At 39.2% G+C, this 62516-nt stretch overlaps 1 protein-coding gene across 1 annotated transcript; it reads right to left on the bottom strand.

The window, feature by feature from the left end:
• Nucleotides 1–3145: 3145 nt before the first annotated feature.
• Nucleotides 3146–40236, bottom strand: LOC140232070 (unconventional myosin-X-like). Its single transcript, XM_072312221.1, has 22 exons — nucleotides 40111–40236; nucleotides 39337–39527; nucleotides 29006–29150; nucleotides 27147–27224; nucleotides 25290–25449; nucleotides 23218–23324; nucleotides 21409–21535; nucleotides 19856–19974; nucleotides 18908–19058; nucleotides 18511–18638; nucleotides 15761–15937; nucleotides 15333–15433; nucleotides 14528–14727; nucleotides 13334–13521; nucleotides 12509–12611; nucleotides 11263–11360; nucleotides 10988–11082; nucleotides 9678–9893; nucleotides 9120–9219; nucleotides 8047–8149; nucleotides 7352–7488; nucleotides 3146–6189 (listed from the first exon to the last, which is right to left on the bottom strand). The coding sequence occupies exons 1-22, from the start codon at nucleotides 40234–40236 to the stop codon at nucleotides 6157–6159; spliced, it is 2883 nt and encodes a 960-aa protein (XP_072168322.1). The 3' UTR covers nucleotides 3146–6156.
• Nucleotides 40237–62516: the final 22280 nt, after the last annotated feature.

Raw genomic sequence — 62516 nt, 5'->3', positions numbered from 1 at the left:
AGTATTTCAAATATGAAAAAGTACATTTTTATCATTAAATTTTGTTCGCGTATCCTGTTCTCAGAAAATATGAGAGGGACCGTCCGCACCAAACTGCCGCACGCTGGGGTTTTTTCGTTTTTTTTTTTTTTTTTTTTTTTGTGTGTGGAATGTGTAGGCCTATAGGGCCTACTTAAACAGTGAGTAAGCTGTCTTTTGTCAAAGCACTTTATCAACACCTCCGATAGAGCGCATAACTTCTCTGACGCAGGGTTTCCCTGTGTTAGGCAAGGAGCACGGGTTCAAAGGAGAGATACTTGTTTGTTTCTCTTTCTTTAACACTTCCGTGATTATACAGGAAAAAAAAATACTAATTGCAGTGGCACATGACCCCTTGTTATTTCTTTTATTCTCATATCTTGCAAGAACTTGCATGATTTTTTTTTTTTTTTTGCATGCAGTCTTTTGTCCCGCATTTCAGTTCTAAACGTGGCACAAACATGTTTTATAATCTGCAGCTATATCATTAAAATTAGTGTCATATTAAGAGATCATCATAATTGTATGTACACCACACACACACACACACACATTATATATAGGGCCTATATAAAATAATAATACATTGTAATATAAAGGAAAACTGTTGTCAATACACGTGCAAATCAAAACTTTTCTGCAATTAGGGCGTTAAATCCAAAATTCAGTGGTCATGCGTATGTATGCGTTGTAAGATTCGCATCTGATGTTTTATGTTCGTTTTTGACTCTCACTCTCAAGCCCATTCTTTCTTAATTCTTTGTGCCCATTTTTTTTTTTTTTCTATCGAAGGGCCTATTCTGGACGTTCATTGTGCATACATGGTACGTGATTTGCCTTGCTTTAGTCATTAGTTGTCGGCTGGTTTGCGGTTGGTTGTGATACATGTAGGTCCTATTGTGGCGTTAGTTGCGTGACATTGTGATACGAGGGCTAATTATGCATTTTCACATGGTTGGAATTGTGCATTAAAGAGCATATAGGCCTGTAATTGTTTCAGTACAAAGTGTACAATTCTTTGTAAATTAATTTTAACATACAACATTTCGTTTAGAACAGGGATTCCCAGCGCAGGAGGCCAAAACGTGTGGTTGACGAAAGTAATGGATGTCATATGTGGCAATTCGACCAACGACATAATTATCTTGCAATAAATACACAATCCAGTTAAATTATACGTTTTCCTAGATTGCTCCTAATCAACTCAAACGCCTAAAATACTCCAGAATTTTTTCCACTGAAGTCTGGATGTTATAGATAATGGGCCGATATCAAATAAAACGCCATGGATTAAAACAAACAAACAAACAAACAAAGCAGTGGCGATATATATGGTATGTTGGTACGATTTGTGTATGACCCGTCTTATTTTTTTTAACCAAATATTCTATTCAGCACCAGCCTCAATTAGTTTCAAAGTTAACTTTGAGGGAGTTTATCATTTCCCTCGTTGTTCAGATGGATCGTGCCGTCAATACCTTATTGTTGATACAACTAATATAGGGGCCCTATCACCCAAGGGGAGAGCTGTAAAGAGGCATGTAAGAACACCGAAGCCCAAATATATATGTGGATTGAGTGAAAGCAGCAATATCAATAGTAGAAGACATCAGTGAAGGTTCGAGAGAAATCGGACAATCGAATCAAAGCTATGAATTTGTAAAGTTTCGGCGCCATCATTGATGGATAAGAAGACCACTATAGTTCATGATATTATTTTGGACAATACAATGTATGAAAGAGAATATAAGAAGATTTTCACAAAATATCATTTTTCATGAATAGTACACATTCCATCGACTTGGTACTGACATTATAAAAAGGGTAATTTGATTTCCCCCGTCTTCTTAAGGAGGGAAGTCAAGTGCTCTTTTACTATGCTAAAAAGTGAAAATACATTGATTTTTTTTTGTGTATTTCATTTAAATTGTTGTCCATAATGACGTCACGACAAAAATAAACTGCATCTCTTCCCTCCAGAAAGTTTTCCTCCATGTCTTTTGATTGTTGAGACAAACTCAGTGGATAAAATCAGCTTTGAAACTTAGAGGGTAACTCACTATCTAATGCTGATGTGAACACATAACTACAGCCTGCAGGAAATCCTTTGGGGGAAATGTCAGCTTTATTTCAGATTTTGAGGTTCTGTTCAAAGGTCTACTGTTAGTTTTCAGCCAGACGCATAAAAGAAAAGTCCGTATTATGTACAACTTTTTACAGCTTATCACGTTAGGTCCTTTTTTTTTCTTTAATTTGTAGTGAGTATGAATAATATTGCTAGCACTCTTCATTCAAATGGATCGGGAGATATCTAGTGACGTGCAGTATATCGCACCAGAATGGCGCACAGCCAAAGAGATTTTCTTGGCGCAAAACGGTTTTATTATGTCATAGGCACTCTGAAATTATGAGACTCAAATGACTCATAACAGTTGCCAGGTGTAAATGTATCAATATTATACACACACACACACACACACACATACACATGCAAGCGTGCACATATGGACATGTGCACATACAAATCTGGGGGTTCCAAAGACTTTCAGGGAGACACTTCTGTTTTGCAGGCATCTCAATGGAGAAAGAACATTATGAATTACAAAATCAGGGCGGATTTTACCTTTCTTTCTTTTTATAACATGAAGGCGTATCTGATTATTCACCTAGCCTCCTGCAGACTCGGGTAGATCTGGCACCTCTGCATACACACATATACAATAGGGAGCTTTAGATTTGCGACGCGGACGTTTAAGACGACGTCGGGTTGCAAAGTAGCTTTAGATTACCCAGTGACGCAACCTACAAAAAGTAAAATGGCACCCCCAATGATCAGTGCACCAAGTAGCTCTCTGCGTCGTGAATTGAGTGGATGCGAAAATAGCCCGGAATGCACAGTGAAAACTCAGATGACGTGACATAAAAATAGATCAATTTTCATAAAAGATTTTCCGCATGCGCAGAAGTTTTTTTTACCCCATTCTAAACGCCCGTGTTGCAAAAATCTAAGCTCCCTAATATCACCCAATAGGAACAACATTCATTTCACTGAATTACAAAAAACATAGTGACAAATGACAGCAGGACATGACAAAGTTTAAATACCGTGACATATGTTTAGCTTTAATTAAACATTTGAATCTGGTAGTGATAGCCGGAATTCCCGCTTTCGAGTCTGTAAACGTAATAATGAATACATAATATCCCCCATTGATAATAATAAATACTAAGGAGATACATTCATGATGATTTGGTCTACGCTGTGTTCTGCCTCACAATTTCACTTTAAGTAGGCAGATTAGATCATTTCCATTGAGTATATATATGATATTATTTACAAGCTGGTCACATCTCTAAATCTGCAAATTCTAAATGCTTCCACACACTCTACAAGTCATGTCAAAAATTCGACTATTACTAAGATTGAGTTTGCAATAGGGCAGACTTATTGCAAAACTTTTGTTGAAAGAAAGAAAAAATTTAAGTGTAAAATGGAAGCAAGTTACAGTCTACTGATCAGTTTTCATACTCTCATAAAAAAGTAAAATCACAATTGAGATGAAGAAAAAATAGTTGCACAATTACATCACTTCGTAATTATCTTGAACTATGCAACTAATACTGTTACCAGTTAAAGCACTGTAGAAGGTAAGGGTATTAGAGGAATTGATATTTCATATTACACTATCAGATTCATGTATTTTACACTTCAGATCTTTATAGGTTACATCCATTAATAGAATATCAAAACAAACTTGTCAATAAATGCATAATAAACTAAAGTGAAAGATTTTTTAAAAGTTAACAACAGTTCTTTTCATCTTTTCCTTGCAAAAAAACCCCAACAAATTATTTGAGTTGACACAAATTTGGGGAGTAAATTATAAATCTGAATGTGTATATGTAGAAATAATATTCTTGTTCTATTTGAAGGGGCACAAATTAAATTGATAATGAAAAACAAGTGTTGGAGGGTAAGAAAAAAAAGACAAGAAAACTGAACATGAGCAGAGTACAGCCAACAGTGATACGAAGGAAACAATTAGTAATGAAGTCAAGATAAAAGTAGTCTTTGAAATTTCTGCTATTGCTGGATTAACTTACATGCTAAGTCAAAGTTTTTAGATAAACATGGGATGATAAAATCTATGACTTGAGGGCTAAATGTAATACTACATACAGATGCATGATCATTTGTAATATGTTACAGTCACAAATAATGCATTTCTTCTCAAAGTTCACTAATATGAACTTCCTTCCACACACAAAGGTGTGATTGCCGAATTAGGAGGTGAGCATTCCTTTTGTACAATCTTTTGTACAACATTTTACTCTTCCTCATTCTTACTTCTCATTCTCAAGAAATACTTAACACTACCATCTATCATTATATAAACACAACTCGAAGAAGGAGAAATTGTCAAAATATCATATCTGTACATGCAATTTCCTCTGTCACACGTAAAATGGCAAGATTTGCTGGCTGAGTATATGTGTAGTCACAGTAAACAACAATAATTACCAAGTACTTTCCTTTCTCTATAGAGAAGCTGTTCTTATTCTCCTTCCAAGCATATCAGAAATGTACAAGTTGTCGAGAACAAAGCAAAGTTATCACAATATCTATTTTCCTTTTCATCAGCAATGCACCCTCTCGTCCAAATAATAAAACAAACGGCGGTTGTACAATGTTCAATGCTATAGGTTTCAAATCGAGGGGCTTCAGTGAAAGGGGATAATAGAACTGTCATTTCTCATTCACCACCAAGGCTTGTCTCCTTTGTGGCTCTGAATGGATGACAAATTGCCTGGCTACGGCAATGATTTAAAGGACTGGGCACAGAAAAAAAAATAGCTTGATATTTATATATATAAAGTGAATAATGCATTTTAGGAAAGCTTAAGTCTCTAGGAATACGAATAATGAAGTTTCAGAATGTGAAAACTTCTCTACAACTAATCGCTGGTGCACTCCTCTCATAATAGGTGAGCATGTCGTCATGGAAGACCATTTATGGCAAAGAATGAGTCAATTATCAAATTGATAACTCTCATGTCATTCTACATACGATTGGGGAAAATATATACGCACACGGATCTCTGGCTGTAACAAACCACTGGGACAAACCAAATTTCTATTTTACATGTGCTTTTTATAATAGGGTGGAACAAAAACCCAGTAATCTAGAAAGGATTGTTCAAATTTTGGGCAAGAAACATTACTTTGTTAAAACAAGATATCATTACATCACCAATTTCGTGTAATGAGGGTCCACTACTTTACTGTCACAACAAAATTAATTTCATCATATTACATGGAATACAAAATAGTACACATCAGTCTGGAATCCAATGATGACATGGATGTGTTGGGACTAGTAAAGTATAAATATAGACATGGTAATTTGGTTCAAGGGACTATGGATTAAAAAGTTGTGGGGCTGTGTTTAACAGACATGCACTTGTTCTGCAATGTATTATCAGTTTCTGTTGACGTCTTTGTTACTTTCTGTTCCCCTTCTTTGCCTTGCATTCTCATGAGCAAAAACATATTTTGTCTTTGTGTCATCAAATGATCAAAAAGGTTATTGCATATCTAAGTACATCTGGCAAAAACACAAAGACATAATCTACAACAAGGCTAGTAAACCGTTTGAATACACAACTCCTGTCTTGCCAAAAGAATAGCAATTACAAGTACAATTATTCAAAATGAAGTCAGTAAATTTTCTTGGCGAAAAAAAAAGCACAGACAAGAAACAAAAAAGTCAACAAATTAAAAACTCAAAATTAAGGGTCATTTCTATCTTCGTAATGGAATGTCAGATGCATATGTAATCAGCGTAGTTGTCAGCATTACTGTTTAATTCTAGACTATAAAATATGCTGGAAAACTCACATGTATAGATCAGGTACAAGGTATGTTGGCTAATGAATTACTACGTTTGGTTAAAAAGTATCAAAATGTATGACAATGATCTGCATTAATCAATCATTTCTTGCTTCTATTTGCAGCTTGTCAACGAAACACCTTATCGCAGCAATAGAATCTTATGGTCCAGTCAGGTAGGTTGGAAAGGGCTGAGGAAAGATGAGTACAGCGCCCTCGTTGTTGAGCTCATATGACTCTTTGAGACATCACAATCTCGTTCCAAGAATGCAATCACCAGTCTGCAGAAAGAGAGTGAAAGGAATTCCTACATTTACAGGGGTTCAGAGACATGAATTATTGTAAACAGCATCTTCTCTATATCTTTAATTCTAAAAATGGGAATTAGACCCAAATATGCATGTTGATTGAGAGAACACAGGATTAGAAGGAATACATCAGTGACAGTTTGAGGAAAATCAAACGATTGATCAATTTAAACATTATGAATTTACACAGTTTTAGTGTAGCCATCGCTGGGTGAGAAGATTACAGTTTGTGATGCTCTATATGAAGAACAATATCAAGAACATATAAAAGAACATTCAACACATTTGCACTTTTCTAGCCTAATGATACAGCACTAGAGTATAGGTTGTATATAGGTTGACTTTCCTCTATCAGAAAGCAGGGGAATAATGCTACCCTTAACATTTGTCAGTAACGAGTCCAGGGAATGTGTACTTTTCATTAAAATATTTTGTTCAATATTCTTGATATTTTCTTTATATTATTCTTCATAAATGTGATGTCACAAATTGTAATAGTCTTCCTATCCAGCGATGGCTGCACTGAAAAATTAAAAAAATCATATCTTTCAAATGGATTGCCTGACTTTACTCAAACTTTATGACTGATGTGTTCTACCAATATTGCTGCATTAGATCAATCCATGTGTATATTTGGGTTTCATTCTCCTTTGAATATGCCCTATCACTTCAGGATAATAAAAATATCAAAAGCCAAGCACGCTTACAAAATTTCATGTATTCTTACCATTACCTAAACAAAAGCTGAGGTGCCAGTTGGGAAAAAATTATTAGTTGATAAATATACGAAATTATCATAAAGTGAAATCCATAATTCCAAATTTCAGCATGAAAAGTCCAGAAGTAACTTTGAGAGCAATTAAGCATTGCATGGCATGATCATACAGCTTCTTCCCCTATTTTTCTGCACTTGAAGTAACTGATTCACAAGGTTAGGGGTATATCATGTGCATTAGTTCTTTTCATCTATCCAGAATTCAAATCTTTCGAAGCCACTCTGTACAAATCCATATTCGGGCCATACTTGATTCTTCATACAAAATTTGTAGCCTAGGGAACAGAGCAAACATATTTTGACTATTTTAAGACCACTCCGTATGATTGACTTTAACCCCCATTCTCCAAGTGTTCTTACCTGCATCAAGGTCAACTTCAGTGGAACTTGTAAGGTGCAATTATTGTGCTCCACAATCAGCATCTCTGCGTTGCTGCTCACCCCCATCACCAGAATGGGCTCACCCTCTCTCAGCACAGGCTCAATGCACGACGAGTCTGTTGGGAGAAACGGTTTGCACTGATAAATGTTTTGTGTTTAATGCACCTCACCATGAGTGTTGAAACCACACAAGTTTAGGTCAATTTTCTATTCGTCTCTGTCTGTCTGTTTGTCTGTTTCTCAAAGTCGCCCTCCCTTTCTCTGTCTGTCTGTTTGTCTGTTTCTCAAAGTCGCCCTCCCTTTCTCTGTCTGTCTGTTTGTCTGTTTCTCAAAGTCGCCCTCCCTTTCTCTGTCTGTCTGTTTGTCTGTTTCTCAAAGTCGCCCTCCCTTTCTCTGTCTGTCTGTTTGTCTGTTTCTCAAAGTCGCCCTCCCTTTCTCTGTCTATTTGTCAGTCTATTTCTTCATACATGTATGTAGTTTGTATGTATGTACTGTATAAATGTGTATATGAATGTATGTTTGCATACAAGTTTATAATTTGAGTAATATAACATTTGAACAGATTGTCGAATTTTTATCAAGCATCACTAATGTGTACACCTGATGCTTCTGCATTCACTGAATACACACATACATTTGTCAGTAGTGAGTAGATGGTGGAGAACAATCCGTACCTGGTGAGTAGTCACATCCCATGATTCTTGTGTGGGGAAACCCCTTGCTTAGGTCTAAATGTCTCCTTGTTGGATGGTTGCTGGGTAGTGGGGGTGGGGTGTCCTGTTTGGGGAAAAAATATACGATATGAGGTTATGAAAGAATGATCAGAAAGCAACCACACACACGCAGTGAGAAATTTAAGGAAAAAAAAATTCTGCATGAGCTTCATAACATGTGAATATATATATATATATTATCTCCATATGGGCATTTTCTCTACATATGTGTGTGTCTATACGTAAATATGTGTTTATGAGAAGGACATACTGCCAGTATTCAGTGATTCCAAGGAAGTAGAGTGAGTGCATGAGAGGCAGAAAATGCATTCTGATGATCTGCAGTAGAAGCAGGGTCCCATCTCATAAAAGACATCAGGATAGCAACTCTTGCTAGAATGGCAACCTACCGTCGCAGCAGCCAATCGGTATAAGCAGGATTCTTATCATTACAACGACACTTGCCGTTGCAGCAAGAGTTGCTATCAAAGCAACATTTCATGACATTGGGCCTGGGTAACTAAGCACTTTAAACAGCATCTTAAATCAATACAGGCACTAAACCCACTAAAAAAAAAAGAACAACAACAACAACAACAACAAAGCACCTGTCATCATACTTCAAGGGATGGTACATTTTCGGTTTAGGTGGGGCTTTGATTTCCAATGTTTTTCAATGTTTATTTTTTGAGATAATTAGAAACCTGTCATGAAATAAGAAAGACCATAAATTCTAATAGCAATTCAAGGTTTATACGATGAAAATTAGCTTTGAAATGGCCGAGATATCGAAAATATAGTGATTCTAATAAAAGGTAGGGCCCACCTTTTATCAGGATAGCTTTGTTTTAATTTGTTTTTGGATATCTCAGCCATTTCAAACCCAATTTTCATCAAATAAACTTTGAATTCCTCAGAGAATTGTATGCTCTTTAACAATAACATTTCGTAAAGAAAGTGGTTACTATCATCTCACAAAATGTTAAAAGCTGCATTTTCATCTTTAAGCACTGTAAGATTCATCATAGTCTAACCTTGACAGTTTCGTTTACTCTGCTCTGCATCCTAGCTTTCTTGTGCTCAATGCTGCCGGAATCAGACTCCTCACTACCATCGGAAGAAGGAAGATGAATTCTGGAATAACAAAAAGGCAGTGAATATTCATTAGTCCATGATAGTTAATTAATATTTATATCACTTCATTTCATTTCCATTAAAAGGTTTAATACAATAATTGATACTTTTAATAGTTGAACCACAGTACGTGCACATAAACATATGGAATTTCATGATGCACTTGTTAACAGGTATGATTTAGCAATATCATAAAAATGATTGGTCTTTTAAGGGATGATATGTTTACAGAATTAGTCAACTCAGCCCTAGTTGGTCACTTTGCTCCTTCAGAGGATTACTGTAAAAACCTGAAAATTTTGCATGCATGAAACTTTCGCAAATTACACAAGAAGCCAAGATTCACAAAGGTAAAATGCACATTAATTTTTTTTTTCTACGCAATGCATTAAAAGCCAATGACAATTCACAAAAGTTTCATGCTACAAAAAAGGCTATCCCACGTTAATCCCACGTACCTCTCATACACAGGCTCACGGAAGGTGATCTTGGTCGGGTGTCGGTGGATAAACTCGCTGTAGGGCTGGATGTCGGAGGAAGACGAGGACGACGATGTTGACGACGAGGGCCAGTGGCGCCTTGCGAGCCAACAGCGCACCTTGGACTGCAGGAATCGGGCTGATGTGTCCCGGTGACCGTCCCTCACAGACTCCAATGCTTGCCTTGTCTCCTGGCTACATGCATGCAAAAATCAAACAAGCAGACATGAACAGTTAGAAAAAAAAAGATAAACAAGAAAAGCACTCTTAGATCACAGACCTCCACCAAGCAGCTCATTTCTACCCATATCAAGACATGCTGAAAATTGTCCAATCATTTCCCAATATAGAAGCCTTTTGTTACATCGTCGGCTTCTAGCTACGCGGCGCCTTGCCTGAGCAGATGATGCACTTCAGAGTGCATATGCAAACTTCTAATATGCGCACCTTAAACTCCCAAGTTCACTGACCCAATCTGCCAAAAGATTAAAAAATCCACAAAAATTCCCGTATCATTACCAAATGTCATTCATCTCTTACTTGTGTCATTATCAACTTTTTCTGCAAGTTTCATTCAAATCCGTTTGAGATTTTCTGAATTATTTTGCAAACAGACAAACCAACGCCAATGATCACTGAACCTCCTCCTTCCTTGGTGGAGGTAAAAAGTGCAAAATTAATTGATTAGTGTGAACACATCACATTCATACATTTCCCTATGAAATAAAGGATCTATATTTGGACAAACCCTCAAGCTAACTTGGTATCAAAACACTACTGAAATGATATGTGGTTTTGCATTACTTTTCATTTCCTTTGGGGTGAAAGTAAGTTTCTGAAACTGAGTTTACACCATGAAAACAGAGCGACTGCTGGAATAGATGCCCTTTGTATCTTATCTTGCACAAGCCATTGTGTGCAAAGGACCCTTGTAGTGAATCTAGAAATGCAACACCCTGTGAAAGCTAGAAACCTTAAGATTACTCTATAATGTTGGAGCTTGGTGAGTGTCTTTATGGCTGTATGTGACTGTCATAATGTAAAAGACGAAGAAGAAAAACAAGGATTTCTACTCATCAGAAGATGCAAAGAGACTTTGGCAACTAGCCAGTCTGATAACTTCTAAAAATGATTCCTGGTGCAAGCATTTCTCTGAGATTCTGAAGGACTAAGTAAAGTGATCACTACAATTATCTGAGTTTCTCTATCAATGAAAAGACAAATTACCTGAAAAAGGTTTGCTCAACTGCAATTATGTGAGTTTTTCTATCAATGAAAAGACAAATTACCTGTAGAAGACTCGCTGATCGCTGAGGAGCCACTTGTTCTGTGAGCTGCCCGATCCAATGAGTTCACATCTCCTCATGATCTGATCTAGTATCACCTGCATCAAAACATGTGAAAAAAAAGTAGTCAATTACACACAGAGCAGTCCTGTATTAGATAGGATACATGAACATGTGAATAGCTCAGTTACAAAATAATGGTTAGCATCACAGATTAAGACTTTGGTATATGAGAGGAGGGGAAAAAATCTGGACAAGTGAGGGCACTATTTACTAACCCGGCACTGTTCTCTCGGGGGAATGCGTCTATCCCGCGGCTGGAGCATGACAAAGTACCGCTTCACGAAGTCCACGATGGCAAGATAATGGGGATAACCTGCAGATGAATATCAAAAGAATGAGAAAAGTTATTACACTGTGGATTCACCTCAAGCATAATTGTATGTACCTACCCCCAAGTCCAATATACCTAATCTTATTTCAGTCATTATTTTCACAATGTTGACCTGCAAATATGCTGTAATCACCTGCTTCCCAAACTCACATAGTAAGCTCAATTTTCAAACACAGAGAGCAATTACTGTACATATTGTAGGTTAAAATTCAAGGTTTTTCTGCATTTCAAAATAAAAAGGAGACATAGGAGCAACTATTATAAAACACTTTAATTCATGTTTTATACATAGATATCTGCCTGTGTAAAACTGATTTAATCTGCAGTCACAGAACATCTATTATTTGTAGTTATATTATTTCCTCTGACAGTGCTCAAATGTGAGTAGAAAAAGCATGATAAAAGTTCCCACACTCATGAACATTCACATACACCATGCTTGCTACATCTTCAAAACAAACCTATCAATTCTTACATTCACACATAAAGCCACACAGAGATCTATTCTATGAGAGAATGAGAGAAAGTCAGAGACAGACAGACAGACATACAGACAAGGAACATGAGGGGGAGATAGAGACAGAGAAACATACATTTACATACACATACAGGCAGGCAGACAGATGAGGAGGAAGAGTCAAACAAACAGATAAACAGATAAAGGGACAGACAAGGAGGTAGAGAGACAGACGGCCAGAGAGACAAATGAGAAAGAGACAAATATACCGACAGACAGACAGAGGCAAAAAAAAGAAAAGAGAGAGGGAAAAACACAAACAGAGACATACAGACAGAGAGACAGAGAAACAGAAATAGAGAATCAGACAAGATGAAAGAGAGACCAATAGAGAGACAAAGAGAGAGGGAGAGATGTCACAAGATTTTTTTTTTTATTATTCTACATCAAACATATATTCATCTGAACACATAATACATCATAATATTTCCAATAACATCATAACATTTCAAATGAAATACTTTGAAAAACAACCAACAAAATATCCTGACTCAGACCATCATAAGATACATATCAAGAAAACAGGTGTCTAAACAGACACCATTTTTTCTGAAACACTTGCAACTTATGACTATTTCTTGCAGAAGATTTCAGAAGATGTCGGATGACTTACCGTCTGTCATATGTCTCAATGTCGGGATGATTTGGAAGGTTCTCATCTGTCTCAAGACCGTCTTGACTGAGAAGTGGTTGCCAGAATCCTGCTGGTCATTGATCTGTGGAGATGAAAAATTCAAGTGAAAATATCACACAATTCTTTCATTTAGAGAGAAAATACTCACTGAGGAAAAATCAGCTAAATTTTGATTGAACCTATCTAACGATTCACTGGTCAATGAACAATGAATGTAGTATAATGTAGGGTGTCAAACCAATTGGCTCTTTCAGAATTGACAGAAATAAAAGAACAACATTCATCAACAATTACATGTACTAATTGATCTTTGGTGATAAATTGCCACAGCTACACAGTCTAACAGACACTAATTAACAAAGTGAAAAGTTACAGGGACGGCCTAGTTTGGGTAGAGATGGGGATCCAGGCTTCGAAATTTAAAAATATGAAACTTTAAAGAGCATACAATTCTAAGAGGAATTAACAGTTCATTTGATTAAAATTGGTTTTGAAATAGCTGAGATATCCAAAAACAAAGTAAAACAAAGTGGCGATAATAAAAGGTTGGACCCATCTTTCATTGGGACTGCTATGTTTTTGGATATCTTGGACATTTGAGAGCGCATTGTTCTCATTTCAAAATCATTCTTGTGAATAAAGAAAAATAATTACATTTTAATACAGGGAATACACACTAGCTGGCAGCTTTGTCATATTCTCTCAATCAGACTCTAGAATATGCATCAACCAAAGAACATGGACCACTGCTGTCACACACTCACAAACACACAGGTAGCGCATTCAATGATTTTCTGTCCATACCTTGATGCACTGAATGAAGTGAAATTCTGCATTCTGCCTGGTCAGGGAGTCTAGCAGCTCCCTGAGCCGCTGGTGGCAGTCGCTGGGAAGACTTCCGATGCTAGCGTCCGACGGGCGGGGACGACCCTCGCCCCCAGAGAGTGGGGGACTGGGGCAGATCCGGAACAAGAGACCCCTTGCCACATTTCCTGCAATGCAAAAATTCACTGGTTAACCCTTTCCATGCCCATCACAGGCACTTATTAAACTTCATTATATTCCACATACTAAGAATATTGCTATAGGATTGGTCAAGAGCTGATCACGTGATAAAGTGTAGTTTTGCCCATCACATCACCTGAGAAGAAAAGTTTGTTACACTCTACGATGATAGTCATTTTGTTTCGCTGATCTCTTAATGCACACAGTCCTAATGCGTGATACAACTTACAATTTTGAGTACGCGCGAAATAAAAGTGCATTGCACTGTGGTCTATCATTTGACCTGGGTCGAGTGATAGACCACAGTGCAACAAACTTTTATTTCGGTGCCACGCGCGGGGCGCGGAGCAAATTCGTTGTTTTGTCATCTACGCACAGTAAACTTGGTAGCCTAAGCCCTGAGGATACCCTGAGACAACTAAAACGGTTTCAGATGTAAAATAAAATGGGAATATCTAGGACCCTAGATGTTGAATATAAAGCAAATAATAAACTTTTAGTTTCAGGCAATGAGACAATCACTTCCTCGGCGATCTGAATGTGGACGCTATCTTTCCTAAGCTGCGCTTCGGAAAGATAGCTACATCCAGATCGCCTCGGAAGTGATAGTTTGTCCCATCACCTTCACCAACATTGATTATTTGCTTACGATCACATTTATTTCATCAGCATTTAGTACTAAACCTAAACTTGACCTAGATGTAGATCTTTTTTTTTTCAGCTACAATTCAGTTTTTGAGAGAGCTAAATTCACTTTAGAGGGACTTAAATTCACATTGAAAATGGCTAAAAATTCAGTCTGAAAGAGCTAAATTAAAATCACCCAGTGCAAGTTCACTGCAGGAGGAGCTGCCCCACATCTTACTCTCAAACAAGCAGTCTTAGTTTCTTTACATCAATACAGAGTACTAGCTTATCTGTTCAGTTGTAGAGGGTTATTACAAAAAATGTGGTCATTTCTGCCACACATGAAAAAAAGAAAAAACTATTAACCTTGAACAAGTTTTAACTCCTGGGCGAAGAGGTGGGTGGCGAACCCAAAGTTGCACCCCTTCCTCCGGAAGATGGCCACCACGTCATCACTGATCACATCCCGGCTCCGCTCGAGGAAGTCAGCAGCACTGTACCGCACCTCACCTGACGTGTGAGTGATGGTGAAGAGGTGCCTGTTTTCGCTCTCCACACCAAAGAGACTAAACGGACCGAAGGAAGAGAAAGGAAAAAGTTTGAGAACAGCACTCCAAACCGGTATGCCTTAAATGTGGATAGGTAGGCCACATTTGAAATATCTTTGCAGCCTCAGAACTGAATCTTCCATAGTTTGAAAACAAGTTAGTTTTGTGGCTGTACAGCAGACACAGTTGCTATTATTCATGAATACTGAGCACAAGGCAGTATTTCCTTCTTCATCCTGCAAGAAGTAGGGCAGAAAATTGATTACTGAAATGTGTAATCACATACCCATGTGGTAAATTTTCAAACTTAATCTTCTTTCAAAGTAAGAACATAATTAAGAACTGTAATTTCTCCAACTTTAGAAGAAGAAATGTAGCAATTGAGTCAGAATGACAGTTTTGGGAAATCTATTTCATCCGAATTATGTCTGTGTTTAGTATCTTGAACGTTCTCTATCATTTCTACGGATATGATTTTCTCTTTGTTTTGTTGCAAAGCTATTTTTCACACAACTTTGAAATGGAACTGAAATTGACGTAATCTGATTTTTAAAATTGTTTTTGTTGTGTAAATGGGTAACAAATACTGAATAAATAAATGAATAAATAAATGATCCTCTTACCGACTGTCATGATGTCGCCGTTTGAGCTTTGACAGCATGACTTCTGCCGTCTGTTGCTCTGACTGGTTACACATGGCATTGATCATGCTGAGCAGGCCACCCTGAAAAATTTGGGAAACAAATGTCATTACCAGTTGCAATTATACTGAATAAGCTGTCACTGCCTTTCAAGGTGGTGGCACTCTAAGGGTAATAGTGTTGAATAATAAGTGGTTCATGTGTAAACTGTGAAACTGTGATAATGATTTTAGGAATCAACATCTGTATAACCTCGGCCTCAGCACATGATACTTAAATGTTTCTTTGGCAACAATAACTGCAGCCATTCTGTAGCATATTATAATACAAGTAAACATTTGTACACTTTACAAACAAGAAAGAAGAAATTTGGGTACATCAATGACACAGGTGAAAATTCATGCACATACTTGTACCTTTGAGGTGCACAATTCCAGGCATGGAGAGTTGTCGATGAATGAGATGGGGCTAACAATGAGGGCGTCTTCCAGCGCGGCCTGCTGCGACTTTTTGAAGACCTGCTGGAGATAGTGCTGGTGCAAAAGTTCAGAGGCAATGTTCGCTGAAAGGTCCTCGAGTCTATTGCACTGTGGATGACAGAAGGCACAAAGGGAAATCAAAGTCAAACGATCATCAAAAGTTTGATGGAAAAATTATGGAAATTTGTGTGAAAGAACAGCAATATTGAAAATATGTTGATGAGACCACTGAAATTACGGTCACACAAGATACTTTTGGCTGCATGAAATTTTCACCGGGGAGCCAAGATTCCAAAATTGATATGCATGCAAAAGTTTTTGTCTTTACACAATGCATTGAATGCCGCTGACCAATTCACAAAAGTTTCATGCCATGAACATTTCTGGATTTACAGTATACAGTGAAAACCGTTATAACGAGGTCCGTGGGACCGCTGATATTGTCTCGTTATAACCGGTTCCTCGTTATAACCGTACGCACTAAAAACAAAGAAAAACATAAGCATGGAATCACATACCAATCAAACTTGTGAGCAGTCTTTGCATTGTTATCAACACAAGTAAATGGATTATTATTATTGAGAAAGAATAAAAAGGAATCATTTGTGAGTTGATACCAAAAGAATAAAAAAAAGAAGGGGTTGAAAACGCATTCTTTGTTTTTCTTCCGAAAAATCTCTTCGCGAGTGTTGTGCACGCGTTCTTGAAAAGTGCACGGCAGGGTTGAATTTGTAATCCTTTGTAGACCTATCTCTTCCTCGAGTATTGAACCATTCTAAAAGAATGAAAACATCGTTTGTGAAACACAGTATAAAATTTTAATAAACAAAATCACATTGTATTAAAAACGTTTGTTACATTAATTATTTAGGCTGTATTCCATGATGTTTGCACCAGCAGGGGTTGAAAATGCATTTTGTATTTTTCTCCCCAAAATCTCTTCGCATTTTGTACATGCGTTCTTGAAAGGTACACGACATGCTTGAATTCGTGATCCTTTTTACGCCTATCTCTTCCTCATTATAACGGACCATTCTGAAAGAATGAAATTATCCATTTGTAAAATACAGTGTGAAATGATAATGAACATCACGATGATTTCATTAATTATTTCTCCTGTAATCTCTTACATAGTGTACACATCAATGTTTCCCAACCAGCAAAACAACTGGAAGTCGGAACTGACATGAAAAGGATTATGATAAGCTGCACATGCATTCCAAAAACATATTTCTCCATGTTCTGTCACCAGTTTGTTTCACAGAATGAAACATTTTTGAATGAGTATTTTTCTTTTTTCACATTACGGACTGGTTTGAGCTAATATCAAGTAGGCCGCCTACGCGTATCTCCAAAAAAAAAAATCAAATAATTATGTTCAAAGACTGAAGAACATCAGGCAGTATCCGTGTGTCTTATCGCATGGTTTATAAGAAAACATGCAAAGAACGATACTAAGCATTTGTCACCGATGATGGAGGATAAAAGAGGGATATTAAACGGCGGGACGACTGAGCCTAGCACATTTGTTTCCTCTTCCCACCTCAGATCGTTCATTGATAGAGAGACGGCATGAGGACTGCTACAATAAAGCTCAAATGTTTATGCACATATAAAATCATGATACACGCGCGCACTATGTGGTCAGAATGACTCTGCAGAACCAGAAAGAGAAGAGAAGGATAGCGTGAATTTGGTTTTCAATGTTTCGTCTGTTGCGCGTTTGAAAGCGGCAGGTCAAGAAATGGAACCTCGTTGTATCCGATCAAACTGCTTATGCGTTTCTTTATCATGACGCACCGAAGATGTCCTCGTTACAACCGGAATCTGATTATAACCAAACTCGTTGTAACCGATCTGTTTTACCATAGGTTTACACTCAAAAGAAAAATGGGACCGACGTGATTACCTCGTTGAAAGCGGTTCCTCGTTATAAACGAACTCGCTATAACGGGGTTTCACTGTACTGATAATGCTATAAGAGATGGGAGGGGTTTAATGTCTGGGTGTACTTCTCTGTCACAAAAGCTTAAAAGACTTGCAGACTTAAATACTAATAGATATATCTGTGTCACCAAATTTTGACAATGGTAATTATTCATTGAAAAACAAATCTCCATACCTTGAATTGTAATTGTATGCGGTGAGTATGCACAATTTTCATGATACAAAAATTTATTTGAAATCAAAGTGAACACTCCCACAGACCCTACATTTCATCTCATCAGAACCCATTGGAATTTTTCACACGTGAAGTCACTTATGTAATGATTACTATACAAGATTACAAAAATAGGTTTTCATTTAGGAAAGCCACATTGTTTTACCAAGGCTATTAGATATATAAAGGGATAAAATCAGCCTACCACACATTACACACAAACAAGATCAAATTGAAGAAGAAAACTATTTGCTCTTAGTAAGAACAAAAAGACACTACTAGAGAAAATTGCAAGGTTGCATCCTAAGGAGATTTTGCAAACTTCACATTATGGCCAAAAGTTTTTTGTTTTGTTTTGATTGTTTGCCATTTGGAGTATGAACCAACTGGCAAACATCATAACATTACTTGGAAAGTTAAGTTAAGGGTTATGAGCACATGATGGCTTTAAGTCCCAATCAAAGATGATATAAAGGATACCTCCTTAAAAAGAAGAAGAAGAAGAAGAAAAGAGACTAACCTGAGAGTTGGAGAAGCCAGGCATGTCAATGATGTGAATCTCCCCATCTGTGTGTCTGCTGCCCTCTAATGGTGCTGCACTGCCAGTCAGTTCACATGTTGAGTCACTAAGTCTGCTGCATGAGTCGCCTGGTCATACAAAAAGGAGGGGAAAAAAGGAAATGGAAATCAGTTCCTGATATGAAATATATTAATAAATATGCTAAATGTGATTTCTATATCTAATGGAAGATAAATGGGACACTCTCTTCCCCAACATCCTGTTGAATGAAAATCAGAAAATCATGTTCTTCCCCCAAAAAATTCCAGAATTCCTCCTCTTATTACCCCTTTCCCCCATCCCCAAGGAATAAAAAAAAAATTCACATCAGTCACATCTAAAAAGATTGTTGTCTTACCACTACTCTGTGTGTCTTCGCTGCTGATAGAGGGCGCCACATAGGGTGGACATTTCACGCTCTGCTTGAAGACGCTGTTGATCCTTTTCACAACGGTCAGGACCATGCGGCAATACAGAGCCTTGGATAGGATGTCACGTGTCTGATTTGCCTGGTACAAGAAAAAAAAAAGAAAAGAAAAGAAAATGTACATATGCAAGTGTGCTGTTGTACGACAACTTCCTTCTTCAGTCCACAGTAATTGCTGGTACGAGTGCTAAATCCGCTTTCCACATCTTTTAAAACCTGTGTCTCAGTATTCAGGGTTATGATACAATGAAAAGTGCTCTGAAGACCACAGTGTGGAGAAAAGGCAAGCTACAAAACAACTCTGATATAATTCCGACAATGGCAGCACTGATGATGATGATGATGATGATGATACCAATAACAATGAAGATGACAATGACGATGACTATCATATTATCAATATCATCAATATTACCGTTATCAATGTTATCATTATTATCATAATCATCATCATTATCATCATTAACATAATTACCTTTATCAGGGTTATATCAAAGATACTGTTTACCATTGGGAGCGGGGATTTAATAAATGTCTGAGTTATCGCATGTGATGCATATGTGTAGGTCAGTTGTATTGCAAAACATCCTACCACACAAAAATTTTGCAATAAAGCCTGGAATGTAAGGAGATATCACTAGTTTTCTCAATAAACCTCAACTGTAGACAGTTTATTCTTGAAACAATTTTTATAACAGCTATTTTTCACATTTTGTATAGTTAACAATACTTAATATTGATTACATACTGATTACCATTTTTACATTGGTTATTTCTATCCCTACCTCACATTTTAGAATTATTTTGAAGCACTAAAGCACTAAAGCTGCAAATGATTAATAGTGTCTTTTAATAATGGACAATCAAGAAAACTCTTACCATTTCGGCATTGCATAGGGTCTTCACCGCCTGCCCCTTGATGCTCTGTGTCCTGGTGGTGAGGGCGCGGTAGAGGGACACGCCCGACACCCCCAGCAGAGATGCCACGGCCTTGATTTCTATGGGATATGAAGAGAAATACATGTAAGATTGTATGTAAGGCATACAACAGAAGGCGTACGGGGTGTGCGATCTGCTGGGAAATCCTCAAATTTATCAAATACATTGGTGGGACCATCTCATGGATCATGAGAGGGAGGTATTAAACTACTATGAAACCACAATTAGACAAAAAACAACAACAAATAATGGCTTCTCACAAATTTTCTGATGAAAGTCAGTCCAAAACCGTGATGATATACGATGAAATTGAAGGTATCTTCTGCACGAAAAAAGTGGTGTCGAGACACAAAATGGCTACAAATAAATTGACTGCGTATGCGCGAATGGGCTCTCATATATTCTCAACGGAGAATTGTGTGATGAAATGAATAGACAGAAGGACAGATTGGTAGAAAGGAGGTAAGATGGATGAATAGATTGCTTTGAATGACAGAATAGAAACAGGAATAAAGATAGACACTGTACCAAAGAAATACAGAAAGACAGATAGATACATGTAGATAGATAGATAGATAGATAGATAGATAGATAGATAGATAGATAGATAGATAGATAGATAGATAGATAGATATGAATATGGATAGCAATAGTTTAATAAGAGAGAAAGCAAGATACCAGCAATATGGATAAATAGACACATGTTACACATATACGTTTTTGATTGTGATCAGTGCTTATCTGTACCTGCATTTCCACTTATTCTGGACAAAAACTTTCTAGGAGCAAAGATTAGAAAGCAACATATATATTCAAGCTGGTTTGACTCAAACACATTTCTTCAACTCTTTGTCTCTTCTGCTCTTCTGCAATCTATTCATCAAAAAAAAAAAAGTGAGGGAAAAAGGAGTGAAAGTTGTAATTTCCTGTGATTAAAAGGCTTTTAAGTGTAAGTGGAGAAAGGGAGAAAGAGAGAGATCAGAGAATGGAGCGAGGAGTGAGGGGAAGAGAAATAGAATCCATTGAGAAACAGAAATAAAACCAGGGAGCTGTGTGCGCAGCAGTGCCAAGCGACACCGGATATCTCTGTGGAGTGCGGCTAATAGCAAAATGCAAGGTGTATTCTTGACCCGCTCGCACGTCTGGCCTCTCTCCTCTCCTCTCGCGGAGGCTTCTCATAAACTCGGGCGCATGCACCTGTGTAACGAAATCTCGCATTGATCCGCCGCTGGAGTGTGGGTGGTTTTTGTGGGATGGAAACATGGAAACGTCTCGAGTGCGATCGCCGCGACCGGAGAGGAACCCGGTATCGACGGAATACCAAAGCCCCTTTTCTGCGTCGCTATAATGGCCACTTCACGGCGTAACGCGAGAACCGAAGATTAAAACAGAGCAGTGTTGATGAACATTCTCCGCGGTAGATGAGCGTGATTAAAAGCTATTGATGAAATGAACATGACGGACAAGGCTGGGACTATTTCGGTGTCGCTTACCGCTCTTGCCCTCGATGTCCAGCTCGTAGCCGCCGTCTTCCACGAACCGGACGTTTCCAAGTAGCAAGATGGCTGCCAGTATTCTCATGACGTCCGAGAACTCGATGCCGAGTGCCGACAATGAACTCTGAAAAGAAAACAAACAAACAAAAAAAGACAAAAATAACTTTGCACAAAATTCTTTGAACTTTGCTCAGAAGATCTTATATACAAATGACTGAATAAAAAAATTCTGAGAATATCCCGCATGAATTGAATGCAACTGACAAGCATTTTATGACATTGACATTTGCATGAAGTGGATGGAGGAGTAAAAGCTATATTCTTCGAAGCTAATCATGTTTAGAGCAAACTACTAGTAAATATTTGCAGTAAGCATAGTACATTCTTCTGTTTCAAATCCTCATCATCCTTTGCAGTGGATTCAACACCATCACACCACTGCATAATATGAATACACACATTGGGGGGCATTACAATGACATTTATCCCCCCCCCCCCCCGTGTTTTCAGATCAAGATGTTGACTCCAAATTTACTCTGACCCACTTGCACAAAAAAAGAAGTAAATAATACACGTTCCAGGGAGTCTGATATCACTAAAAGGTTTTTCTTTTTACCCTCTTCCACTCTTTTTAGATCAAAGTTTAAGAGGTGACTGAGTGCTAGAATGAGCAAACATGACCACACTGCGAACACGAAGGAAATAAATAAAAGAGAGAGAGAGAGAGAGAAAAGTATGTCAAGTTCTCTTCACATTGTATATATGTTTCTAAAGAAACAAAATCCCAGAGAACATTATCACAAGGGAACATAATACCTTTGGGGAGTCACTACATTGTGAATTTTTGATCATTTTTTAAGCAGTTTCTCGAACTCTGGGATGAAAGATTAGTTGAAGGAGAAAAGAAATCATGTCCCACATTGCCATTCTCAGGGTTATGCAAAGCACGGTGTCACATCACAGATCAAATAGAGTGAGAGTAATACAAGTTAAGCTATCTGAACCAACTTTGGTGGTACAGGGGGGTAAAGAAAAACCATACAAGGGTCAGGGAGAGAAAACGATTTGCCCGGTGTCCCAGGGAGAGCCCTATGAAAGAAACTAAACACTATTTTTGTTATTAGCTGCCAAGCAGAGGTGGAGCAAAGAAATACTTGCAGCTTGCGTGACTGAGGATGAAAACTAAGCTCCAACTTCTGTCCCATGTGATTCACACTAGTGAGCATAATACAGAATGTACAAAGAATCTGATTTTGCTTCGTAATGCAATGCTCCGTATTTTGTTTACAGCTCTTCAAGTTTATAGTAAACATACACTAGTGCAAAACATTCACTACATGTATCAAGGTGCTAGTGTTTTGTTGTTGTTGTTTTTTTTTCAGAAGCACTTTGATGGAACACAAGATACTTTAAAATTATTCCAAATTAGCAGACTGCTTTCTCACAGGATTGTACGGAAGAGAAAACCCTGGACTTAGCACCACCAACCATCATGCAGTAAATAATGTCCACAGGACAATTAAATGAATGAATGAATGAATGAATGAATGAATGAATGAATGAATGAATGAATGAATGAATGAATGAATGAATGAATGAATGAATGAATGAATGAATGAATGAATGAATGAATGAATGAATGAATGAATGAATGAATGAATGAATGAATGAATGAATGAATGAATGAATGAATGAATGAATGAATGAATGAATGAATGAATGAATGAATGAATGAATGAATGAATGAATGAATGAATGAATAAATAAATAAATCTGGAAGCTTGGGAATTCCGTGCAATAACTCACCCTGAGAGAACTGAATCTCTGCTTGTCCGTGTCTGCATCTTCGGAGCTGCCCCTGCCCTTGAGGTAGGCCAGGTTGTGGGGCCCGTAACCATGGAGATGGAGCTTGGCTGGTAGGAGGGAGGAGAGACATGATGTGATTTAATACCAAGATGCTGAGACATCTCCACCATTTTGAAGGGCAGTATCTGTGATTTTTATATCATTGTGATGGCTTTGACCCCTTTTCTATGCCAGGGATTTTGGACAGTGTGAACAATGCTACGCTTTTGTTTTGTTGTTGTTTTTTGTACTCATCATCACTTTTTAATGGAAAGAAACCCAGAATTTCATTCTTTATGTACAGTACACATTCCCTCAACAAGTTACTGACATATGAGAAGGATGATGTTATTCCTTCTGCTTTTTGAAAGAGGTAAAGTTGAATGCTCCTTCATTATGCAAAAGCTGCCACTCTTGAAATCACTTAACACCCACATCTTACGGAATTCTCTTAAATTTTCCTCTTACAAAATCACACATTTTCCATGACACACTACATTTCACTTCTCTGCGATGATTTCGGACTGTTCTGGGTGTTCAGTTTAGTTCAAGATTTGAGAAAAGTCACATCAAGTTTAAATATGACCTTACATGGTGCAACTTTGTACCACTTGTGACACATACACAATGGGGCGAGAGTTAATTTCTGGTCATGTGATCATCTGGGTTTACAATGACATTGAGCTCGTCTTCCAGTACGTGGTTCATTGCATAGATAACCTTAGAGTAGTGCCACACATGTATAATATCTCCCCTTGCTGCCAAGGTGGCGACATCATCACTCACACCAGGGGATTTCCCCAAAGAGTCGTCCAGTATGTGATGTCATGCCCCTAAATACACAAGGGACTTTCCCTACATATTCTCTCACTCTCTCTCTCTCTCTCTCTCTCACACACACACACACACACAGACACACACTCACACACAAAGACAGATTTGTGTATTGTTTGTGTGTATAGGAGAGTCAGATGGGGATGACGGCTCGAATGTAGGCAGTGTCATGCCCTGAGACTTTCACAGGAAGACTGGCTAGACATGGCATTATCTCAATTTTGCATTCTCTCAATCACAGAGTGAGGTGTTCACTGCCACTACTCCAGAATGCATGAGTAGGGCTCTACAGAATAGATGAATTTGTGATTGAGAAACTCGCTCTCTAAAAACATAAATAATAACTACAAAAGCAAATGGTAAACACAAAACGAACCCTTTAAAAAAACACACATCAATCTTAGATAGGCAAAACAAAAGCATTATTTACGGTGTTTTCACTTTAATATTCTTACATCATTATTCTATCAAATGTATGTGGGAGTTAAACTGGTAGTGAGAGTCTTGTACATATCTGTCAATCAACTTAAGATATGAGTGTTTTGATATCCTTCCTTCTGCAGCTGTTAGAATTATTCATACAGTCGTCTTTATGTCTGGCACACTGACAAATTAATGTAGGACCCCCTATTTGTTGTTTGATCAAAATTCCTTGTGAGTTTATTGCTAACATGACTACTGTAAAAGTGGAAATTTTCGCGGTGTCAAAATGTTCACGCATTTCGCGCAACCAGAAACTAGCGCGAAAATAAAAGCACACGAATATTTTTGCTTGCCATGTGCTCCAGTAGTTGATGTCTTGATTCTGCAGAATCAAAAACACACGAAACTCATCTTACCCGGCCGAGTGCAAAAAATTAGTCGCGCGAAAATATCCACTTTTACAGAACTTTCTCAGTTCTCACTAAGTAACACAGGAACAACTCATGACTTGCATTAGCATCTACTCAAGCATTAATCTGCAGTATTATTTGTGAATGGAATACATAGGCAACAACATCATACAATAAAAAAGAATCATTGTCTTCTTATGCCAAAGCAAACTTTTTATGCCTGCTAGGATCAAAGTTGGTCAATTTTGATGGGAATTACAGACTTAGCTGTCAAGCTTTGACAAATAAGTGAGACAGGGGGCATTGACACATCAGACTGAATATGACAGTTATCACTGTCCCATAAGATTTCCTTTGAGTGGTTACCTCTTTCTTCATGTGTCAGCCCTGCCAACATCTGGTAGAAGACATGGAAGTTCTGCTCCCCCGCGGGGGTATCCACCAGTCTGCTCTGATCAAACCAGTGACACTGGATTTTGGCCTTGGTGGGCATGTTTCCTGCGAGTTGGACCTCGATGTGGTGACCCTGTGAGGCAAAAAATCACACAAACCAATGTGGACATGAGCTTGACTTTTCATTTGTGTAGACATGAAGTGAAATTGCAAATACAGCAATTGGATTAAAGGGTTCCCTTGAGTCTTATTCTTCCCCAACAGTCAAATGCGATTAGATGATCTACATCAATAATACAAGTGACATTAATTCCTTTAAACAGTTGAAATTCAAGGTCTTTTTTTCCAATTTTTTCTTCCTCTCAACTTTTCCTCCTCAACTTTACAAACATGGAATAATGCTGTATGAGAAGATAGGTACAATATGTGGTGATGATGATTAGCATGAAAATGAAAATGATGATGATGATAATTATGACAGGGACAACACTAAATGAGAAGAAGCCTCCACCAAGACAAATCATAATCCGTGGAAACAGGAAATTTATCAAACACTGCAGTATGCATGGCAATGAAAGTGGTGAATATTCCTTACAGTAATAACAGTGACACTTCTCATTGGCTTACTTCTCTCATTTCTTCTCATTGCTAGTTCATATCTTTTTTTCAACGTGACTATAAAGAGAGTGAATTTTCCACTTCCCACAGGCTGGCAAAATATTGATCAACAACTAGCCGACAACTGGAGCGTAAGGTGCCAATATCGGTATCACCAGTTGTCAATCACGGGCGGACGCCTGTAACAGATCCCTTCTTCCCCCAGCTCTCCAGCGAGAGGGGATCGAGGAACCCCGTGAATCCACACCCTCGCTCGGCCAGACACAACCCAACACTCCCCGTGAATAATTGCCTCGGGCGCTTGGAGGACCCCTCACTAAGGTACGTGAGTTTTGATTTTTTTTTTTTTTTTTTTTTTTTTTTTTTTTTTGGGGGGGGGGGGGGGGAAGGTAATGAGGTGGGGGCTCTCTCCTATCGTTCTTCTTTAGCCCTACATTACATCTTCCATCCATCAGGGCTCCTATGTGCGGTTTCGGAGGGGGAAGAGAAGCTAAGTGGCCGCGACAGTCCTGTCCCAATCGGTCGGCCAAGTGAAGATGCGGTTTTGTGCCCCTGGTGCTAAGTTGGGCTGATGGTACAACACATGGATAAAGAATATTTTGCCCCCCTTCCCCTCCCCCTCCCTCCCCCTCCCTCCACCCCTTCCTCCATAAAAAAACCCTATCACCTACTACATGTCAAACATTCTACAAATGTACAACAACTGAACACTACTTCAAACTGATCTACTCTGCCCAGCAAATAGGTGTACAGTGCATATGCCATATATTTTGCGGGATTTTCGTGAATTTTGCGAATCACATGCTACTCTAGAATTTAACAGCACACAAATATGCTAACTCTGATCCCGACATGAATGTGACGTGCACGTATACATTTCTCCATTCACTTCTGTACTCCATGATCATGAATTTAACCACTCGCAAAATTGTTGGGAAGTCCCGATTTGCAAAAAATATGATGCACTATAACATATGGTATATACAGTAACCTCCCTACTATGGCCTACTATGAGCCAAATATCCATGTACAACTAGATCACTATTAATTATCATTACCAGAACTTGAAATCTGCCCACAGAAAGCAAAGTCCATAAACTAAAGAGCAGACTCTTTCATTCACACAAATAATGTGATAAATTTAGTACACTTACAGCACATGTTTTAATAAAAATGTGCGATGAATTCTAGCAAAATTGTTTTCTTACTCACCACTCTACTTGCTGAAGAATTCTGCTTCGTCTTGGCGCATCCCACTGCTCTGAGAACATGGAAAGCAGCGACCAAGTTCTACAAGAAAAAAAACAAACACCCACTATGATTAATAAGAATAATTTTCAACAATACTGAATCTTTATTATAGTCTCTCACTTCTTTATCCTTTCATTTTCTTCATTTCAAATCCCATAATTTCTTCTTCCTCTTTTCTCTCTCTATCATCATGTATCAGAAATGAATGCAGAACACACTGCTACAATCGCAAGTGTCAGATAGATACACAAAAATGCATGTGAGCTCAACAGAGCAAGAGCCGGACGGCATTCATTTATTTCTGTTCAAAAGATTAACAACAAATTGATCCTTTGTCGCAACTGATCGTCAAATTGCCCTACTTCGACATAAATGATGTAAATAAGCTCTGAATCAATCAGTATTTGTTAGTGACATGACAAAAGAGATCATGGGCATACAAGTACCAGGGCAGGATTTGAACCTATAACCTCATGCTCACTGGACAGGCATCTTAACCACTAGACCACCAAGCTTCCACCCGACAGCCAATGGCTGGTTCTATTTAAATCCTTACACCATGCAGGGGATACTCGATAATTATTCAAATTCATGAAATTCTTGCATCAAGTTTTTTTTTTTTCTATTCCAATTCTTTTCATATTCTTCCCATCATTCATCCTAACACTCTATCCATTGAATTCATCACTGCATTAATTTTTGTAATGAAACATAAAGATGGCTGATGTAAAATGATGAAAAAGAAGCACACAAAATAAATGCTAACAAATGTTATAATTGTAATTCCAACTGAAAGCATACAGGATCCACTGTCTGGCTGCGACTAAGTTGAAATAACCATGCAACTAAATCAATGTGTACAGTATTAGCTGAACATTGGGCCAAATTGCTGTATTTGCATCGTTTATGCACTGTACTAGCAGGGGCGAATAATCCATAGAATAATATCATCCCCATCTCCAATTTCTCAGCCAGAAATACAGACTGCAAAAATAACCCTCAGATAAACTTTGTGCAAACACTAGCTGACCCCGAGACAGTGATTTTTAGCCCGGAGGCAACAGACAGTTGGTTTTTTGTCTGCAATCAGTTGAAGAAAAAAAAAATAAGAAAAAAAAAATAACCCACGGAGGAGCCATGTCACAAAGAATCAACTTCAATTTACCACTTCTCCAGGTGCATGTGCCCATCCAATCAAAACACATTCTGAACATCAAGACATGGTCTCCCATTATTTTCAGCATGTGCACTTTGCAAGGGGGAAAAAATACTAACACAAGATGATAGTTCAATTTGCAGCATACTTGTGCCGTATCACGGATGGTCACAGCAACGACAACAATTTGGGGGAGGCAAGAAGGCGAGTGTCATTTTTGTTTCTTTCATACACACTTGACATTGTGCTATAGTTTTCACTTGAGAGTGAAAATAAAATGTAGATGCAGACTGAATTTTATAGGAAGATTTGTGGATGTATGCAGATTTTCACAATATTCTCCATAACCCCATTCACTCAGGGAATGGCACATTTTGAATATATCCAAACATAGATGAAATCTCTTATTCAAGAGATCCTAATAATTACGGACTAGCTCTTATCACATTAAAGAAAGCTGCTGACTTCAGATCTTTATACGGATATTTCTTAGAAAGTAGTAGCAGTCACACACCTGTGATGTGGTACCTCAAAACTACATGCTATAAAGTCTGGTGCATGAAGGAGAGATGTTTGATAGTGTGATGTTGCCTTTAATATCACATGACCATCGATTCAGCACATTCTATGACAAGGATCAATATTCGAAGCATGTCTGCCTCACCCGAAATTGTTTGCTTTCTCTCTGATCAGCGCCACACGAGCTTCCTCCTCCTCCTCCCACTCCTGGTGGCTTCTTCTTCCGGAGACTGTGCAGTTGCCGTAGAAACAGCTGGGATGTGTAGGTCTTCCCGCTCCCACTCTCACCGCTGTGATGTTGCAAAAAACAAACAGACAGAAGAACATAAAAGAAATGAATGCTCTCATGTCTAGAATATGTTTTCGATTTTAATTCTAAAAGGGAAGTTCAGTTTTTTGCTTGAGATTTCTCCTTCTCCCTAACCCTGCCCTCCCCCATCATCTGGACATAAATCCCCCCCTTGAGGAGGAACCAACTGACAAATTAACCCTATCTTGAAGCTCCTTTGTTTCACCAACAACACACCTGTCCTCATCTACTCTTAAATCCCTGCCAGTCATTATTCTGCCTCCCAGACACTTCTTTCATTTTTTTTTTAATTTTCATGTAACTGCAACCAAGGAGCTTCAAGCTCCTTGCTGCAACTTCTTATTACCATTCTGCACTGCATTGGTTTCCATGTCTGTCACAAATGCATATGTCAGCATCAAGTTTGTTTTTGTCAGTTTGGGGGGGGGGGAATCCTCCATCAGAGAAATATGAATAGAGATTCAGAATGAAGAGCGCTTTCATATTCCAAATAGGCTGGTAAAGACGGGTAAAGAAGGGCCCTTCTTTACCCTTCTTTACCAGCCTATTTGGAATATGAAAGCACTCTTCAAACATCATATGGAGTTTGTATTAACTTTCTTCTTTGCAATAGGGCCTATGTTTAAGTCTTGGCGATTTGAGTTGTATATTAGTAGTATGGTAGCTGTTAGGCTGGGAAAGCCTTTGGGAAGCTATTAGGCTGCTAGGAATAACCTGTTAATGAAAATAGGATAATTTCTAAAATTGGTCTATTGGTACTTGGTCCAAACATTAAAAGGAGACAGACAAGGTCAACTCTTGGAGCTAAGACTAGCCGGTGTTGGTCTGGGGGATTTATTACGGTCATTTCAGGACAAAAGTAGGCCATAAATCCTTATATTTGGAAGAACAGAATGGTAAACAGGATACTGGAAGTCTAGACATCAGAATGTCAACTTTCTTGGAGGTAGCCCTGTGCAGGAGTGCAAACTGCTATCTGACAGGTGGTTCAAACACATTCAGACTGGCAGAAATCTTGTTTGTAAACGTGTTTTGTAGCATGTGAATGTGCTAACTGCAGTTACTGTCAAACAAGAAATTTTCATGTGCATGAAACTTTCATGAATTTCACTAGGAGCCAAGATTCACGAAAGTAATGCAAGTGGAAGGTTTGGTCTACACAGTGCACTGAATGCCAGTGGCAGTTTGCAAAAATTCCACATTGCAAAAGTTTCACGCTGTGAATGCTTCTGGTTTTATAGTATCTTTTATAGGTCTAAAAGTTCAGATTAAGTTTCTCCTAATCACATTCATAAAGTCATGTTTATGGCCACTTCCACGCATGGTCTGAAGGTGCAGGCGCATTGAGTTTTTATCAATTCTGGGAATAGGTTGGCAGTCTTGACCCTGTGACCTCTACACACCCACTGGAGGAGATGGAGATGAAACTGATTCTATGTAACTGCCTTTAACCATGTTTAATGCACATGGGTGTAAACCACTGTATGTTACACGTACAGAAAAAATCTGTATTTCAGATGGAGCTGCCATACACTTTGTGACACTCATGTTGTTTGGAATGTCATTTTGTAGTTGGCTGGTGGCAGGAAGATTTATCTTATTGCCAAAACACTATGCCACTGTAAGCTCATTCAGAAGTGCCGTTGAGAAATGTGATCACACACATACAAGTTATTTCAAAGTGTGAAACCCCTCTGAATGGGGACCAGAAACTCAGATAAAGCATGCAATCAGTGATGACAGGCAACCAAGGCTGAGTTTTATCATCATTATGTCCCTAATAGAAGGTTGATTGGTGATTGTTTATGTTCCTGACAGCAAAATACCAGGGTGATCTGCTTTAAAAAAAAAAGTTAACTAAAGATTCAACTGCATGCTCCTGAAATATATATATAAGGGACCTAAATATCTTCAAATTTGCTGAAACATAGTTGCTCATTTATTATGAGACACAGACAGGTTGTCCTGGACTACAGAAGACTTTTGTAATTTGTGGAAGCTCCTCACACGTGATGCCAGTAATGTGCAATTCTTTCACTGATTTGCAGCTTTGTAAATCTTTGGTTACCACATATCCAGTAAATCTAAACCAATGTGAATTCATTGGCTGTTGCTATGACAGGTCTTTTGGCTGAGAGAAAAAATGTATTATTCTTGGGTTTTGCACAAGATTTGCATACATTTCCAAACTCCTAGATTAATCCTCAATCCGTTCCCTCCCTCACCCCCCCCCCCCATGAACCACCACTTTCAATTATTTGCCTTGTTCATTCCATCGACCTCTTCAGCTTTGAATGGAGTTAGCTGCATCCTCAGATGCATGTTGTGGTTTGACCACATGCTGCTGATTTGAGCACGAACTGGTCGCCATGACGAATGGGAATCCGATGGGGCGAACGGGTCATTAATTCAGCTGACAAACGAGATCAGACGACCGGCTCATTGTGCAGACATTAATCATTCGACTGGGATGAATGCCCAGAAAGAATTAGGCTTAGCTGGCAATTTGGTGACTTTTCGTAGATGGTTCGTCATCATTACAGGGATCGATGAGTATCCAAAATCAAATGTGGCAAGCAGGCATGACCTTGAAACGTATGGGGAGCATTACTGCACATGACATTAATGCATCACCTCTCTCAAACAAAGAACTCATTTCATGTGCTGTCACTTAATGTGAAAATCAAACTACACTTCCATTCCCCGGCAATAAAGCTTACTATTCATGCAGTCCTCATCTTTTTCAATCTATTTCTTATTCATCTATTCTTCTTGCTATATTCACACAAGTCAAATGGATTTTCTGCTCATTATCATTTTGAGTGATATTCTGCAAACTGCATTGATATTGGGATTCTGTGATTGGAGAGTGAATGTCAAATGTTCAAAATAGCAGCACCGGTAAGTCATGGCAATGAATTCTAAACCACAAAATTATTTGCAATAATGCCATGTTTGCACATTTTATTCTCTGACACTGGTTTCATGGGAAAAAAAAAATCTGCTCACAGGTATTGTTGTTGTTATTATTTTATAAAGATTGGTAGTGTGCTGAATTGATGGAATCCTTGAAGAGATAATGAAAATCATGATGAATACTACAATGTGAAACATAATACCCACTACATGGTTAAAGATAGACTTTCCACTTGAAATGACAAGGATTCTAGCTTGTAATCATGACCACAGGATCATTTCTGGTCAGTCATTCATGAGCTTGGAAGAATCGTGCCTCTGGCATTATGTCTGACAAGCATTTTCTGTATGTAGCTCAGGGTCACTTTCAGTAACTCCAAGAACTTTAATTTTCAAAGATGAATCCTATTGATTAAGAAAGTGATTGTATAGCACAATACAGGAAATCTCTCATCCTTTATGATTATGCTGTCCAAATGACAGTTTTAGATTTAAAAGTCCGGACAAGATCATTCCTCCATTGACATACAACTGTATGAGCATCAATATGTACCCTGTTGTACCCTCACTGAAGTAACAGACAGACAGTCTGGATTTCTAGAAGTCAGAATTGAAGATAATTAAACCCAGAATAGGCAGACAATGTGAATACCAAGAAGAAAGAACAATAGATTTTTCCCGAAAATGGAGCAGAGCTATTGTTGGTTCCGTGCACAATTGTGCCAGATTTTCTGTATCTTTAATTTCCTTTCCCCTTTTTCTTTGAGTTTTGGTATCTTCAATGCCAAAGAGAATCACAAACTGTTCAGTTGGTTGTCATGGGCTCTTGTGCGTGTGTGTGAGTGTGTCAATTACCACTTCTCTGGCTACAGGCATGCATGCAGCGAATTGATACAGCAATTAGGCCAAAAAAAAAAATTGTTGCATTGGCGTAACATGAGATTTTCAAATAGGGTCGGTCGGGCGGATTTTATTTTTTTTAATTTTTTTTATTTTTTTGCTACCTGCATTTTACGTGTAAAACTCGTGCTCAGCTCAGTAAACAGTTACAACTGCTGCACCGAATGTGCTGTGTTCATCTATTCTACAAATCATTTATGAGGCCGATATTACTGGAATTATACCCCTTCACAGAATTTAAAGATGTTGAAATCCCTATCCTGAATGTTTTCACTTCATATTTTACTATTTTGACTTAGATAAGATAGATGCAAATTGACCCATATGTACGATCTTTTCATCGCACACGGCGATCTCTATTACAGTCCCACATATACAGATTCGTGTAAGTTCTCCACACAAGAAACCTATGGCAAAACTGTGCACAATACATCGCAGTCTGAATGCTACGTATACACTGAATAAATCTTGTTAGAGTACGTGTCCGTGTTGGAAACAGATGACGTACTGATCAAGGAAGGCTTATGCGAGGCGCTAGATCTCTCCCTCGTACATCCGATATCCCCAGAGCCGTTTCCACTTCCGGGTTTGTGCGATCGCGATCGCAATCAACAAGATATTTGATATCGATAGCAAAAAAAAATAATAAAAAAACATGGGGTCGGCGGAATTTTTAGGGTCGGGCGGGTTACCCCAACGCAACAATTTTTTTTTTTTTTGCCTTAGTTCATTCATAAAAACATGACCAATCGTGCATGTCCATGTATTCCGCCCACAATCATCGGTGCGTTACGTCTGTTTGGATGTGCATACATCTGAAATCATTCTCTTTTGTCATTTCAGTGTTTTTCTAGACATTTCTGTTTTCCTTAATATGGATAATCGTATGATATGCAATAGAACAAACACCACATCACCACATCAGTCCACAATCATTGGGGTACTTGAGACTGAAAGCGCTCAGTTGTGGCAACATTATCTACTCTGCATAGAAATGCTGAGGGGCATGAATAAAAAATTGTTCACGGTGATAGAACCCAAACCGCCAGAAATTCCATGAGAAACACAAAATTATGGTAAATAATGGAAAAATTACACCAGCTGCATCACAACATTATTCATAAAAATCACCAGCGTAACAGTTACTTCCAGCCATTTCTCTCTCTCTGCCAAAAATAAAATTTTAATAACTTTTTGATATGATACTGATATACTTGCATAGGATGTTCAACAACTTCTATAGTTATAAAAAAAAAGAGTTATTTCCACAATATTACATTGCAGCTTTTGTTCTTACTTGTTGTCACATCTTTGACCAAATGTGAGAAATAAAACAAATAACAAAGAAAGATAAAGTAAAACAAATGAAAGAGACCGGATGGGATTCAATACAGATGCAATCAAGAAAGCTGCCTGTATGCAGATAGATCTGAATGCATAAAGAATTAGCAATGTTGGGCTAAATACAGGAACTTTAGCTTTCAAGCTTATGAAAACACTGCAGATCCAGCTACAAATTATATTGACTGGTAATCCTGTGTGATTGATGACAAGAGTCCAACTGTATTTACACAGGCCAGACGACTGATTACAGTCCAATTAGAATTTGACAGGTTGGCAAATTATCATCTAATACTTTTCATATCTGCCTATCTAAACCTTTTCAGTTTTCAAGTTGAACAAACAAAAATTCACTTCAATTATGAAATACCAGTTCATTTGGTTCACTATGGTATTTCCTTTTATGCTCATTTCTTCTCACCATTTTTTAAAGCATCCTCCTTAATACATTTCATTTATTTTAATTTTCAACAAAGAGTATCAGTATACAAAACAAAATATGAAAAAAGGGAACATAAACATATAACATAATCTACATACATCAAAATATGATAAACACAAACATATTACTGCGATAACTATCAATTTCTGCATTATTTCATATTGCCATATCTTGCTCAATGCCACCACGCAAACTCAACACAATTTTCCATACATGGACACCATAGAAGCATTCACAACATTCACACTGAATGAGATTCTTTTGCGCGTCGCAAATCCATTCACTTGGACCCGCGGGACATGGCCTGGCTGTGCAAGCAGCAGGCAATATCCATTGCAGCTATACAAATTCCATTTTCTGGGTCACTGGTGTATTTTTACCGAGCCCTTCAAAACCTCGGTGCAACACACCTGTAAATGAGGAGTACAAACATCAAGGTTTACTCTATTTAGTTTCATTTCATTTTATTCAGGAGGTGGGGGGGGGGGGGGTGAGGGGTGTAAAGGTTGGTCCAAAGGGGCAGATCCGTAGCGCTCCCGGGATACTCTGCTATGCTGGAAGGACCATCAACATCAAGTTGGGGTTAATTTCCTGGCGACGGAGAGAGGAGCGTGCACACCGAGCGGGCACGAGTTATTGAACTGGAGGGCCAATCACGGTGCCCGGGTAATTAACACCGACACTCAAGCGTGCGCTTTGTGCTGTGCGGCCCAAGACGCACGAGAGATTGGGTCCCACGATAACAATCGAACGTGACCTTTCCCGCATTTAATACTCAGCGCCGTGTCGAGCGAAGTAATCAAGTTGCGGAAAACCGAGCCCATCATCCACGGAAAAGCCGTTGATCAGCTACCTATGATAACAGACATCAAGGTGGAAACCAACGGGAGATGCTTCTGCTCATCTTCAGAGCAATGCATCGTGGGAAATGAAATCATCCCAAACGCTCCAAAAGCCATTCCCTCGACAAAATTTAATATCGCAGACAGGGGCTTGCCTGCCGCAATGGAGTCACAATGCCAACTGTCATAACTTCCTGAGGGCACGGTTTTCTTTTCGCATACATTTTAGCGCTTCTCCTCATGCTGTCTCGTCTACTGGCGAATCAATTGGAGCTGTCGGAAGCGGGACATGCTATTGATTCTACAAGTCTCACACAAATATTGACTGCCTTTCCCTGAGAGTGGCTTTATTACTGTTCGGAACCCTCCTGCGTTTTGGCCGCGCTCCGTTTGCGGTGGGCCCCTGGAAGGTCTGGATCCATTTCGCACGCACCGTCAACTTTGCCAAAGACTCGTTAGGCATACTAATTTGGCAAAATCGCCCTGCAAGAAGCCAGAGAGAAGAACTTTTCAGAAGGTTTTGTCAATCCCTTGCAAGCGGACTAATGGTACATATCATATCCAAAATTGAAATGTATGCATGTACCCCTGGAAAATATCAGATTTCACGGTTTCTGATGCTCTGTTGAATACAAATTAACTTTGCTTTAGATGCACCCTATCTAGCTCTGAATAATGTCTACCTATTGTGATCTTTCTATCAAAGCTGTCATCATGTACAGATCAAATTGGTAGAATTTATGGGACCATCAGCATGAAGACTGTTCTCACAAGATTTACCATAAATGATTTTCAAAAAGTAAGTTTACACAACCAAAATAGCCTTTCCTTCTCCTTGATGTGTTGTTCACCCTCAAGCGAATCAAAAACTTCATGAGACAGCTTTTTTATCAGTCATGAATGAGATTGCAACAGATATATGTCTGAATTCAATAGAGGATTAAAGAAACTAACAATTTTTTAGGTCACAATAATTTATGGAGTGTTATTTGAGATTATGGTTCTGAACATTTGCATGGCAGTCACAATTTTCTTTTCTAAGCCAGTAGAATATATCCTCATGTACAAATTGTATATCATCCACACACATTATATTCTTAAAAACTAAGAAACTGCTATTAAATTGACTACACAAGTCAGCCTGAACTTTGCAAGCAGATTGAGTGATTGAAGTGCTTGCTATCACTGAAACTCCACCATGCCAATGATTGGAGGACACTGCACGATCCACAATATACTCAAAACCCTGTATGAAACTTAAGAATTCAGTGATGGTATACAGAACAATCCTTGAAGGTTACAACTTTAAATGCACAGCATTAACCTGTTGAGGATGAACTGATTTTGCTATGATATGCATTCCCCATAGACACCTACCCAAGTATACTCGGGACTAGTATTCAACAGGTTAATGTCCAGTGTGTATGAGACACATGAGAGCTTTTAATATACACTCAACAAATGTCAACGACACAGGTTCATTTGACACAGGCAAACATACACTCGCTCACTCACTTGTAAAGAAAATAAAGATGTAGCAAATACATTCTGCACTGCTTGCATTCAAAATGTTTGTGCATCTCTGTCAATATTTTTCCTGCATCGCCTCAAGATATGATCACTTTCCAAGGACAAGTGAGTGGTGAGGGGGGAAAAAAAGCTGAAGATTGGCATACGTGTCAAAATCCGTGCCCACAGGGTGTCGGGAGCTGTCTTCATTTACCGCAAATTGATTAGAATATCAAGCCGGCACACATGCCCATACACTGTACATACTGCAGCCCCACGGTACCAATTTTTTCTTCAATTCAATATGGCAGTTTGGGCGAATGTCGATATTTCGCAAACTGTTTACCACGAGGCAGTAGTAAGACAGCTAGTGCATGCATGCAGCCAGCAACAGAATATAGAAGCTTTAAACCCTGAACAAGATCTGACAGTTCTTATTTGACAACTCAGTGCAAACATTTTACAGAAGCACGGATTCAAATATTTGCAGATTTCATAGATTCCACAAGGGTTTTCATAAACCTCAAAGGAAGTTGAAACTTCTGCTTGCTCTGCACAACACAGAAACATCTTCATGCTTTTGTGTCCATGGGGCTGCTGGTGGGGGGGGGGGGGCGCTCATTGCAAGTACTTCATAATATCTTCTGCAGAAGTTTACTGGTGTGTTCACAATGTCAATACCAACAATTCATCCAGGACAGACAGGAATTGTTGTATATGACCATTCATTACAATCACTTAAATTAAAATTTTAGTCTGTTCCTACATATACACTTTTTAGCATAGGCCTATAAGCTCTAAAAGTTTTACCTTGAAAACATCAAGCAACCCAACAAGCACTGCAAACACAACGCTGCAATAATACTGAAAATGACCATTTGCAATGCAGTAGAAGCATATAATGACTACCATTAATGATTATTGCAGAGGCTACATACTCTAAACATCTACCAAAAAGAGGGGGGGGGGGGAAATCCTCCTTGACCCCTCATTTGTATTTTTTTTTTGGGGGGGGGGGGGTAATTTTGTCTCAAATTGTTATTTTTTCATTATCTCCTTTGTACCCTAAAAAACTTATGTAATAAAAACCAATGTGCACAAGGAAACACATTTGATAGTTTCAGAAACAACACTTTCTTCGACCTTCTAATCCTCTACAGAAACCTGGAACTATCAAGGCGGAGCAACGAGGAAAACAACAAATCAAGTCTTTCGGCAGCAAAAAGTTACGTCAATGCCAAGAGGCAGACATCAAGAGCTGTGTCAGGTGGACAACTACACGACTGCCCCGGATATTCTGGCCGTTTTGAAGAGCACAATTGGGTCTCACTCCGAAAGACTATGCCGAAATCGAGTGCGCTGGGCACAATGGGTCGGAAAGGGGAAACTAGATGCTCGGTGCCGAGAGCCTCTTACCGAGGGCCTCCTCCTCCTCCTCCTCCTCTCCAGCGCGTTGCAAAATGATTGAATTCAAGATTCCACGACACTGCCATCGCAGAGCTATAATGAAAGGCCCCCCTTAAACACTGCGCCAAAACGACACAACATTACACCTGCTCACCGAGTAGAGTGTCAGTAATGTTCTATCACGGGTAAGGCAGGCACACTCAGAAATTGAGGTCACGACCTAATGTTTCTCCTGGGCTGTTCCTAACTTCTCCCCCCCCCCCCCAACCACCACCACTCTCATCCCCACCAACTTGGAATGAAGTTCTTGGATGTTAGATGGTGGTTTTCAGCTAGCACCTTTTGATTTTCCATGACGAACACAACTGGCTTTTCCAAAGCACTTGCTACACTTCACACAGGGCTCAACAATAAATCATTTAATTTGAAATTTTGGTGGCTCAAATAAGAAGGAAATGTAAAAGTTCCTTTTTAATTCTAGCTGCAAGATTGGGCTACCAAAAGATAACCTTTTTGGAAATTTTTTTTTGGGGGGACATCAATTTCTAGTGGCCCAGGGCTACTGAGTCAGTGCAAATCTTCAAGCATGAAGCTGAACTTTGAAAAAAAGGAAGAAGAAATGTTGAGTCCTTTTCACATGTTATTATAAATCCCTGTAATATCTAAAGATACCATGAAGAGGTAGAAGAATGTACACACACACGCACTGTCTTTGTGAATGTTACTGCATTTCTGCAGGGAGCGAACAAAAATATCTTTTAATAGGAGTGTGCATGTTTAGGACTGGGTGTGGTTCAGTGGACACTCACCTGAGGATGACAGCCTGGGGTCGCTGGTTCTCCACCAGCTGAGAGTGAACATGTTGGACCAGTCTCTGGAGGTGGGTGTGGTCGTTGGTGTTGTAGTGGTGGTGGGGGCCAGATTGGCCACACTCCAGGAGGCGGTCCTGTGTTGGGCCCCTCTGGGGGTTCAGTGCAAGAAGGACTGGTCCTAGTCTGGTCTGGATTAATTGAATAAGACCACAAAGCAAAAGATGAGACAAGATTATGAGTACAACTTGAGGCAAACTGGCTGATTTTGCCAAAATCCCCCAATGCACCGAGTCCTTATACACCTTCCGCAACACAAAACTCTGACTTAATGAACATGTAATAAACGTTAGTTCTCCAAGAAATATAACGCATCATCTCTTTTTTATGAAGCTAAGTAATAACCAAAAAGATTAAAGAGTTACATAGATATGTTTGGGCTTGAAATCTAATCAAAATTATACAGTATAGTCTAAATCTCATCACGAGAGATATTCTCACAGCCTTAAATTCCTCAGTTGGCAACTGCTTGTCTTTGGACTTTGGACTCTTTCTTCTGCTTGCAAATTTGGTCCTGGAAAACTTTCACAATAAAATCAGCACGTTGGTACTACAAACTGGACATGCGAAGGAGTAGGCCTACTTACTCACAAGTTTAAACCTTTCACTCTTTCTTCTTTTAATCCTTTGTGTGCTTTGACGTCTGACTGGCTTAAGAAACTCTACAACACTGTCCAAAGTCCATAGCACACAGAGGGTTAAACTAATACCTACCATGCATTCTCCGCACTGCCATCGCTTCTGGAGCACGTGGCACACGCCTTCCTCCCCAGCCGGCTGGGGCAGCCTCACCAGGTCGTCCAGCCGGCCGTAGAGGTCCGCGGTCACCCTGGAGGTCATCTGGGACGAGGACGAGGAGATGGACGCTGACGGGCAGGAGCAGGAGCAGGAGGCAGAGGTGGATGAGGGCGGGGCGTTGGAAGAGGAAGAAGCGGTGGAAGATGCGGAAGAGAACGACGATGCAGCCGAAGTGCTGTCAGCCACGTTGTCGCTGTATCCTGAATCTGCGACAGCAAAGAGGACAACCAATCAAGACATTCAGTTAGACCACAGGTTTAGCATTAGTCTTAACCTGTTGAGGACAAGTCCCGAGTATACTCGGGCAGGTGTCTACGGGAAATGCGTGTTGCAGCAAAATCAGGACGCCCTCAACGGGTTAATCTGTCAGGGCAAGAAAATGCAAATTAATGAAATGTATTTAACCTCCGTCATATGAAAGACCCCGTAGTGTTGGGAGACATGGATGGCCTGATTGAATCGATATTCATTCATTGCCTACCAGGGTACATTAGAAAACCACAAGTAGTGCCCATCAGCAAATATGTGTATCGAAGCATACATTCATCGGTAATGGTCCTTTCCAGTTGAGATTCTACGGCTGTGTATATACTTATATAGAGATCAGCGATACTGTGACATACATAACTATAAACACATAAAGAAAGAAGGACACTGCCAATGTATGTTGTACAGTATCCAATAATATTTATTACAACAGTAAGAGGATGGACTGAGTCCCAATAGAGTTTAGCAAATGAAGATATGAACTCATTATTACTGACTTAAAGACAAAGAACAAAGTAAAGTAAGACATAGAGGCACCTAGACCCTGTCCCAGTGAACTACCAGAGTCACATGTTGCAAATGATATGATACAAATACCAACTTTCCTCCTTTGTCCTGCACTTAATTCCCAGGACACTGCTAAAAAAAAAATATCTACTGTAAAACCAGAAATATCCCCAGCATGAAATTTTCGCGAATTGGAGCCGATGGCCTTTTTTGCGGCACAAAATTTTCATGACTTGCCTCTGGCATTCCATGCATATAGAGTAGACCAAGCTTCTCGTGTGCATTTCAACTTGTGGATCTTGGCTCTTGTGAAATTCGTGAAATTACAATGTAAGAGAAAATTTCTGGTTTTACAGTGTGTGTAGTCTCTTTTCAGCCCTTCTTATGGTATTCCCTCTCTCTCTCTTTATCTCCATGTCTGTCTGTCTGTCTGTCTGTCTCTACTTCTCTCTTTCTGTCTTTCTCCAAGCAATCATTCCCATATGTAATACCATGTCATTGTTAAACACACATTTATCAATTGGTTTCTCTAATCATATCTCTGATAGCTCTCCCTTACCCATCCTCAACTGATAATTTTGTTATTTCCATCTCAAAATTATCTTTGTGTTTCTATCTACATGAGACAAAAATTAACCCTATAGTATACTTGAGACTGACAAACACAAAATGTTTCCATGCCTTGTCAGCTGCAATAGTGTTTTTGAAGTACAGCGAATATCAAACGTTGCCGTCAATATGAAAGTCATGTATTAAAGGGATCGTACAGTTTTGGTTGAGACCTAATTTTAGGTTTCTAACATTTTTGGTGAGATAATGAGAAACCTCTTATGAAATATGAAAGAGCATGTAATTCTATGAGGAATTCAACGTTTATCATAAAAATTGGTTTTGAAATGGCTGAGATATCAAAAAAAGAGTGATTCTAGTAAAGTGTGGGACCCACACTTTACTACAATCGCTTTGTTTTACTTTCTTTTTGGATGTTTCAGTCATTCCAAACCCGATTTTCATCGAATAAACTTTGAATTCCTCTTAAAATGGTACGTTCTGTACTATATCATAAGTGTCTTCTTGGCATCTCGCAAAAAGTTAAAAGCCCAATTCTCATCTTCACCAATACTGTACCATCCCTTTAACCCATTGAGGACGGATGGATTTTGCTACAACACGCATTTCCTATAAACCCCCGCCCGAGTATACTCCGGACTTGTCCTCACGATGGGTTAATAAACATTGTAAGTCTCTCTCCCTTTCTCTCTCTCACACTATCTATCTATCTATCTATCTATCTATCTATCTATCTATCTATCTATCTATCTATCTATCTCTGTCTTTGTATTATATATAATATCTCACAGTCTCAGTGTTGTATACATATCTCACAGTCTCTGTGTTATATATATCTTGCATATCTCAGTCTCAATCTTTACCAAATCTTTCCCTCGCATCTCGGTCCATCTTCTTCGTGTTTAATTGCCTCGGCAGCCTCCCTGTCAGCATAATCTGTCAGGATCGGCTAAAACCTACCAAACAGAAGAGAGTCGCTTGTGACATCCAATCAAGAAATCTACTGGTGGGCTTCCTCTCCACAAACCAGGCATGAACGCATGGTCATTGACCCCTCATAAGATAGTCTCCCCCCAAGGAGTTGTAAAATAAAATCGAGGTGATGGAAAAGACCTGAAGGTGGCGATGCCTGGGATATAGGCATGCACTAATCCGTTTCAGCAACCCAGCAAAATACGGGCCAAACAGACATCACTCCCAGATACATCCTTTGAAGGTGGAATCCTCTAGAGTGATGCGGCTCTGACATTGCCGAAAGTCAAAAGCCTTGTTAATGATGAATGCAATTGAGAGCAGAGATGCAAGAAAACATCAGGTTCGTGCTACTACACCAAAAGCTCTCAGCCAGCTAGAGAATGGATGAAGTGTTAATTCCAATAACAGGCTGGCTTCCAGAAGAGAAGAGCAAGTGAGAAAACACACTCTTTGATCTCTTTAGTAAGACTACTAGTAGCTGTGGCACAGGGCAAATGCATAATTAATTAACTGCTTGTTGGAATCAACATATAAACAGATGAATGGCAGAGGCAATTGCTAGAATAAGCTATAAATAGCAGTTCTGTGCTCTCTCTCCCTCTTTTTTTCCTCTCTCTCTCTCTCTCTGTTTCCAACTTTCTTTTCATCTTTTCATTACCACGTAAAGCAGCTACAAACATTACAGGCAGGAAATAGAATCCACATGAAGTATATTGGTCTCTTAAGTATGTAGGAATATTTGTGTGTAAAGCGAATCTATGGTGTCAGCTTGTAGACTGATCGGATGATATATCTAATGCATGTCATGCATATAATATTTGCAAATGCATTCACAGTATGTTAAACAGTTGCGTGTATGTATAACAAGTTTGTATGTTTGTCAGATGACTGTATGTGTGTCTCCAACATCTACTTGTGTTCATAATAATTTACATTTGTTTGTGTGTGTGAGAGAGAGGGACAGCTTCCATTACTGTATCTGTAAAGCATACTGAAGTCAGATATTTTCTGTTGGAGACACAAATTGGCTCTGATGTCATTCACTGGCAAATACAATTTCATCCAAAGTCAACCACATAATCGCAGCTGATACACTTCAAATTGATACTTCCACTTTATAAATGCATTTTTTGAAAATCCAATTTGCCTCTGTTCTGTTGCAGCTATGTGAAATCATCCAACCAGCACATCTCAGCAAACTTGACGATAATGAGCACAAAGGTCTCTCAGATGACATCTTTAGTTGATATCAATTCATGTGAATCAGGTCCTGGTAGATGCCTGGGGGGCAACCTAGATTCGGTTTACTAGCTAATCTGTTCCGTCTGTTCATTATCAATCGAATGCAACTGAAAAAAAAATCTGTCTCCAGCACTAATGACTACATTCAAAACCTGAAAGGAATTAACTAGAACTGAATACTAATTGACTGAGGACATTTCATACAAAGAAGAAATTGTGCACAAAGAGAGCGTAAATAAACTTGGTGATTCAAGCTGTTCAGAGTTTTTTTTCTTTCATTCGTACGGTCAAAAGAAACTCAGAAAGCAATTAAAAAAGATTGTATGTTAGATATAGATCATTAGTCATGAAAAAGAAATGAGAAATATCAAGCAAACATGGTTGATTTACAGAAAAACATGCCCTTTTGAATATCATCACATTTCTCAAAAAGACAAAATTGTACCCATTGGCTCAGAGCGTCCATTTTGATCATGTCGCATGTCACATTTCAACCACTGTCATGAAGACTTAAACTCGATGTTCACACTATGAAATCAATAATGACCTCACAAAAGAAATAATGGCAAGCAATTGGTTGGTGTATATTTCAGACATTACTCTCCTGCAATCATAACTCTTGCCACTTCCCTACTCCTAAAGCGATACGCGGGAATCTCCTCCGGCCTTTCTAATCTCATCGAGTACCTGTCCATCATTCTCCACATTCCTGGAAGTCTGTTCAATGAGCATGAGGAATTCAACCGAAACACGCTACAGTGACACAGCTGAGGACATAGGATGCCTTACCGAAAGCAAAATAGCTTGCATATATATCTCTCTGTATATACCAGTGATTCTTGCTTATTTGAAACAGAAAATAGACTGCAATGGTAACATGGATTACAAGCTGGGCAGCCATAGGAAGGTAAGGCTACCTTCCAAAGCAGGAGCTAAATCAAAGAGACCAAATAAAAAAAAAAAAAAACTAAACAAAACACAGGGGGCTTCTTCGCCCGATTGGATCGGACTAGTTGGAGCTGCAGATTAGCTGGACATATGAGATCCCAATCGTCGGCCCAAATCAACCTGAACCCCAAACCCCAAGCCCCAAACCCCAACCGTTCCTGCAAGCAGACGTAGAAGTGCGGGCGTGACGAAAATTGAGTGTACGTAGAGGCACACCAAGTGCGGAGGACGAATCAGGAAAAGTCTCGTCGTCACAGAGCGCCTGGGCGTGTCAGGGAGAAACAATGAGTGTCTGCACTATTCACAAACTCTGACTAATCCTAAACAGATGGAATTCGATCAAATGCAGACACAATTTATCCCCTTCCCTTTCTCTTGCCTCCATCAAATAGCCATTTTTACAATCATAATTCAGCTTTTTCTTTCTACACCTCAGCAGACAATTCATGGAATGCATTTTTATTTGTTGAATAAAAGAGATTAACTTTGCTGTTGATTCCCAGATAAAGGTCATTCAGATCACTGTCATGAATGAGGAGTATATATGCCTCTTACATTAAAACTCATATAAGAAAACTCACAAAAATTGACAAACTCTGAATTTTTCTCTCTCTAGTGCAAAGTGCTTTGAAAGTTGCACCAAGCCATTCCTCTCATAATGAAGTAGTGTTAGTTCTTATATCTTCAGATTGTGAAACATTTAGTTACCAACACCTCTTGGTCAGTACCAAATTCTAGAAACTGATCCTCTTATCATTTTATTTTGTGCAAGCGATGCAAAGTACTTTCCTTCTCTATGAGCGTATACAGTCAGATCCTATTCATCTTTGAATGAGTTACATATTATACAAATTAAGCTTTTTCAAATCTCTCGCCTTCAGCATCTTCACTTAACATCAATGGAAACATTTCATTTGTCTTCCAAAGAATACCATTTTAACCGTTTTTAAGTGACACTCTGAAAAAGTGAAATAATATCTACAAACTAGAATATTCAAATTCATGATTTACGTCGATGTAGGGCACTTTGTCAATCAGTTGCAATGAAAACTAGAATATGTTGCAATGCTGTCATGACTAACAATGATATAGAAACAGGAATCACTATTTAATCACTATTTGATGTGATTGCATTTGTTTAAGTTTTTGTTGTCAGTGCTCATGTGAATTTGGCTGCTGACTACTAAAAGCAGTTCCACACGTTCATGATAAGAAAGAAATACTGACTCTCTTCTCTCGCACCTGCGGTGACACTTAAAAAAGAGAAGGCGTCGTCCCCGTCTTCGCCGAAAATGTGTCGCCACCTTTCAAGCGCAAAAGCGACACTTTGATACAGCGATAAAAGACACCTTCTCTCCGAAGGACTGAAAAAATGCATTATCCAGCACCTATTCAAACCACCCCCTCAAGGTCAGTCAATGTCCTACCACTCCATTGATGCAGTCTTTACCCCGTCTCCTTAACACAGAGTCATGCCAAAGGGGGACACAGAGAGCCAGAGAAGTCAGACTTTGCTCCTTACAAAAATTGCTGAGGAGCATGAAACCTTCCCAGGTAAAAGGAAAGACAAAACTAGACAAGCATATTTTTTAATCATTATCGTTTTTCCCCTCTCCCTACAATAAACAATGAGCACTAGCTACTCCACTTGACAGATCTCCAATTTGCCAATCAAAATGGGGGGAAATGAAGAAAGTGTAAAGTTAGACTGGAGGCAGGAGTTGATCACTTCTAACGTGTATGTATCCCTCTCCCTAAATCCTAAAGGTCCAGTTTGCCTTTGGGAGCGGTGATTTTAAAAATCTTCAAGATATCACATTTGATGGATATGTGTAGGTTTCTTGTATCACAAAACATCCTACCATATAAAATTTTCGCTATAGGCCTAAAGCCTAAAATATAAGGAGATATCAGTATTTTCTTAATAAACCATAACTGTAGATGATTTAGTCTGGACACATTTTTATTATATCTACTGTTCACAATTTGTGTATTCAACAATACTTTACATCGATAATACAGATTCAGATTTTTACAGTGGTTGTTTCTAACCCTAACTCACATTTTATAACTGTTTTAAAGCACTAATGATTGGTTTTAGTTTTATCTGCAAAAGGTAAATTATGCCTTTAATAAATGCAGTGCAAAATTCTGCATTTCATGATCTTCGAAATCATTAGAGATGATACTCAATGAACCAACAACCCAAGACAAGACGACCTGTCAGAGACTCACTGAAAGGATAGAAATTTAATCCTTCAAAAATCACTAATTTACTAAATATCAATAAATCTATATATGATCCCATTTCATCTCAAAATACTATCAAACAAGGAAAAGTAGAAATTACGCGGTGCGTAATATATGTCCCCGCCGGAAGTAGCATTTAGTAGCAAAATGTACAATATAGGTAAAAAGATCAAGGTCAAAGGTCAAAGAAGTCAAAGGTCAAAATTCTATGTAGAAGTTTTGAAGCCCTCACCTAGTGCCATCACATAAAGCAAACGGAATCGAAATCGGGTTAGAAATGGCGAAGGAGTAGCATTTTGTAGCCAATGTACAATATAGGTAAAAAATGAAGGTCAAAGGTCAAAGAAGTCAAAGGACAAAATTCTGTGTAGAAGTTTTGAAGCCCTCACCTAGTGCCATCACATAAAGCAAACGGAATCGAAGTCGGGTTAGAAATGGCGAAGGAGTAGCATTTAATAGCAAAATGTACAATACAGGTCAAAAATCAAGGTCAGAGGTCAAAGAAGTCAAAGGTCAAAATTCTGTGTAGAAGTTTTGAAGCCCTCACCAAGTGCCATCACTTAAAGCAAACGGAATTGAAATCGGGTTACAAATGGCGAAGGAGTAGCATTTTGTAGCAAAATGTACAATTTAGGTCAAAAATCAAGGTCAAAGGTCAAAGAAGTCAAAGGTCAAAATTCTGTGTAGAAGTTTTGAAGCCCTCACCTAGTGCCATCATATAAAGCAAACGGAATCGAAATCGGGTTAGAAATGGCGAAGGAGTAGCATTTTGTAGCCAATGTACAATATAGGCAAAAAATCAAGGTCAAAGGTCAAAGAAGTCAAAGGTCAAAATTCTGTGTAGAAGTTTTGAAGCCCTCACCTAGTGCCATCATATAAAGCAAACGGAATCAAAATCGGGTTAGAAATGGCGAAGGAGTAGCATTTTGAAGCAAAATGTACAATATAGGTCAAAGGTCAAGGTCAAAGGTCACAACTGAAATTCTTTACAGAAGTTTCAAAGCTCCCATGTAGTGCTATCATATAAAGCAAACAGAATCAAAATCGGGTTAGAAATGGCGAAGGAGTAGCATTTTGAACATTTTGATCACACACGGACGCACGGACGGACGCACGGACGGACACACGGACGCACGGACGCACGGACGGACACACGGACACACGGACACACGGACACACACACGTACGGAGCCCGTTTCATAGTCCCCTGCTCGAACTCGTTCGGCGGGGACAATAATGACACTTTAATAGGGGAATGAACAATGGATGGGGGAAAAATACCTGCACACTACCCCAAAACAAGAAACATTGGTGGCATGAAACTGTTGAGAATTGGAGCTAACAGCCCTTTCCCCAGCATGAAACTTTCGCAAAATGCTACTGGCATTCAATGCACTGTGTAGACAATGAACTTTTGCATTCATTTTACTTATACAAACCTTCTTGACTCCTTGTAAAATTCATCAAAGTTTCATGCATGTAAAAAATTCTGATTTTACAGCATAAGGCTCAATACTCAGTAGCCAATCCACAATTGGGGCAAATTATTTGTATAGGGCCCCATTTCTCTCTCTCTCTCTTCTTTCAATCTTTAAAATAACAACAACAACAATCCACAATTACTTCACTCACCTACACTCCATGACAAATACATGGGATTGATCCACTGAAGGTTTCTGCTGCATGGTTGGAAAGTTGCCAACATTATCATAAACCCCGGTAATACAAGACCAATATTGGGAAAAGAAGTAGCATGAGTGACTACCAATCAAGTGATGCTCTCGCTCAGCAACAGGTGGGAGGCAAAATGTGTCCAAAAATGATCTCAAGACCAACGAGGCAGTCCTATAAGAAGGGTTTCCCTGGTAGCAACTGGACAGATGTACATTGAGTAATGAATGGGCTGTCTGACATGAGTGGATCCGCATCCACTACCACTCAGTTGGTGGAGGTGTACTGGGGTTTCCACCCCCTGTGATATTACTCACCCCTGATGTCCAATGTGACAAAGAATAATAGGAATTGGTATGACTACGATAGGGCCTACATGGCTTCTACCAAGGGGGGGGGGGACCAAGAGACCGATTAGTCAGCTGTAGACAAACGGACAAACAGTGAGCGGGGACGAGAGAACAATAGTATGTTGACCTTCCTCAGCCCACTGGCTTGGCTGGAATTATAAAACAAACTCTTGACTTTGTCGTTGGGATTTGGGCAGATTTACACATTGATGACCATTTACATGTTTGGGTTGATGAGCGCGCAGGGTGCCTTTCACACAACTTCAAACTCTCCCACATCCCTTTTGTCTTGGAACTGGCATGAAAAACCGCATAGTGTCCATTCATTGTGGTCCGTTTTTTAGAATCAGTGAAATTATGGTATTGGTGAGCAGGTCACCCTTTTTATAATAGCTCATACAATTTGGTAAAAGTTTGTTGAACACTGAATTCACCACAACAGGTCAAATGGCGTCGCAAGCGCCAGGGCGTCAGACTGTTTTCTGAGAAATGAAGCAGAACGGCCTTGTAGATAACAGAAAATTGAAAATATCTTTACATTATCTCTGCTCTGCATTTCAGAGATGAAAAGATCAATTTGGTTTTGTTGTCTGAAATGTAAATAGATTTTAGAAAAAAAAAATCATAGCAATGGTGAATTCATGAGATGTTATCTAATCAATCAGCAGTCAATTCCAGCAAACCAAATAATTATTGAGACAACAAAATAAATGAATTATTCATAATTCAGGACACTTACTTAATGAAATTGTGCAGCTCCTAGTGATAGGCAGGAATCTCATTCAATCACAAAAGCATGTGTACAAACACACAGTACACACATTCTATTTCTCCCTATCTCTCTCTCTCAATCACAGACACTCGGACAAACATCCAAACACACACAAACAAGCCCATATACATATATATTCAAAAACACACACAAGCAGCCATGCACAAAAATGCAGTGATTGGATAATGAAGGTAGCATCGAGCAATTAGTGGTTGATCTAGGACTAGGACTCAATCACCCAATTTGGAGATTAGCCCGGGCATCCCATCTTTTGTCGGTTAGTTGATTGTCCTTCTCTTGCCATTGACCATTCTGAGAATGAGTGGTCAGCACTGAGACAGCTATCCATCTGTACTCTACCAGGGCATTACATTCAGCATCTCTTCACCACAGTGAAAACTACAGAAGTATCTGCCTGAAAGCTGACCACAATTGATGTATCTGGACAAATAGTGACTCCCGATGGGAGCAGTAGACAGAAAACTGAAAAGGGATATGAAATGGGTAGGCATAAAACAGATCCGGAATTGATAGATGGTCGGATGGATTGATATATAGATGGGTGGATAGATGAACAGAGAGATTCAGATGTAATGAAAACATCTCGACGGAAGAAAATCATGAATTTGAATAACAAAGCAGTACCCGCTGCATGCTATAAGGATTAGAACCAACACTTGCTTTCGGGCGAAAGCTCGGTGGTCTAGTGGAGATGACGCCTGTCCGGTGATCAGGAGGTCGTAGGTTCGAATCCTGCTCGAGTATGTACGCCCATGATTTTTTATCATGGCTACTACTAAAACACTGATCAATTCAGTGCTTATTTACGTCGATGTAGGGCAATTTGTCAATCAGTTGCAATGAAAACATCTCGACGGAAGAAAATCATGAATTTGAATAACAAAGCAGTACCCGCTGCATGCTATAAGGATTAGAACCAACACTTGCTTTCGGGCGAAAGCTCGTAGGTCTAGTGGAGATGACGCCTGTCCGGTGATCAGGAGGTCGTAGGTTCGAATCCTGCTCGAGTATGTACGCCCATGATTTTTTATCATGGCTACTACTAAAACACTGATCAATTCAGTGCTTATTTACGTCGATGTAGGGCAATTTGTCAATCAGTTGCAATGAAAACATCTCGACGGAAGAAAATCATGAATTTGAATAACAAAGCAGTACCCGCTGCATGCTATAAGGATTAGAACCAACACTTGCTTTCGGGCGAAAGCTCGGTGGTCTAGTGGAGATGACGCCTGTCCGGTGATCAGGAGGTCGTAGGTTCGAATCCTGCTCGAGTATGTACACCCATGATTTTTTATCATGGCTACTACTAAAACACTGATCAATTCAGTGCTTATTTACGTCGATGTAGGGCAATTTGTCAATCAGTTGCAAAGAGATTCAGATGGCTTGGAAGTAAAATGGATGGATGGATGGATGGACAGATAGAAATACAAAGATATAAGAGGACAGTTAGATATTTACTGTGATCAATACAGTTCACAACTCAAGAGAACGGTACATAGCTGTATACTCAAAACAGTATTAAAGTAGGTTTCCGGGCTTACAGATGCAGCAGATGAATACACAGAAATGTGGATATAAACAAGGACAGCAACATGGGCTAAAAACTTCATGGATGTATGGACAGAAGCATTGATAAATGGGCAGAGAAAAGGATTGCTCCACTAGATAGACAGACGGATAGATTATTTTAAAAAAAAGGAATGACCAGACAGAAATACAAAATTATGAAAATACTACCAAGTAGATGATGCATTATTTACCACAGATACTCTTGTCATGTGAGTACCATAGGATCATTATGCAGGATTACTCAAGAAGATCCTTGAAAGGGTATTGAAAGAAAACAGCAGATGGTTAATGGTTAACTCATGAAATGTGAATGCTGTGGCGGTACTTAGGCAGAATATTCTCCCTCCAACCCCCATAGCTATCTTTTCTTTTTAAACAGCATGTGATTTTTCATCAAGGCTCCTTCTAGGGGAACTTTGAATGCTAGTGTGAAAGCACCCATTGTTTGGAAGAGCAGCCGAGCATCCCAGAAAGCGGCATGTGACAATCGGGCATCTGAAGTAGGCGGTCAGTTATGTTTGCGATGGGCATTGGTCACTCTGTAAACAGAGTAAATGTGCTTCTTCGCATTGAGCCGTGACTCTTTAATCCCTGCCAATTAACCAACTCAACCTTAATTACCACCACAACCCTGATTTGAGGATCGGTCCATGATTTGCTCTTCAGTTTGCTTGTCAAATATGGTGGCATGCCTCACGGACTACAAGTGTGAAAAGCATTTCTGGTAAAACAAATGGTTTGACGAAAGTCGTGTCTTGACACAAGGTAATGGAATGCTAGACACATGAGGAGCACGGTCCACTCAGAGCTCAACAAACAGAGATGTTCCACAGAAATACATACCACAGAAAGTCTTTCAAGAAAATCCCATCTTCCCATCAATATGCATAAGAGCTTTCTCCAACTTATATATCTTCTTGTTTACAAACCATCCTCATCAACTGTGAGGGAAAATGTAAGATTCATCAAAAACTAAAAGTAATTCAAATACCTGGGATGTCAAATATTACCTCATCAAAACAGCCTAAACAGAATTGTGACTCTTTCTGGTTGTGCAGTTTCTCCACTACTTCATGACAATAGTCCTTCCCTTTGAGTGAGTCAGCCATATTAGTCAGGTATTCACCCAAATGAAAACATCAAATTTCAAAGCCAACTTTTATTTACCCTATAAACATAGTTTACTGAATACCCGCTCACCTATAGAATGAACACCCATGAAAGAATGTCTTCTTTAAATAAATCAACCAATGAATAGTCCTAAAACATCTGAGGACAGCTTCAATGTACAAGACATCATAATGGTGTGTAGTACATCAAAGAACACAAGGGAAGATCACATAAAGGATATCCATATTAAGCAAGAATAGAGTGGGAGTTGGTAAACTTTCTTCTGAACATATACAAAAAAAAATGAGAGTAACTTAAATTCTAGTCATAGAAAGTCATAATGGAGTTTTGGTCTTCGTATCAGTACAACAAAACTTTTTAAGAAGTGGAAGGGCAATGCTGCACCCCCACCCCTCCTCCACCATTCATCTTGCCCTCCCCATCCCTCAACCTCCCCCCATCATCTGAGTCATGAACACTGATGTGCATCCTGGTTAAGTGGACTCATATTCTATCATCCACATACAACCCCCAGCTCAACATCCCTCCCAAAGCTCTTAATCCATCCACATTCTGCCTGACACTTTGAAGAACTGGTCTCAGATTGTGTTCTGTCAGATATAAATTGGAATCTGCTGCATCTCGGCGCCCTCCCAGATTGGGGCGAGGGAGACAGGGGAGTGAAGAAGGATGGTACTGGAATACCTTACTTGAGGTTAGGCTGGATAATTCTGGCTTTTTTATTTCCTTGTGTCACTCAAATATAAACAGTAATGACCTTTTTTTGTTCTCCTATCTTGCAGGGGCCACTCTCATGTGACATATTGGAGTGACTGTCTCTCCAAAAGTCTCTGAAATTCCCTAACCACAAGGCAGGGGTGCACCTACGTGACAGGTTACAGTCAGCACATTCACTGCACTGAAACAAAATGATTTGATAATGGCACCTCTCCCTTAAAAAAAAAAAAAAAAAAACCTTTTCCCAAATTCTTTTTTGAGTCCCTTCTTGTCTACAGGATTGTTCACATCACTCCTATCTTCACAAAACTGTTCACTAGTATGCTTTTCTTTCCCCTTGCAATGTTTCTCTGATATGATCACAATTAACCCACTGAAGGCTAGTCCCTCCAAAGTATACTCGGGCAGGTGTCCGTGGGAAATGTGTGTTACAGCAAAATCAGCCCGTCGTCAACAGGTTAAAGGGGTCGTACAGTTTTTGTTGAGACCTAAATTCAGGTTTCTAACATTTTTTGGCGAGATAATGAGAAACCTCTTATGAAATATGAAAAAGCAAATAATTCTATGAGGAATTTAACGTTTATTTGATGAAATTGGTTTTGAAATGGCTGAGATATCCAAGAAAGAGCAATTCCAATAAAGTGTGGGACCCACACTTTATAACGATTGATTTGTTTTTCTTTGTTTTTGGATATTTCAGTTATTCCAAACCCGATTTTCATCAAATAAATTTTCAATTCCTCTTAAATTGCATGCTTTGTACTTTATCTTAAGTGTTTTCTTGGTATCTCGCAAAAAAGTTAAAAGCCCAATTCTCATCTCCACCAATACTGTACCATCCCTTTAAGGTCCACTGTCATACTGAGAACAATCATCATATGATGAAGTGGTCACAACTTTTGAGCTTTTCATTCACACTGTAACAGAAAAGAAACAATGAGAAGTGCGAAATATGATTTTTGCTGTTGTAAAATGACAAAGTTAGAAGAAATCACACCTTGGTTTGCCAGTTTTCCGGGATGTTTTATGTGGACTTTTGGCACAGCTGCCTTCCAACCTTGAGAGAAACAGAACACAATTCTTTTTCTTTCTTCTTTTTTTTATGTTGTGATTTTTCACTGTCAGGTGTTAATGACCCTATACTTTACAAACTGTCTCTGGAGACAAAGTCAAGACTTTCATAATTAACCCCTGCAAGACCCAAATAAAATGATATGATAAACATTCCCACCCTCTTTGTTGAATCTCGAGCAAAAGAAAAAGGAATGTTGTGAGAACAACACATAACTCATCCACACCTCTCTGTTGTATCAATCTTTTTATCTGTCAAAGTAAATGTTTCATCCTCCTACTAGAGAGGAAACAGACTGCTGGAAGAGACACCCCCTCCCCCCCCCCCCAACTTAAAAGATCAACATGTTGCATGCACTCTTGATGATAACACGATCCCCCAGATGATGGGGTGTGTTTTGGGAGGTGGGAAGCTAATGTGGTCTCAAGTGAAATACTTTGCTTCCATATAGAGACACTTGTCATTCATCATCGAGGGGACCCAGGAAGGTGTGGCAGTGACGGACGAAGCAATCAGTTTACCAACACCTGTCTCATCCTCCCCCTTCCTCCTCCTCCTCCTCTTCCTCCTCCTCCTCCCCCCCCCCCCCTTCATTCTGTCCAATGACACCCCAAAGCAGAAAGCCTACACATCTTGAAAGCAATTAGTGAAACAGCTTCTCACTTCACATCCATTTGTCCTCCACCTCAACTCCTCGCCATCTCTAGCAACAACTCGTGTCGTACTGAACATGGCACCTTCAAAGTAAAATTCGCACTGCACTGTACATCCCCAATATTTCAAAAGTCGACTGACATTCCCAAAATAAAGAATAGGAAAAAAATTACCCCCATAAAACTGCAATGTACATTGTCTCCAGGGCGGCGGGAATTACTAACCGTGTTTCTTGGACCTGGACATTGAGGTGTTTAAAACTGAATGCTTAGAAACATGTTTAAACATTCACTGAGTGTAATGAAAGCACGAAACTAGTAATTCAACACAGATGCATTTTCATCTAATCAAACATCATTAGACATTTCACAAAGAAGAAAGAAAAAAAGTAAAGGTGTTATATGAGTCATGACTAACGACCTTCTGTAGCTGGCGCTAAGGAAGCTTTTTTTTTTTTTTCGCTTTCGAAATTGCAGTGAATCGCTTCTCGCTGCGTCATTCCGTTGCATAACAAGAATTTCCCATAAAGCCCTTTGCACACACCAGCAGTAGCATGGTTTCTGCGGAAGGGAAAGGGGAATTTTTGACTGCAAACAACATCTTCTGATGGCTGCATGGTTTCACATGAATGCTCTGGTGAGAGGCAAAAGGACTTAGCTCTCTCTACAGCATTGTCTTGCTCTCAACTGACCATGGTGGTGGGGGATGGGGTGGGGGGGGGCAAGGTGCCATGTGAAACTGTCTTTCTTAGTGTTGTTGGGTTTTTTTTTTTTTTTTTTTTGTGCCTAGCCTTTATACTGAATATTTTGCGGGGTCTCTGTTTTTGTGAATTTCACGAGTCAGGTGCTATATGCGAATTTAACCCTTTTCTGTACCAATGAGACAGATATGCACATGTTTCACACACAAACCTATGGACTGATAGTGAATAGAGCACACACAGGGTTAAAAATGCATTAAAAAATACCCCGACATGAATGTGACGTGCACACATACATTTCTCCATTCCGCAGAGTGCTCCACAATCTCAAATTTAACCACTCGCGAAATTGTCGTCAAATTAGATTCACTAAATATATGGCATATACAGTACATGCCCTCATGGGCCTCTCAACATATGCCTACTCTTTTCATAAGACGAGGCTCGAAATTCTCCGTTATAGATGTTGTGCAGAAAATGCAGGTTATATAGTCCTACCCATTAACATAACTTTAGCATTCTATTGTTATAACACAACCAAGCAGTAAGTGCACTATAATGATGACTTCTATAAAGGTACAACTGTAGCTGTCTATCTAAGCTCCATTAGCACATAAACATCGACTGCAGCTTTTGTTAGCAATAACAACAAGCCTCTGATTCTATATGAAACTGTAAGGAGCATGCATCAGCCTTAATTCTCGTGGATGTTCTCCGTTTGTGCATAAGAGCCCCTGAGAGTCTGACACATTTGAACGACGGAAATTCCCACGGCGCATTCGCTAAATTGCTCGATGCTATTTACCCCTTCCCCTCATCCTCTCCCTCCCACAAGAGGAGCACCGGCACATCGCCTGCCGTGGGTGAGGTCGATCATTAAGGTACTAATGGATGCGCTGTTTATCTTGTATAATTACCGACGCCTGTGTGTTTGTGTGGGACTACACGCAGCATGAGGTGACTGACAGCATCGTTAATAGTGAATGGATATTTGAAGATTCAGGGATAACTTTACAGCATGACCACTATGTGTAGTCACTCTGGGGACATCACGGAATAAAGGTTGTTTCTGTTTTTGTTATCAGCTGCATGATTTTGTTTCTTGATTAAAGGTAGATTGCATTTCTTAAGAAGGCTTTCCCCATACAAATACGTTATGCATGTATTCTTTTTTTTTTTCTTGACAGGGCAAATTACAATTATTATGAAAGTAAATCCCAGTGGGGCAAATTTGATGCCTGAATTTGTTTAGGAGTAGAGCTTGTCATTATCATTAAAAAAAGGATGAAGAGAATTTCCCACCTAGTATTTGGTGACTTTTCAGACGTACATTATGTATGACATCATAATTTCCAACTGAAATGACACATGTATGCACTCAGATGATCTAAAAACATTCAAGTTGCCTGAAGGCGGTGATATGACTCCGCAGCCAGGAGTGTATGGAGAGCAGAAGGTGATAAAGGGACTGAGGCAAAATGTTTCTTCAAATATTGGCTCCGGAAAGCTATCTCTGCCTTACGTGCCTTCTGATCATAACTGGTGCAAACACGGGTAGAGGATTTTGGGGTTTGGGAATGCTAGCCGCGACACCTGCACCCCAGTTTATACAAACATGACACCCTTAACCAAAGGTTAAGAACTCTTGCCTACGGAGCCAAGAGCTTCGGTTTCCACGGATACCAAATCTGCATCCTCCCCCTATGCCAGAGAACCCAATACCAGTTGTTACCATTGTGCACAGTCCGGTTTGCGGGGCGAGAGTGCATCTGCGCCGTTTGGGGAGTGAAATTCCTCACCAATTTGTGCCTCGAAGGGAGAAGGATGTGATCATGTGATTATGGAGATGATCGCGTTGACGACCGACGATGCGTCGGAGCACGGTGCTACTGCATATCCTTGCACCTCGATGGAACTATTTGAAGACTGAGCCGCAAGAGCGCCATGCCCCCGGTGATGGCCATGGTGTCAGCAATCATTTGGATCAATTTGAGTCTTTGTTTGGATGCATCACTTCATTTGGGGCAAGAAGGATACAACATTCAACCCTCCACCAATGGGTCTGCAAAACTACACCTGCTAACTTCTCCAACTTGGTTGCCCCTCAAATGAAATAGAGTGCACCCCTTCCTCACTCTACATGGCATTCATTTATTTGAAGGGAATGCTGGTGCTCCACAGGTAGAGGGAATGAATGCTGCCCAGCACTGAAAGGGATGGTACAATTTTGGTTGAGATGGGGCTGCAGGTTTTCAACATTTTTGTGAGTTAATGAGAAACTTTGTATGAATTATGAAAGAGCATTCAATTCTAAGAGGAATTCAAAGTTTGCTTGATGAAAATTGGTTTTGAAATGACAGAGATACCCAAAAACAAAGTAAAACAAAGTGGCCCTAATAAAAGGTAGGTCCTACCTTTTATTAGGACCTCTTTGTTTTTGGATATCTCAGTCATTTTGAAACCAATTTTCATCAAGCAAACTTTGAATTCCTCTTAGAATTGTATGCTCTTCCATAATTCATACAAAGTTTCTCATTAACTCACAAAAATGGTGAAAACCTACAGCCCCATCTCAACCAAAATCATACCATCCCTTTAAGGCATTTTCTGTTATTGCTAAAGAGAAGACTTTAAAAAGAATTATGGCTAGACAATTTATTCCAAACCAATAGGCTGAACAGGATTTTTTTTTGTTTTGAATATTCAACAATTCTTATGATTAACAAAGAATCGTCAAAAACATTCACACTGGGTTTTTTTTTTTCTTCCAAAAATTTCACTGATTTTTAATGGCAATATAAGCTCTGGTTAACTTTCTTTTTTCTCTCTCTTTCTCTTACTCGACAAATTGTCAAAATCTTTCATTCGAATTATGCAAATTATAAATGCAAATTCCTGTTCACAAGCAACCTGTATGTGTGTGAATAAATAATTCAATCACTTTCTCCGAAAAATCAAAATGCCAAGTGACCAGCAAGTGACCCTGCAATTCTCTGAATCAGAACTGATTCTGAAGATGGAGATGAAGACATCAAACCTCCATTGGACTCAACCAAGGCTGGGATATATGCGGGATGTGCGGGATATGCAGGATGTGCGGGATATGCAGGGGCAAGACGCAGACTTCCCACCACAAGACGAAATCTTCCAGTTCAACAGGCTCATATTTTGCCCCACACTGGCAGTTTTGTCGATGATGCATCCCAATTGGTTTGCCCCCCAAAAGACTCGAAGAATGGATGTATCTGCCGAGTCATGAAATATTCAAGGTTGGTAAGAAGCGAATTTTATGCTAAGACAGGCATAAAATCAACGACTTCCAGTTGCCGTGGTGATTGCCATCTGCTAGCCATCATTGGCGCTGACTGTAAAAGTGTAAGCTCACTGCATACACCACATCAGCATTACCACATCGGCATCTCTGCTGCAGAGGATGCGAGTGAGGTTTCTACACTTCCACACTCCTCCACTAGTTCGAAGATGACTTGGAAAAAAGTGCAATACAGCCTACAGACATGACGCATTTCACATCCCATTAAAATCTGAGGGCAAGGCAGTATAATCAGACTTAAATGGTGGATAAGCATGACATTCAGTATAATCAGACTTAAATGGTGGATAAGCATGACTGAAATGTACTTTTTTTAAAAGAGCAAAAAAAAAAAAAAAAATGGAAAACGATTGGAAAAAGCACTGCTGTCTTACAGCATTTTACAGGATAAATATTCTACCAGTATTCCAAACAGGCAATTATGAATATTATACCATGTTCATACAAACTTTCATGACTCTAGTAGTAAAGTTTTTAAAGCAAAGCTACAATGTCCACCAAATTCCATGTAATTTAATATCTCACCAGACATATGATAACATTTTAAGAAAGTGCATTTGAAGGGCAATCTGACCTGATGAATTATATATCCTCTTCTCTATTTTGAGTTGAATAAGCTATTTTAACCATTGTTTATTCATTGACTACTGTAAAAGTGGACATTTTCGCATGACTAGTTTTTTTCGCACTTGGCCTGGTAAGAAGAGTTTCACATGTTTTTAATTCTGCAGAATCAAGACATCAACTACTGGAACATATGGCAAGCAAAAATATTCATGTGTTTTATTTTCACACTAGTTTCTAGTAGCCCGAAATATGCAAAAATTTCAACACCGCGAAAATTTCCACTTTTATAGGAAGTAATCTGATTTGATTCATTTATTTACAGAAGGTACAAAACGTATAATGACAGCATCATACTGCAAATAGCACAAAAGTCATATACAAATGTAGTAACCAAAAATGTTCCCTCATCTTCACACAACATTTTAGGGCATATTCCAAAGCCTCTAAAGAAGATGATTCTTCTTAAAGAGCACATATATTGTCATTAGTTTTTCTTTTTGGTTTTGTAAAAAGGAGAAAACAAAATGAAACAAAAAGTCTTGAGCCAAGTCTACACAGCATCCTCATCTTTGCAAAGCATTTAAGGGCAGATGACAGAGACCCCAAAAGAAAGAATTTTGTCCCCTGTGTCTGTCAGTGTTGCCAACAATACACTTTTCCTCCCGCTACTGTAGGGACGATGGGAAGTCCAACCCACTGTTTGCTGCACTCGAGGTGGGTCAATGGGGTCTCAAGGACGAAACCAGAGCCCAGCGACACCAGCAAACAGATCCCGGAGAGGTGGTCTCTGCCGGAGATGGGTGGGTAACGCATCCCACGGCTAGTTGGGATCTCAAGAGTCCATGCACAACCTTTGTCTCCAACCAAATCACCTTAACCCCTTTGGTCTCGGTGGATTCAAAAGCACACTAACTCTTTGAGACATGATGACGATGGTGATGATGATGATGATGATGATAATGATGATGATGATGATGATAATGATGATGATGGTGATGAGGAGGAGGAGGAGGAGAAGGAGAAGGAGAATGACGATAATAATGATGATAATGATGATGAGGAGGAGGAGGAGGAGAAGGAAAACGATGATACTGGTAGAGGAATAGATGGAAGAAAAGAGAAAGAAGATGAAGAACCAAAAGATAAGGAAGAAAGAAGAAAAAGATGGACGTGCAGTGGGCAGGTAAAACAGGAATTAAACAAAATGGAAACTGTCTTTGAAAAACATGAGAACAAAGAGGAACAGGATGAGGAGAATTAGAGTGGGAAAACATGAAAAGATCCAGGCACAAATGTTGGGGTAGAGGTACAGGACCAGGACAAAAAGAGATAAAGATGTATCAAATAAAGAGTTGTATTCTGTTTCATTGTTAAAGTGTGATTAAGATCATGCTTCAGAGTTTCTCAAAGTCACCCATAATATGATATCAATGTGCCATACAATTACAGGAAGCTCGTCAAACTATGGCACAAGAGAAATTCATGTCTACCTAACAATAATAGAATACATAAACAAAAACACATACACACAAACATACACAAACAGCCTGCCAGCATTCAACTTTGGCCCTGAACATAATCAATTTTATAGACATCACATATACCACAACAGTCATTGTTTTCATCCAAGCATTTAACACCAACCACTTAAACATGGATCAATACACCAATACACATAGCCACTCCCCCCCCCCCCCCACATCACTCTACCTGAACAGCCAAGGCCATATGTGATATATTATACACACAGTCCCCAGTGTATACATACTTCATAAACATATTGGGATGGCACATGTGAAATAACACACACTTGACATTTTGCACATACACCCAGCAGAGCGTGTCTGAATACATTTACAATGTCTAGAATGTGTGTAGGCACCCATTGTCACTATGTTCACATCATCAGAAGATATATACTGTGCATGCCATATATTCCAGGAAAAAAACAACAACCAAACACTGTAATATTTCATGGATTGAGCCACAGTATAGGGCAGACAGACCTTCCATACTAAAAATAAAAAGACCCTGCAAAAAAAAAAAAAAAAAAACTAACAGGTAAATGGCTGAACAGACGGATAAATAAATAAATGGATAATCTTTTTTTTAAGAATATATTGTCACAAATGTACATATAAATACATGTAAATATGAATAAATCGACAAAGAAACAAATAAAAAACCTCGGCCCTTTATAAAGACTGATTACTTATACAAGTAACCCCCCCCCCAAAAAAAAAAAAAAAATGCATTTACAGCCTGGATAAAAGCTACTCTCTGCCTTCCGATTTACCATTTCTCACTACAAAGGAAACTTCTATCCCCACTGGAGTGGATTCCAATGCAAAAAGAGCAGAATCAAATAAACAAGAACAATGTACATTTCATCAAAATCAGAACAGTTACAGAATTCCAATTTCGATGTTTCAGCAAAGCAATAATCCTGGTTACCATCACTCATATATATATGCAGATTAGTAAATATTGAATAATGAAGTGGATTTTATTCAAATCACTGAACTGCAAGCACAACAGACGAGTAAGAAAGTGTGCACAACAGCCTGGAAAGAAGACTACCTAATGTCTTTCTGTCCACACATACACACCTACACACACTCTCCCTCATCTCCCCTGCTCCACTGCATCCAGTGACTCTTGGACCCCATTTACACATACAACTGATGCCAGCGTGAGGCCGGCCTCACGCCACCTCGAACGTAAGTGTAAACACACAAGTGGACTGACGGCGGCTTGAGGCCGCCCCAGCTTCGGTCCACCTCTGGAGGTGGTTTGAGGTAGGCTTCAAGGCGGCCTCACGCCGCCTTCACGTATGTGTAAACACAAAGTGGACTGACGCTGGCTTTCGAGAGTCACGTGATTGTCATGGGCTTGTGCAATAGTGCGGATACGCCATTATTCGTGAATTTGTTGACCTCGGTATTGCTCGTCAGAAATCTGAACGCCGAATGACCAACTACTCGTACAAAAAAATCAAATAA

The sequence above is a fragment of the Diadema setosum genome, chromosome 8 (assembly GCF_964275005.1).
Source record: "Diadema setosum chromosome 8, eeDiaSeto1, whole genome shotgun sequence".
In the NCBI taxonomy this organism is placed as follows: Eukaryota; Metazoa; Echinodermata; class Echinoidea; order Diadematoida; family Diadematidae; genus Diadema; species Diadema setosum.
Note: the sequence above shows the minus strand (reverse complement) of the source record. Positions and strands in the feature narration are given on the sequence as shown.

Excerpts from the sequence above, each read along its gene's own strand:
- LOC140232070 (XM_072312221.1), bottom strand. The coding sequence starts at position 40,236 with ATGACCTCCAGGGTGACCGCGGACCTCTACGGCCGGCTGGACGACCTG. Across the intron at positions 19,059-19,855 it reads CCCTATGCAATGCCGAAATG|GCAAATCAGACACGTGACAT; the intron begins GTAAGAGTTTTC and ends TTCTTGTACCAG. Across the intron at positions 13,522-14,527 it reads GGAGTTAAAACTTGTTCAAG|GAAATGTGGCAAGGGGTCTC; the intron begins GTTAATAGTTTT and ends TTTGCATTGCAG.